At 37.3% G+C, this 62,648-nt stretch overlaps 7 protein-coding genes across 9 annotated transcripts; 2 read left to right on the top strand and 5 right to left on the bottom strand.

Moving 5' to 3' along the window:
• Positions 1-5,278: 5,278 nt before the first annotated feature.
• Positions 5,279-8,904, bottom strand: LOC6043804 (L-2-hydroxyglutarate dehydrogenase, mitochondrial). The gene is made up of 3 exons (XM_038264634.1): positions 8,434-8,904; positions 8,050-8,359; positions 5,279-6,238 (listed from the first exon to the last, which is right to left on the bottom strand). Exons 1-3 carry the CDS (start codon positions 8,532-8,534, stop codon positions 5,312-5,314), a joined length of 1,338 nt encoding a protein of 445 aa, XP_038120562.1. The 5' UTR covers positions 8,535-8,904; the 3' UTR covers positions 5,279-5,311.
• Positions 8,905-14,180: 5,276 nt separating this feature from the next.
• On the top strand, positions 14,181-28,941 carry LOC6043802. 3 transcript variants are annotated; one of them, XM_038263653.1, is made up of 7 exons: positions 14,181-14,628; positions 14,706-14,835; positions 26,268-26,647; positions 26,768-26,853; positions 26,932-27,241; positions 27,306-27,595; positions 27,666-28,941. In XM_038263653.1, the coding sequence occupies exons 3-7, from the start codon at positions 26,386-26,388 to the stop codon at positions 27,756-27,758; spliced, it is 1,041 nt and encodes a 346-aa protein (XP_038119581.1). In that variant the 5' UTR covers positions 14,181-14,628; positions 14,706-14,835; positions 26,268-26,385; the 3' UTR covers positions 27,759-28,941. The 3 variants fall into 3 exon arrangements, with proteins under 3 accessions (XP_038119581.1, XP_038119579.1, XP_038119582.1); XM_038263651.1 differs by having other exon boundaries at positions 14,181-14,835; XM_038263654.1 differs by lacking the exons at positions 14,181-14,628; positions 14,706-14,835 and adding an exon at positions 22,574-23,297.
• On the bottom strand, positions 28,923-30,403 carry LOC6043801. Its single transcript, XM_038261115.1, has 3 exons — positions 30,360-30,403; positions 29,855-30,260; positions 28,923-29,798 (listed from the first exon to the last, which is right to left on the bottom strand). The coding sequence occupies exons 1-3, from the start codon at positions 30,401-30,403 to the stop codon at positions 29,376-29,378; spliced, it is 873 nt and encodes a 290-aa protein (XP_038117043.1). The 3' UTR covers positions 28,923-29,375.
• Positions 30,404-33,664: 3,261 nt separating this feature from the next.
• LOC119770850 (glutamate receptor ionotropic, kainate 2-like) lies at positions 33,665-36,243 on the bottom strand. Its single transcript, XM_038266438.1, has 4 exons — positions 35,933-36,243; positions 35,497-35,871; positions 34,625-35,446; positions 33,665-34,558 (listed from the first exon to the last, which is right to left on the bottom strand). Exons 1-4 carry the CDS (start codon positions 36,236-36,238, stop codon positions 34,124-34,126), a joined length of 1,938 nt encoding a protein of 645 aa, XP_038122366.1. The 5' UTR covers positions 36,239-36,243; the 3' UTR covers positions 33,665-34,123.
• A 6,010-nt stretch (positions 36,244-42,253) lies between these two features.
• Positions 42,254-53,761, bottom strand: LOC6043800. The gene is made up of 5 exons (XM_038262743.1): positions 53,609-53,761; positions 44,040-45,762; positions 43,856-43,975; positions 43,695-43,797; positions 42,254-43,623 (listed from the first exon to the last, which is right to left on the bottom strand). The coding sequence occupies exons 2-5, from the start codon at positions 45,755-45,757 to the stop codon at positions 43,558-43,560; spliced, it is 2,007 nt and encodes a 668-aa protein (XP_038118671.1). The 5' UTR covers positions 45,758-45,762; positions 53,609-53,761; the 3' UTR covers positions 42,254-43,557.
• Positions 53,762-55,365: 1,604 nt separating this feature from the next.
• On the bottom strand, positions 55,366-56,141 carry LOC6043798 (DNA polymerase epsilon subunit 4). Its single transcript, XM_001861362.2, has 2 exons — positions 55,802-56,141; positions 55,366-55,738 (listed from the first exon to the last, which is right to left on the bottom strand). Exons 1-2 carry the CDS (start codon positions 56,103-56,105, stop codon positions 55,476-55,478), a joined length of 567 nt encoding a protein of 188 aa, XP_001861397.2. The 5' UTR covers positions 56,106-56,141; the 3' UTR covers positions 55,366-55,475.
• A 54-nt stretch (positions 56,142-56,195) lies between these two features.
• LOC6043797 lies at positions 56,196-56,928 on the top strand. Its single transcript, XM_001861361.2, has 2 exons — positions 56,196-56,357; positions 56,478-56,928. The coding sequence occupies exons 1-2, from the start codon at positions 56,311-56,313 to the stop codon at positions 56,878-56,880; spliced, it is 450 nt and encodes a 149-aa protein (XP_001861396.2). The 5' UTR covers positions 56,196-56,310; the 3' UTR covers positions 56,881-56,928.
• Positions 56,929-62,648: the final 5,720 nt, after the last annotated feature.

Here is a 62,648-nt window from a genome sequence, read left to right as displayed (position 1 = left end):
TGCTTGGATTGGCAAGTCTAACATGTTTCTAGTAGACAAAACAATACCAAGCATTTTCCTGAAAAGTAAGATTTTCCAAATGAACGAATGAATGAATAATTCTCATACCCGCCGACATTTTGGTACGAATTTTGTTATTACAAATACTAGTGATAATATCAGAAGAAAGTTACCATGCCCCCAAAGCAACGGAAATTTTTAACAGGTTTAGAGACACATCAACCGGCTCTTCTGAAGACACCAAGCGCCAAAACTTCGTCATTTTTTGGAAAATTAATTTTCCACTTAATTTTGCGATCTGGACCACTGTGCAATGCCAACACTTCAATGGCTATGTGCTCTCTTGTACTAAACTTGCTTACATTTCTAAGTTAACATACATAAGTGAGCAGGCATCGATTTAACATTTGCATATTCAAGTGTCACCTGTGTTGGACTCGCAATCCACAGGTCAACAGTTCGAATCCCTTGGGGAAAGTTCCTTGGAGAAAAAAAAGGTTTGGTTGCTCTCCCCATTCAAGCCTTTGGACTCCTAGATTCGAGCAAAAACATGCAGCTTAGACCACAAAAGACCTGTGCTGCCCATGATCGCATAAATGTCCCATATGCATTTTCATCGATTTCGAGTTATTGATGCAGTTTGGTTCAAAATTGTGTGTTCTTTCGAAAGAGCCTATAACATCCAGTCCTTTTTTCTAGAAATCAGGAGGAAATCCAGTTTTTTCGCGAAAACTTAACACATAGCCTTATGTATGGGACAAACTTCAATTGCGTTTTTCTCAGCTTGCTGTTTTTGCATATGGGACATTTATGCGAACATGGGCAGAGTGGGTCGTTAAGGGGTTTACATGTAAATCGTAATTAATGTCCGAGGTTGGTGTAAGCACACATTTAATTCTTATAACCTTTGGCAAGGTATTAAAATGTACATTTTCATCTATTAACAAAATAAATATGAAGACATTTGGATGTATTATTGCCGAGATATAGCTATTTTAAGTTAGCAATTTCAAATAACGGGTACCACGATATCTCAACACTGCTTTGACTAAATCAGCTCAAAATTTTGGTGAAGACTCGTTAAATCGGTCCTGTGTGCATGACGAAGGCTGATTTTCAAAAACTTAAGTTTAAAAATATAAAGCAAAACTTCGAAATCAAGCTTCGTCATTCACACGGGATATGTCTTGGGAGTCTTCAACCCAAATTTCAGCCAATTTGGTCCATCCCATCTCGAGATATCGTGGCACCCGTAAATCAACTCCTTGTTTAGGGAAAAACGTTCACAAAGTTCGCTGTGCGCATGGCAAAATTGTGAACTTAAATCGTCGCTTACTCAGTTCAGTCATGAAATATCTTCGTGAAACTTTCAGGAGTAATTGAAAATTATGTTTTTAGTAAATTTAGTGAAATTGCACACAACCAAAGAGTGTTGACACAACTATCCTAAAATAATGCTAGTATGAAACAAAAAAAGAAAATATATTACAATCAATCACTCCCCCTTAGATGAACTGCCACCCATTTTTCAGCAACCCGTCATTATTTCAATCAACCAACAACGGCGGGAGATAAACACAACCTTAACTTTCCTCGTAATCATTTGGTGGACCTTTTTGAGCTCGACGAGATCCGAACGTCAATTTATCGACTCATAAATATTCAACAGTCTACATCGCCACCACGGGTTCTGGTTGATGGGGTTTCGTTCTCCGAAAAAAATTTGCCAAAATTTGTTCACCAACAGCTGAATTGGATTTCGACTGTAAAAGCCTTTTACCGAAAGGGAAAGGGTTTCAAATGGTAGCCATTAAAACCCCACTGAATTTAAAAGGGAAATACACTCTGAACAATTTAATCACGAAAGGGTTTGGGACATTTTAGGATACAAATTTAATTGATGATTATTTTGTAAACCAATTTTGTTGATAAATTAAGTTTTACATACTTACAGAAATGTTAGTGATTCCATAAGTGTTTTCAGCGGGATCATAGAAAAAAAAATTATGTTTAGTTAGCACTCTTTTGTTGTTATTTATTTCGAAAAGGCGTACTTATAAACTAACATTTTTTAGAAATTGGTCGATCCGCACGTTGGACTGAAACTGGGTTTATATTTGCTACATGTCCCAGATATCACACATTCAAAACACGAAGCAATGGGTTTGAATAAAAGCTCTCATTCCATCAGTTTTCTGAATTATCAACACCGTCAACTTTGTAAACACGACCGCACAACTCTCACAACATCTCATTCACGTTCTAATGCCTCCGGAAAAAGGCATAACGAATCTCACCACCACCATCCATGCTTTCAACAGCACTCTAACCCCGTCCCCGTAATATAATGAGGCCTTCTCTACGTTCCTTCTGGGGAATTCACACTCAGTTGCAGTCACATACAACACAAATTATGATGTGCGCGTTCACGTGGAAATCAAACACTAATGCCTCTTCATGAAGAGCTTTGTGCGATACCATTAAAAAACAGGAAAAAGAGTACGGCTGCAGTTTGAATTTGAGGTAGGGTTTTGAAAAAGAACGTTCCAAAAACATTTACATTTATTATTGTAACTGATTGTATAAAGTATATAAATGTTTAAAAGATTTACTTAAACACAAAGCAGCATATGGGTCATTCCATCTGAAGCGGAACAGCATTTGAAAATTACCCTCTCCGATCCTGCTCAAATTTGGCAGGGCTGTTGATACTATCAAAACATGCAAGAATCCCGAATTTCATCCAAATCGGACCACCCCCTCCATTTTTGTACCTCCCCAAAAAATCGACTTTTTGACGATTTTTGACCAAACCTCCTAGTTTGAAACGACGATAACTCAGGAACCACAAATCTTAGAGGGTCGGTCTTAGCCTCAATTTTGATGGAAATTGGACGTAGAATCCATTTCCGTGATCAAATTTTAGATTAATTTATTTTTTCTACCTGTATTGCGCAATTGAAAACTTTAAACGGCCGTATCTCAAAACACCCCAACTTATTTTTTTTATTTGACCTCACCATCGTGTTCCCCGGCCAATTTTACATAAGAATCACTTATCGACAGAAATGAATATGTTTTGTTCCAGAGATATCGAATTTTAAAGTTTTGTGTTTTCGAGATTACCTACATTAGCTTCATTCGCCGCTTCTGCTAGAAGCACACAGGCGGGCTGATCAATAACTGCTACCTGGTCATTTATTGAAATAATATTTCATCATAAATAATCTTTATCAAATTGGGCAAAAATTAACTGTATAACACTGTAGGAAACTGGAGTTTAATCGCGAATGTTTATCTGTTAAAAACAATGAATGAAGTGAATTTCTGTGCTTACCCACAGGACAGAGCAATAACGACACACAGTAAAGGGCAGAATTGGATTCCGATGCAAAATGCAATTAATCTTGTTAGTAACACTGAACAATAAGTGCACGATACATTATTGAGTTAAAAATATGAATTAAAATGAATAAAATTTGTTGATTTGTTGTACTCTAGTGAAGGACGATCACAAGGAGTAGGAAAAGGATTTCTGTAAAGTATAAAACTGAAAAATGTAAGAAAATCACAAAGTTTGATCTGCTGCAAAGCGGCTAATTCCCCAAATTTTGTTGCGATGATTTCGACACCGTCCGAACAACAGTATTTTTTTCCTTACATCATTCTTGGATTCTTGGAACACAATACGGCTGCTGTCCTCACGTATAAAGGATTTTTTTTTAAATAATAAAGTTATAATTTTTTTTTTTAATAATAAATAAGCCCATGATAAAGGCCCTAGTCATGGCCTCGGTGGTTCTCTAAAACGGTTAGCAACACGTAAATAAACGGTGCATTCAAAATAACCCAATAAATATTTTTTTCACAAAAATAGATTGATCAAGGTAGGGGAACAGCATCTAATTCCAGCGTTCTTCTAATGTTGCCATATCAGCGCTTTGGCATTCAATTACAGCTGATTAAAAGCGTTTTCAACTGAAATCGAGTGATAAATAGCTCAATAAGAAAGAAGTGAACAAGCAAGTTTCTATCAAAAGTTTTGCAAAATTTGTTGTTTAAATAGTGAAAATCTCGGGTGAGTTTTCAAAAGCCGTAAGAGCCACCGTGACCTCCGACACTAATATTTGTTTTTCTCCCAATTGTAACAAGATTTAATTTTTTTCAGTTTGGGGCACTTGAGAGACGAGTTGATGAACAATCTTAAGCATTTTGAAATTTGTTTTTCGTAAGTAGGTCGGATACCGATGCAAAATAGGCTTTGTTTACCATTGGCAATTACGGCTTTTTGACTTAACCTGCCAAACATACGAGAATTTCCCCTATTAGCCATTTGAATAAATATTTGCGTAAAATTATAAAAAGATAAATTAAATTAACTATCTCCCAGAACACCAGGTAGCAGTTATTGATCAGGCCGCCTGTGTGCTTCTAGCAGATGCGGCGAATGAAGCAGATGTAGGTAATCTCGAAAACACAAAACTTTAAAATTCGATATCTCTGGAACAAAACATATTCATTTCTGTCGATAAGTGATTCTTATGTAAAATTGGCCGGGGAACATGATGGTGAGGTCAAATAAAAAAAATAAGTTGGGGTGTTTTGAGATACGGCCGTTTAAAGTTTTCAATTGCGCAATACAGGTAGAAAAAATAAATTAATCTAAAATTTGATCACGGAAATGGATTCTACGTCCAATTTCCATCAAAATTGAGGCTAAGACCGACCCTCTAAGATTTGTGGTTCCTGAGCTATCGCCGTTTGAAACTAAGAGGTTTGGTCAAAAATCGCCAAAAAGTCGATCTTTTGGGGAGGTACAAAAATGGAGGGGGTGGTCCGATTTGGATGAAATTCGGGATTCTTACATGTTTTGATAGTATCAACAGCTCTGCCAAATTTGAGCAGGATCGGAGAGGGAAATTTTCAAATTTGCACTTTTTCGTGCACAGTTGAGATGGAATGACCCATATAGTAATTCATTCCAAAATCGAGCAATTCCACGATTTTCAAATCAATTTTTGCATCAAAATATTTTGAAACTTAGACAAGTAATTTCAAGTTAGCATGTTTTTTTTTTAATTTTTTGATAGGCAAATTGACGACTTGTGCTGAAAAGAAAACGTGCTGAAAACATCTTTTTACAACAGGTTGCATTAACTTCTATTATTTTGTATGCTGGTGATAATTTTAAATCGTCAGAAAGCAAATTGATTTGTTAAAACTGTTTTATTTTTCCAAATAAGGCAATTTAAAAGTTTCCAAAAACATAACACTCAACAAAAAATAAATCAAATTAAAACAATACATTCGATTACTTGATATTAAATTGACTCTCAATTTTATCCGCAATCATCTTGGCGATCGCCAACGAGCTCGTTGCTCCCGGGGAAGGTGCATTTCGGCAGTGTAGAATATTCTTCGCCAGCGCATTGTCTCCTTTGCCCTGGTCAAACACAAAGTCGTCCACCAGGTTACCATCGTTGTCCAAGGCTTGGGCTCGTACACCAGCAGGTCCTCGCTTCACGTCATAATCCTGCACATCGGGAATGAACTTTTGCAGCTCCTTCACCTGCAGCGGAATCAGAGCCGATTTGGCCATTTCCTGCATGCCAGCTCCGACGTATTTAAGCGCCATCTTGATAAATCCCGGGAATCGGATAGCATCGAACAGCTCAAACAAATTAATGTCGCTCCACTTGTAACCCTCACGTTTGAAGGCCAGCACCGCGTTCGGACCCAACCACACGCTACCGTCCATTCGTGGCGTGAAATGCACTCCCAAGAACGGGAACCGGGGATCCGGAACGGGGTAGATGTTTCCCTTCACCAAGTGGCATTTGTCCGGATTCAGCAGCAAATACTCGCCCCGGAATGGGACAATCTTGGGCAGTGGTGAGCATCCGGTAAGTTCAGCGACCTTGTCCGACTGAAGTCCGCCACAGGTCAGGATGTACTTGGACTGCACGGTTTCGTTTTGTTTACTCTTCACCATGATCGGGTAGTCGGGATCTTTGCTTTCATCAAATTTGGACACCTCGAAATTGAGGTGCACATCGCCACCCGCTTGCTTGAAATCCTTTCCGTAGTATTGCGTCACCAGACCCCAGTCGACGATTCCGGTGTGCGGTGACCAGATGGCTTTCAATCCTTGGCAGTATGGTTCGATCTCTTTGATGCGCTTGGCGTCAACCAGCTGGACGTCGGGCACGTTGTTTGCCAGCGAACGTTTGTAGAGGTCCTGTAATGTAATGTTGAATCATAAGTTATCAACTCACGCATAGCTTAAATCAGATTGGTTTTATTTAAAATAATCGACAATTTTTAAAAATAAGCCCTGTAAATCGACAAAAGAACACTGATGAAGTCTGGAAGTAGTAGACGAAATACGTATCTGTCAAGATTTTGAAATATATTGCGGAATTAAAAGCAACAACTCATTTCTTTGTGCTCATAGTAATTCATTCTGCTAATACGCTCAACCAAACCACAAGCCCTATTACATGATATTCTAAACCCACTTTTCACTTGATTATTTTATCAATGATCTAGATGTCATATTTATCAACTTTGCTTTATAAAAACATAATTTACCACCACCAACCGCCACCAATCACTGAGGTGGTTTAAGTAACCTTTTTACAGTTGAGTGGCACAAAATAGCAAATAAGGGACCATCCACAAACCACATGGTCACTTTTTTAGGAATCTCAACTCCCTCCCCCTCGTGGACAATTGTCCATACAAAAAAACTTTTTTGTATGGAGCGTGGACAATCGGACACCATTAAAACTTGACTACAACAATTTCAAAATCCTATAATATTGAGTTAACGTTAAGTTATTTGACATATATCTCTGCTTATATTGAACCAAAGCTGATACTTTTCATGGAACTTGTTCTGAAGTCTGTTACCTACAATGTGATTGATTCGAAAGAATTCTAAAATGTATTGTTTCAATATGGCGAAGAATTGAAACAAAAATTGTAAATAGCTTTGTAATTAAATAGTCTAAGATAAGCATTGTATAATGTACAAAATTGTAGTTGTTGTTGTATCTTGGTAATAAATTGCATAAAGAAAAGATTTTCATTCGATCGTCTTGGTTCTTCCAGCTTTGATTTTGGGATAATGTCATGGGAAACTGATAAATTTGGGTTGGATTATTTTATTGGAGGTAAAATATTGGTCAAATATGCAGTTAAGAGTCCTTTAAGGCATTTTGATAAGAATTTTTATGGATAAGTACATGAATCCGACATTTCATCGATTTTCAGTGATTTTTCTGACGAAACATCCGATAAAATCGAAAGAAAAAATAAAAATAGAAAGTTGCTCGATTATTTCAACATTTAAATTTACCCCGTAAAATTACGAGAAATACGAGACACAACGATTTATTTTTTGCGTGAATTTCAAGGTTGTCTAGATGATCCTAGAGCTTTGCAGAACCCGATTTGATCAAATCTGTATTTTTGGCAATCAAAAACATCGATTCAACTTTATTTTTGCCCGTGTGAAAAAAAATTCGCTCAAAATTCCAGCGAGGCAAGCGCAACAAAAAGGTTGGAACGATTACAGATTTAATCAGATCGAGTTTTGCGTTGTTCTAGGATCACCTAAACATCCTAACAAATCACCGGAAAAGTGTATTGACTGAGAACCAGCGAGAGAAAGTTACCGTTCAAACTTTTTTGGGAGGCTTGGGCGTCATTTAGTCATGTTGAATTGATAAAAAATATACCTTTTTCAATCTTTTATCCTAATACGACTAATTTGTTTCGCCATGATAAAATCAGACACCAGATCTTAGATTAAGTTGAACTTCTTCCAAAATCGATTGATCTTTTAATAAAGTTCGTTAGCAACCGACACATACTAATCAACAAGTAAACAACCATAACCAAAATTTGCTGACGCATCCCAAAATTTCACCCCACTCAGGTTGGTTGGTCACATAAAAAAAAGGTCTGACCGTGATAAGCGTCGGGTTATCTCCCGAGGTGTCCGACCAACATAAATCAAGAGCTACTGCTACTACTACTACTTACGTTCAATCTTTCCACCTCGACGTCGTTCGTGGCAACAATCAACTTTCCCACCTTTTTGTATGGAATATTTTTCTCGTCCAAATATTTATAACTTAAATGCAGACCATCAACGCATAGTTTCGCCTTGAGCGAACCAGGTTTGTAGTAGATTCCAGCGTGGATCACACCGCTGTTGTGGCCACTCTGGTGAAAGGCCAGTTTGTTCTCCTTTTCGACGACGGCCACTTTCAGCGAAGGATGGCGCAGAAGAATTTCGCGGGCCGAGGCCATACCGACGATACCGCCCCCAACCACAACGATGTCATACTGCCTAAAAAGGTAAAAAGGGAATTAAATTTACGATCGATTTCACTTTGAATATTGTGCTGAATGAAAGTGACTTACTTTTTCGCTGCTTGAGAGTACGCCCTGAAGCCAGTGTTGAGACTGCCATTGGCCAGCGAGTACAGCCGAAGAACCGACCGGTCGATCGTTCGTGACAACATGCTTACCTCTACTTACTAATAGTCTAAATGCACTAGACTACAAACCGGCTGGTGTCCGAAACAAACAGCTGATTTTAAATGCAAACACCGCTACGACTAGCTGAGAAGACGAAGACGACGACGGTATCAGCTGTGACCGACGGCCAAGAGTACACTGACGTCTCACTAACCAAAAAATTGCTGAGTTCCGAAAAGTTTGACCTTCATCACTTGACGGTGTCAAACGAATCAGAGTTGTGTGTGAGAGTCACAACTTGAGTGAAGATGCGAAAATTGGTCAAAAGAATCAAAAACGCGACTCTTGTGAAATCAAGGGCCTCGCGATATCACACACTACAACATCAGCGAACGCGTGTGATGACAACAAGTGGGACTGCGCATGCGCCACAAACGTCAGCTCCTCGAAACGCGTGTGTTGTGTGTGATATCACAACCAGCATAAGTAGGGCACGTGGTTGGCGTGAGAGCATGAGTGCTGCCTAGAACACACGAATACTGCTGCGGATTATGTTGGTTCATATTATATGAAATAAATTTGAACAGAAAAGCTTTTGAAAAAGCTAAACAAAAAGTTGTTTTTGTCATATCGATTCAGAAGACGGCGATTAAAACACATATAGAATCAAAAACTTTCATGTTTTATCTTTAAATAAAAGATTTTAAACATGCTTATTTCACTAATTCAAGGGATTAAAACAAATATTTTGTATTGGTAATATTACATTCTCTAGGAGTTGTCTCTAAGATGTTATCCCAACTTCACCAAGATTTTCGTTTTTCTAAGCGTTAGTTTTGGTTCCTTATTACAATTCCCGAGTCTATTCTTAACAACAACTCAACGAATGCTAGTCATGTTCTGAAATCCGAACATATTATATTATTTTTGTTTCTGCTTACAAAAAATCTGTTAGAGGATTGAAAATGTATAACTGTCACTCAAACGTATTTAGGCACTCATTTCCAAGGAAAATCATACAATATTACACTTTTCGAACACATTTCAATTACATTTTTGCCTTCCTTACTGAGATGTAAGGCTATAATCCTGCTCTACAAATGAACTTTTCAAACAAAGCTCGTAGACCCACCTTCATGTGTAATTATCGACTCAGAATCGAAAACTGGACAAATCCAGGGGTTTTTAAAAGGTCCTATAAACGTATGTATCACATTTCAAAAAAAAACTCTAGAAAAATTTGTCTGTGTGTATGTGTGTAACGAAAATTGTCACTCAGTTTTCACTTGCTGGACCGATTTTAACCAAACCGATCGCATTCGACTCAGTTCAGGGTTCCATTCGCCATTGAATTGTTTGACGCTTTAATAAGTAGTTTAAATCTATCAAATATGATCATGTTATAAATCATTTGATAGGTAATAAAAAGTCCTTTTAAACAAGCAGTAAATTTTGAAGCTTTAGCAACCAGGCCCCAAGTTATACTCACTTTAGTGTTGTTTATGTACTTTTTTGAAGCCGGATCACACTTATCTGTATGAAAACTATGTCCGGATCAATCATACAACAAATCAATCGATAAATAATCAAAAGACCTTCCAAACGAGTCTAAAACAAATCAGATCTGCAACCCTGTCTTAAGTTATGACCATTATCATTAAATATTTATGTACCTTTTTTAACCGATTCTCACTTATATGTATGAAAAACCATGCCCAGATCAATAATTCGCCCTATCGTTGGACAGGTAATTGAAATACCCTTGCTTTGAAACCCAGACACTCGATAATGACAGATTGGAATTTCGAACACTTGTTTAAACGTGTGAATACTCAAATATGGACTTACATTTTAGTGTACGGCAGGCCTGTCCAACGGACGGCCCGCGACTGTATTTCAAAATATTTTTATCAATGGCCCTTAAAGCAGTTAATGAAATATTCGATAAGTAAATTTAGAGTCTAGATTTAAAAAGATAAGCTTAAAATCAAATTTTCACATATTTTCAAAAAAAATCAATTGAGAAAATTTGGCTGTTATTTTATGCTTTAGCAAGTCTTTATTTCAAATTCAAATATTCTTTATGTTTGAATTTAGTTTTTATCTCTTCTATATTGATGATTTCAAAATCAATAATTAAATTGAAAACTAGGAAAAGAAAGTATAATTATCAATTTCGTTAAATTGTTAAATGTAGGGGAGAGTGGGGAGTAGCGTGGCTCACGGATATATGAAAAAGACAAAAGTGTTCAATTTCGAACGCCTCGACCGGAATTTTGTAGCAATATGGCCCCAGAACATAACCTGAAATTTTGAGCGTATTTGGTTAAGGTTTAGTACTGCCACCATTGACCTGAAGTTAGTATGGAACTTCTAAAAATTTACTATGGGAAATTTTCACTTTTAACCTCTTCATAGAGAAAGTTTCCCAAAACCCAATCCAAATTTCCTATTCTCAGGTTTCTTATAGTTTTTGATCCGGGGAACAACTGTGTAGAACATCGCAAAGCGCTAGTAATTGATCCCGAAAAGATACAGGATATTTTTTGGAGTACGAAAACAAAATTCAACGTTCTCTAAAAATTTGTCTGTATCTTTCCGGGATTAATTCCTAGCGCTTTGCGATGTTCTACAAAGTTGTTCCCCGGATCAAAAACTATAAGAAACCTGAGAATAGGAAATTTTGATTGGGTTTTGGGAAACTTTCTCTATGAAGAGGTTAAAAGTGAAAATTTCCCATAGTAAATTTTTAGAAGTTCCATACTAACTTCAGGTCTCCCACTGGGGAGACTTGATCCCCTTTTTTTGTATCGCACATAACTCTGTCAATTTCTCACAAAACTATGATCTTTTTGCATGACTGTAAAAATGCAGGGATCAAGTCTCCCTTAACGCATTTTTTTAAACAATTGATTGTAAAAATAGTATGACAATAAATTTAACGTCAAATGGGTAAGGGTTTTGGAGTTGATATGTTTATCAAACAATTCATGTATAAAAAATATGTTTTTGAATAATTTTTGAGTGTTTTCTATACTTATCAAAACAAAGAAAAAAGATCTCTTGGAAGTTTTTTGCAGCACTTTGTAGAAAAATGTGTGTAACTCAACCCAAACATTTTTTAATTTTTTTCTTTGTTTTCTACAATGAGTTTTAGTCAATTTCGCACAAATTTCTAGAACAAAGCTAATTGTTTTACCCACATGCTGACGAGATACAGGCTTGGCATCAAGTCTCCCCGGGGATCAAGTCTCCCCACTCTCCCCTACGATAAAAAACTTGATTGTTGTACAGAATAATTCTAATATTGAATTTCTTACAATTTTGAATGTGTTTACTTAAAATTTTAGTTTTTCTGTCCTGAGCTATTTTGTTCAAATTGATTTTTATTTAAAATGAGTAAGAAAAAAATTATGTAGTTTTTATAAAACCTTTTAGTAATAGATTTTGTCAAGAATAAGCTTAAAAAGCAAATTATTTATACAGATAACGGAGTTCGCTGCAAATATTTTTGTATTATTGAAAAATGTCTCAAAACAGCAAAAAAAAAGATTTACTGAATTTCAATTGTTTGAAGAAATTTGAAGAAAAACTTTTTTAATTTTGTGTGTGTTTCAAATCATTTTATAATATTTTGTAAGATATTTGGAAAAAATTGCACAATAAAGCAAAAAGTGTTTGTTTGGTAAAGAAGATTTGGATCCAAATTTCGTTTAAATAAATTCTATTTATTATTTAATTTTAATTTTAAAAGGTATATTTGTCATTCTTTCTTAAAATCCAGATAAATGAATCTTATTTGCAATACTAGTTTTTTTATTTTATTATTTTTAAATGATCTGATGAATATAATGTTATGATTTTTTTTTTTGCTTTTTCAACTTTTATCAAATATTAGTTCCGGCCCGCCACTGTTTCAGAAAAATCAGATGTGGTCCACAGGGCCAAAAGGTTGGCCACCCCTGGTGTACGGCAATTTGTATGTCTCAAAATCAACTGTTTTTGTTATAGAATACAGTTCAGACTCGATTATCCGAAGTTTCGATTATCCGAAGGCAGACATGCATTGGCACTGCGCGCGGTTAGCACGCGTGCTATTTTAGCGAATAGCACTGCGCTTTTCATCATAGCACTCGCCCTTGCACTCTAACGAAACTGGTAACTAAGACGTTTTTTTCATTTGTTTATCTTGAATTGAGTGACGTTGACCAGTGGAACGTCATGCAAATAATATCTTCAATTTGTATCTGAAAGTTTAGTACAGTGCTTTCGTTCAAGACTTGGAAGTGAATGATCCACGGTTCTATTCTCGGCAAGGTAAACTTTTTTTTTCTTTTTGGTGTAATAAAAGCGCATTTTTTCTCTTTTAGATTAAAGCGAAAAGTCTTCCAAAATGGCAAGGGAACCTGAAAAATTGTTAGTTTTTGAGTACTTGGGCAAATGGATCAACGCTTGTGGCCATTGGGAACGCAAACCCAGTTTTAGTAACAAATTAACCACCAAAACTAGTGAAATTTCGTGGGCGTGCTACATGGGAGTGCTAAAAAATAGCACTAGCACTGTGCAATGCGCAGTGTGCGTAGAACTTGAGGTAAGTGCTAATCTGAAGTGCCAGTGCAGAGCGTGCCAATGCATGTCTGTCCGAAGGTTTGTATGGGACTTCGCATAATCGAATCACGAGCAAAAAAAATCGTATTTTTTCATTTTCTTGTTTTTAACATAAAATTTGAGTTCTACGACCCAATTTTATTCAAATTTGAGTTGTTGATTGCCTTTTCAAAAATAAAATGCATTTTTTTGAATATTGCATCACCGCTATTTTAGCCGCCATCTTGGATTTAAAAATTCTAAATAATTTTTGCGTAGTTTAGGGGTCATACCTATGCTCAACAATCAAAAATTAGACAACCAAAAATATTTTTTTTCGTGATTCGATTATCCGATGTTTCGATTATCCGAAGTGAAGTTTTTCCGAGGCCTTCGGATAATCGAGTCTGGACTGTATATAAAATTTACATAACTTATTGTGATTTGTGATACTTTTTTCTCAATTTTTATGAAATAAATAGAAAAGCATTTCAACTATGTCATAATAACTCATTGTTGTTATGAATCAAAACAAATTTCAAAGCCAAACTTCAACGACATTTTACAAAAGCTCTTCACTTTTTCAAAAAAAAACTCCTTTGAATTCCTCAATTAATTCATACCACACCATCTTCACACCTTACCAAAACTACCGTATATTTCGGCATTAGCATTTCAAGTTTTTTTAGCAAAACACATATTTTTGCTCAAAAATTAAAATAAAATGATAACAAAATATGAACTTGAGACATTTAATTGTACATTTGAAAGTAATTCACCGTCTGGAAATTAAAGCTGCGGGTTGAAAAACAATACAAAGTAGAATGGTCTACAATTTGTTAAGCCGTATGAGTTGTGTTGATTTATGATATCAAAAAAGAATTGTATAAACTCAAAACTAAAAATTAAAAATAGCATACACTTGACCATGCATCAAAATACCGCGCTAGTGCAAGTCCAAAGAAGGTTTTTGAAGCATTATGAGTCTCCATGGAACTACTGACTAAAAGCCGGCACGGTTATTTTGAAACATAAAGAGCTTTCGAATCGACCACCGAACTTTGGAAAGCTTCCCAAAAGCGTAACCGAGCATGCGCGAAAATTCTTCTATGTTCAGTGTCCATATCAGTGTCATTGGTTTGATAACTGGGATTGGCGTAATTCTGTGTTTTTGACTAAAAAATAGCGAACAAGTCGTGAAATGGATCATTTAAAAAGGTTGTTAAACATGCGTTGAGCTATAGTTTGGAAACATACCATTTTAAACAAAACATTAAACGCCGTCTACTCGCAAGAATTTTTGCGCGAGTTTGCCCAGCGTATCCTGTCAAGGATACCTCTCTCTTCCGTCATTCATGCGATATATACACTGACAGATATAGCCAGACATTGCAGAAGAAGAAAGTTTCCCCCAGGACGAGGACGAGCCAGCAAACATCATACTGCTGATATCATTGCACATCGGAGCGAATAAGGAATACCATCCATGTTTTTTCGTTGTCTCGTGAAATCGAAATAAATCAATGCGCACAGCAGCAGCAGCAGCAGCAGGTAGTGATTTTCATGGAATTTGCCCAACGTTTGTGAAGTGAATTGGTTCAAAAGTGAAAAATAGAATCAACTTCCAGAAAAGGAAACTATGGACCACCGTACATATCAAGGTGCTGGAAAAGCATTGGTTTCTCTTCGTTCACCCCAGTTTTGCAATCGCTCAGCTGCAAGCATCAACTTTCAACCAAACGAAACCAACTAAGCAAAGTAAGTAACCGACCTCTCTTTGCTGTAAATTCTGTGACCTTAATTTTAAGCCATTTATTCCGCTTGGCTGGCAGATGATAAACATATTAGGTGCTAGCAAAACTTGAGGCTTCTTGTAGCTAGTGCTTTCCATTTTTTTCGTAGGGTATTTAGCAAAAGGATTTACCACCTCCTTCTTCGTTCTTTGGCTCGTGCTTATCAAGTTATCGTTTTTTGCCTCGTTTTCAACTCGATTGTGTGTTGATTTGTGAAGTTTTCCTTTGTGTGTGTGAGCGTTGGTGTGCGTTTTTTGCTCTGGAGCCCTTAAACGTCTGGAGATGTCTGCTTTATGTCTTAATTAGGATATTAAATTTCCCTCTTTGGTGTGTATGTGTGTGGAAAATATGTCGAGCTTAATTAAGCCATCCCTTCGGCGTGTGCCCTTTCCGTGAAGCCGTGAAGATGAAACGCCTTTTCCTGCTGTTTTCCCCCACTAGTGCGTGTGAGTGTGTGTTTGTGATGCTTTTCCACCAGTTGAAGGACAGTGCCCGAGAAGTTGAGCTTGAAGAAGGAAAAAAAAGTTCAATTTTGCAGCTGCAGGTTCTGAAGCAAATGCATGGCGTGTCCTTTTTAATCTTTTCGTGAAATCCCATCTCATGCTTTGCTTGTTTTTTTTCTCTCTTTTTTGCGTTATGGTTATTACCTTTTATCCACCACCGCTGAACAATCTTGTTGAGATTCAGATAATGTTGATGTAGGGAATCAACACTTTTTCAAAGTTTTTTCGATAAACTCAATCTTTTCATTGAAAATTATTCAAATTTAATTTTTAGTTGATGACAAATTAAACTTACTTTGAAACTGCGAAATAAACATTTTTACCTGGGTGTTTTATATAAAATGTTTAGGTATCAAAAGATTTGACATTTTATGCGCCTTCACATAGGATGATTTGAGAAACATGGATGTTCGGATGCTGGCGGACTTTCCGACGAAGTAATTCCGGGTCGAAACGAAATTCCGACGATGAATCAAATCTATCGATACAAAGACCGCCAAAACGGTGTTATATTCACTCCGATACGTTTATTTAAAAATTCTATGGTAATATATTGACTTTTAGTTGAATCAATAGTTTACAAAACAAAGTTTAGATAAGTTTTATATACAATTTCCACAAAAAAAAAACATTTTTTTTTTTTCAATTCACCAGAAAAGCACAAATTTTGTAACGATTCATTCAAAAACTAACTTAATCTACCTACACCCAAAATTCAGAGTCGAGATAATCGTTCTCTCAAAATTTATTGAGGGCTCAGTGCCAAAATCGATAGAATAATGGTACCAACACCATCATAACAATTGAGTTCATTCGTTAGTTGAATCAATAAATCTCCAACAAGTGTCATACATCGACTTCTGACTTCTCCTTGGTCACCAAGCTGTGGTGGCCGAGGCAGCTAAGTCATTGGATTGGTTTGTCAAAGGTCTCTGGTTCGATTCCCGTTGTCGACAATTTTGGTTTTTTGTTTGACGGATGAACTTTTTTTGCAAATGAACCTCGAGAGAATAGTTCTATCGCCCATCTCGAGCTGTGTTCTCTGCGTCCGTGAATGGTACCACTATTCTCTCGACTCGAGACCATCATTCTCTCGGACTAGCGCTGCCAGTTTTGGGTGTATCTATTTGTTGCCTTCCTCACTTTTGACCAACAATTGGTGATTCAATGGGATTGGACACAAAATTCATCTGGTTTTTCGATCCACGATAAAAATACACAAATATCACTTGAGAGGTCAAAACTAGAGCCAGGGTTGGACTCGTTAGAAAGGTCTTTCGATTACGGTGGGTCGGATAATCCGGACATAGTTTAAATATATTGAAGTGAGATCCGGCTTCAAAATAGTTTAAACACATTTAATTGACATTCGAATTCAAAAAAAATCATAAATATCACGTTTTGGACTCATTTCTTGACTCATTTGAAAGATTTATTGATTATCTTACCAACGATGTATAACATGATTGTAGATATTTGAGTCAATTTCCGGTGAGAATCTATCATCCGGATAAATACAAAAACTCATTTTTATACATAACATTTGAACAACTTATCGAAACATTATACAAATCAATAGGTACGTTTGGGACCTCAAATCAAATCGAATGCAACTGGTTTGACCAAAATCGGTTCAGCCAGGCTGAGAAAATTCGGTGAGAATTTTGGTCAAATACACACACACACACATTCACACACGCAGGCATTTGTTCAGCATTGGGAATCTCCAAGGCAAGATTGTTCTTTTTAACCAAAAAGATCAAAATTTAGCATTAAATGCTTATAATCTTATAAACATTTTTATTAGGGTTATATTTTGAACAAACAATCAGATTTCTACGAATTCGGCCGATTTCGACTCAAATTTTGTGGGAGCCTTTATTATGACAAAAAAAAATGCCGAGCAATTCCAGCTCAAATCAGGAATTTTTCTGGTACTTTTGTACCCGACCCTCTCCGATTTCAATGAAACTTTATAGACATATTATCCTAGACCTATATAGGCCATTTTTGTGTATATGGAGACAATAGTTCTCGAAAACAACATTTGAGAAGGGTGTAAGGTATTTAAATATTTTTGTAAAAACCCCTTTTTTCAACATTTTTATTTCTAAAACCGCTTTATCTTCCCAAGAATTGGACGTAGGACAATGGTCAATATGGAGACTTTTATGTAAAATTGTCTGGGAAATCGATTCCCACTACCGGTTTTTGAAAATTTCGACGTTTAGACCACTTTTCAAAAAAACAGTTTTAGTAAATGATTTTTGTATTTTTTTAGGAGAGATATACCATCCTGGATTTTTCGTCAGTCTTTTTGTTTCAGTGTATTTTTTTCAGAAAGCTCGTCCAATTTCCTACAAGTTTGTCTTTGACCATTTTTTGATACGACGCAACGGCTTCGAGGTACAGTAATTTTTAAATTGCACAATACAAAAATATTTAAATACCTTACACCCTTCTCAAATGTTGTTTTCGAGTACTATTGGCTCCATAGACACAAATATGGCTTATATAGGTCTAGGATAACATTCCTGATTTGAGCTGGAATTGCTCTGCCTTTTTTGTCATTGGTTAATGCAAGTCTTCATACAATTTTGGCAGCTGTCCATACAAAAACAGTACCGTAAACTGGTTTCAATCGGGACACATGGGGCAAATTGGGACAGCCGTTATAGCCAAGTTCGAGCACAATATTTTGATTTTTCTGGTTGGTTTCGGTTAGAACAGACTCAGACCAACAAAATGTGTACATCCATTTCCAAATTTAAAAGCTTTAAGTGTTCTTAAAATTGCTGTCCCTATTTAGACTGTAGTCCCGATTCGCCCCAGATTACGGTACTGAAATATTTAAAAATCTGTAATTTTTGAAGAAATTTTCTGATCAATATTCGGCAAAGTTTTATGTATTTATTGAGTAGGTTAATTAACTGTTTTCCAAAATAAAAACTCAATTTTCCAAAACTGGTATTTTTTTGTCTTCGTGATTTTTTTCATATGTTTTGAGGAACCAAAACCCGCAACTTTTGAGCCATAGAGAAGTATGGTCAAAAAATTTGCCAACGAGTTCTAATAATCCCTTCAAATTTGTTCGAATAATCAGGGGGCAAAGCAAAATATTTTTTCATAAAACTGGAAAAATCAAATGCAAACAGAAGTCTAATCAACTCAAAACAATGTAAAATGCCTTTTTCTTCATTTATTTAAAATATTTTGAACATTTATGAAAAAAATAGCCACCGAAAGTTTGATTACAGTGAAATAACATTGACAATTAACAATTTTTCGATTTTAAAAAATGGTGACCATGAGTGACCATTTCTGATTTTTTTTTGTTAGTCAAAAAATTTGCTATAAAATTGTCTAAGAGGCATTGAAGATTTGGCCTCTGGTTGCTGAGAAACAGCGGCTGAATGAAAAAAAAAATATCAGAAAAAATAAAGTATTTTCAGTCTCACCCAAACAACCCTCAATTATCCAATGCCGATGCACAGCAACTAATGGTCCGATTTTCGATGTTAAAAAATGAAACTTCGAAAAAAAATTCGATCTTTTCGAACCCATTTCAAAAGGACGTAATATTGAATGTTTGGCCCTTTCGAAATTAAAATAGTTAAATAATTTATTTAACAGGAAAATGTTAACAGAGAATAAGTTTAAAAACAGACAAAGTAAACTCTTTTACCGATAATGATCAATGATATAAATATTTTTGATAAGTTTTAGGAAAGGGTTGATCCCTTTTTTATGATCTCCGATTTGCATGTGTTGAAAGTTTAAACATTTTAATATCATCATTGATAATCATTGATTGATAAAGATATTTGATCAAAAGAGTTCTTTGATCTATGCATTTGAAAAAATATGACAAGCAATAATTTTCAAAATATTACGGGTAAATTAAAAAAAACCTTTACGGTCATGTTCAAAATAAAAGTAATTCGTATCAAAATTGAGCATATTTTCAAAAGCTGATATTTTATTCAAGATTTTTTTTTTTGAAAAAAAAATTCTAACTACACTGCCCACCATTGAAAAAACGGCTAATATCCACTTTTGACAATAACGAGATATTAGCACCAGGTGGTAGAGGATGTTCAAACGCATCTCTGAAACTTGAATTTTACTAAAATAGTGTTTAGATTTGGCTGCCGATGCAAAAAAAAACAAACGGCTAATATGCCACTCTTATGGGAAATTGTCTTGACGGAGATTTGGTTACAAACACTAAAACGCGTTTTTCTCGGAATACTTGATTTGACATAATAGCCGAATTATGGGCAGTGCAGTAAGTCGTTTCAAATATTTTAATCGAATCCATTTATGAAAAACTAAATGAATCAATTAAACTTAAGGCTAGTTGCAGTGACTGTAAAAATGCAAGGATCAATACTCTTCAAAAACACTTTTTTAAAACAAATGATGAATAATTTAACATTGCTACGCATTGTTATGGATAAAGCAGGCTTCTTAAATTGCATTCTACAAAGCATTTTTCTCCCATCGTCGTCATAATTCTCTCAACCTAGACCAAGACCATTTTGCTCTGAGATTCGGTTGTTCAGTAAGCAGATTGTTTCATTATAAAACGTGTTTTTGCCTTGACGTTTTTTCCCCGTTTTCATTGAAAGGGGCATTCAATATGAAACGATTATCCCTGTTTCAGCATCATCCCTTTCTTCCCCCATAGAATACGACCTACAATGGGATGTCACTCCAGCCAAGTGGCACTTTTGGGTCTGCCAACTAAACGACTAATGAATTAATCGACCCTTCGACACTCGAGAGAAACAGCGCGGTGCAGCATCAGCATCAAGAAAAACTATTCAAAAACAACTTGACCTGTTTTTCGCATTTCCAAGTGGAACCATAATGCAGATATTTTCAAGGGGCCGGTGCAGTCGAGTGAGAGTTTGTTTGTGCATCCGGTTTTGGTGGAAATTATTTGAACGAACGGCTTCAAAATGGTGGAAAAATAAAGTTCTCAAAATATCAAATGATGTCATCATTTAGGCCAGCTAACCAGCAGACCAGAGGAGATTCTCCACGCTGTTTCCACCCATCCAATAGTTGCTGTAGCCGCTTTTCGTATAGCGCAGAGAACAAATAAAAAATTAATTCCCGTCCGTCTCGGGTCCACCACCCACTACTACCCACCCTATTGGCCACCACCACTACCTCCGCCACGCTGCTGGTGTATTTCACGCTGCCCTAGAGTATCGATTTCCTGCTGCTTGATGGGCAATAGTTGCTGTGAATTCAGAGCTTGGTTCAATTGGAATTTGATAAAAATTACATACAATTTCAAATAAGCTGAACATGAAGTCAATGCTTGGAAAAAAACTCTCCTGAGTTGGGACTGAGGAAAACACCCTCGAGGAGTATCGGTACCGCATTTACAAAGTTGTTTTAGCTAAATGCCATTTTATGAATTTCCCGGTGAATATCTCGTTAAATTCTGTAAGAAGCCAAGAACCTCCATACAGTATGTAAAAAAAGTATTTACACCCCTTGGGCACTATGCACATTTTGTGATGAAACATGTAAAAAATTTAAAGTTTGACAGGAACCTAGTACTACGTTTTGTTCAGAAACTCATGCCAAACATTTTGCTACAAAAAACTCATGAAAAGATGATTTCTATAAAAAGTTATATAACAAATACTATTACGAAAATAAAGGTGCAAAAAAGTTTGTACACCTTTCGAAAAATTAACATAAATAATGTTATTTGTTGACAAATCACCATAAATCCAGTCTCCCAACTCCAAATAGGCATCCTTGACTGATTAAAAATAATTTGGATTGAATATAAAGTTTACTAACTACTTAGTATAAAAGTTTATATAACTCTGGAAATTCTATATAAAACTTATCTAAACTTAATTTTGCAAACTTTTAATTCAACTCAATGTCAATATATTACCATATAATTGCTAAATAAACATTTTGGAGTGGGTATAACACCGTTTTGGGGTATTTGTATCGATAGAATAGATTTTTCGTTGGAATTTCGTACCAACCCGGAATTACGTCGTAGGAAAATCCGCCGGCATCCGAACCGGTCCACGATTCACAAGTTAACCTATGTGGAATCGGAAAGGGCATAAAATTTCCGATCTTTTGATACCCAAACATCTACGTTTTCTTTAAAACCTACGTTTTTAAATACCTAAGAAAAAACGTTGTTATGGTTTCGTTTGAGCAACCTGCCAAAAATGTATGGAATTTCGTAATTTTTGTTCTCGTGGATCAAACTTACTTTTTGCCCAGGTATTTAAAAACGTAGGTTTTAAAGAAAACGTAGATGTTTGGGTATCAAAAGATCGGAAATTTTATGCCCTTTCCGATTCCACATAGGTTGACTTGTGAATCGTGGACCAGTTCGGATGCCGGCGGATTTTCCTACGACGTAATTCCGGGTTGGTACGAAATTCCAACGAAAAATCTATTCTATCGATACAAATACCCCCAAAACGGTGTTATACCCACTCCAAAATGTTTATTTAGCAATTATATGGTAATATATTGACATTGAGTTGAATTAAAAGTTTGCAAAATTAAGTTTAGATAAGTTTTATATAGAATTTCCAGAGTTATATAAACTTTTATACTAAGTAGTTAGTAAACTTTATATTCAATCCAAATTATTTTTTTAATCAGTCAAGGATGCCTATTTGGAGTTGGGAGACTGGATTTATGGTGATTTGTCAACAAATAACATTATTTATGTTAATTTTCGAAAGGTGTACATACTTTTTTTGCGCATTTTTTCATTTTCGTAATAGTATTTGTTATATAACTTTTTATAGAAATCATCTTTTCATGAGATTTTTGTAGCAAAATGTTTGGCAGGAGTTTTTGAACAAAATGTAGTACTAGGTTCCTGTCAAACTTTAAATTTTTTACATGTTTCATCACAAAATGTGCATAGTGCCCAAGGGGTGTAAATACTTTTTTTACATACTGTAGATTCATTCTAAGAGAAAAGATTCAATGGAGGCGATTGGTGTCTTTGAATGGTTCCATTGCATTTTCATTCAATTTTGTTGACGTTGATATAAAATTAAACAAATATACATTCAAGAAGTGGGATTTGAATTGTTTCAATTTTGTAGAAATTCGAGAAGCCAAATTCAAATTTGATTCGAACCTGACAGTTTTATTTAAAACATTCAAAGTGTTTCAAAGATAAATATATTGAAGGCTTTAAAATGACCGTTCCTACTTTTAATCGAATCAAGCGCTAAAAGTCGTCCTTCAAACTCGGTTAGCAGGCTAGATTCCAAGCTAGCGGTACACCACACTGACATCGCAGCAGCTGTTCAGACACACGCCGGACCAAAGTGAGAGAGGAGGGAGATTTACAAACCACCCATAAACAGACTGGCTATGACTTGGGTGACTCCCATTTTGAGCTTCCCAACACTGCCAAGTTTAGCTGTACAACCAGCCAGGTATACCAGTTTGGCCGATCTGTTTCTAAACTTCAGCGGCAAAAACCCAAAGTGCGCCACTAGGAACGACCAGGGCACGTGGCAAACGCGGCCAGGGGTCAGAACGGGAAATTGGATCATATCACACGGCAATAACACAAAAGCCACGTAAAAATTGAGGTAGCCTCCCTCATCCGGGGGGACAGGCAGACGACGAACCTAAAAGGGAGGATGGACACTGAGGGCCTGTCCGACAAAACGTCCAGAGACAGTTGTTATCAGTGTCTTTTCGGTAAACTATCCATCACTCGGTGTGGCACTCGCTTTTATGCCCTCGTTTGGCCAGTGTCAGGGCTCGGATTTCATGTAATGGTTATTCTAGGATTAGTGACACGCTGTACGTGACTTGGTTGTGCTACAAAGTTTGAAAAAAAGAAAATGCTGCTTGTAGAAAAAAAACTGATATTCAATCGTATTCAACTGCAGTTGTAAGTATCTTCAACAGGATTGGTTCCGTACCGTATTTGGAATAAGAAGACAACAACTTCTTTGATTGCTGTTCAGTTCACCCTTAATTCCATGATTACTTTTTTTGAACTAATATTTATTCACTGCAGCAAAATGTCAATATCATTAGCATTAACGACTTCTCGTATCTCCCATGTCTATCATATCAAGAAATTTACCCAAAATTCGTGATATGGACAGTTGGATGATACACAGAAAAAAAAAGTTGAATTTTGGAATGTTGAAAATTTTGTAGGTTGAATAAAAAATGAGTAAAAATGTGAACCTGATGAATATTCATCAAAAACTGATGAAAATTCATCATTTTCTGGGGTAAAATTCATCATTTTTTAAGCCACAAAATCTGTCACCATTTCCTGATGAATATTACCATCATTTTTTTTCTGTGTATTTTGCCTTCCTCACTGAGGTAAGGCTATAATCCTGCTCTAAAAATGAACTTTCTATTAAAAGCTCCTAGACCCACCTTCATGTATACATATCTACTCAGAATCGAAAACTGAACAAATGTCTGTGTGTGTGTATGTGTGTATGTGTGTGTGTGTGTGTGTATGTGTGTGTGTATGTGTGTGTATATGTGTGTGTGTATGTATGTATGTGACCAAAATTCTCACTGAGTTTTCTCAGGACTGGCTGAACCGATTTTGATCGAACCAGTTGCATTCGACTTGGTTTAGGGTCCCATACATCGCTATTGAATTGTTTGAAGTTTCGATAAGTAGTTCAAAAGTTATGCATAAAAATGTGTTTTCACAAATACCCGGATCTCAATTATATGCATGTAAACGATGTCCGGATCCATCATCCGACCCATCGTTGATTAGGTAATTGAAAGGCCTTTCCAATGAGTCCAAGACATTGAAGATCTGGCAACCCTGTCTCGAGTTATGACCTCTTAAGTGATATTTATGTACTTTTTAAAGCCGGATCTCACTTAAATGTATGTAAACTATGTCCGGATCCATCATCCGACCCATCGTTGGTTAGGCAATTGAAAGGCCTTTCCAATGAGTCCAAAACATTTAAGATCTGGCAACCCTGTCTCGAGTTATGACCACTTAAGTGGTATTCATGTACATTTTTGAAGCCGAATCTAACTTAAATGTATGTAAACTATGACCGGATCCATCATCCGACCCATCGTTGGTTTGGCAATTGAAAGGCCTTTGCAATGAGTCAAAATTATTGAAGATCTGGCAACCCTGCCTCGAGTTATGACCACATAAGTTATACATTGTGTTCTTTTATTCTGGATCTTAAAAAATTATGAAATAACTCATATACCGTAAAACGGGGTGACTTTGATAGGTTTGCGATTTTTTCACATAATGAAGAGTACAATTAAAATACGTAAGGAATGGTTTAGAAACATACTGACCGTGGTAGAGAAGTGTTCAAACTACCTTAAGCAGAACTTTTCATAAAATTTTGACAAGTTTAAAAAGTTAGTTAACTATAGTTAAGAAAATGTTGATGAAAGTCATTATTTTAAACTTCTCAAAGTGTCATGATTTTCTCAATGAACATGATTTTTAATCGGAAAACGGAATGCATTTTTGGATTCTTTGGACAATTTTCCACTAGGAGAAGGTTAACAAAGTTTGTAAATAATAAATAATATGTGTTTTTAAAACACAATATAAAAAAATCTCCAAATTTATAGGCAATTTCAGTTGAACAAATTTCATGTAAATGTGAAAACTTGTGATTCATGCTTTGAATTCAGTATAGAATGCAATATAAATCGATAATTTTATAAACAAAACTGGTTTTAACAAATTTTAGGCAAAATTCCGACTTTTTAGCAATTTTACCTTAAATTTATATGTATTTTGCTAAAAAGATTAAACACTTCGTTAACTAAATATAAACATTGATTTTTTCTTAAAAACTATATCAGCTACTTTAGTGATGGTACATTTAGCGTACAAATAGAGTTTGAACATCTTAAATATGATTTTATCAAGAAAAAACTATGACTATCAAAGTCACCCCGGAATTAAAACTAAGAATTTTTAACGTAACTATTTTTCTAAACATTATTGAAAAAACTATTTTCCGAAATAGTGCATGGACTTTGTGTAGTCTACCCCAGTACATGTTTTAAAAATAATAATCTTGTGAAAAACCGTACCTGTTGGAAAATATTCTAAAAACAAATTGAAATCCTATCAAAGTCACCCCGGTTTACGGTACCCATTTTTGGTAAAAAGTTAGGAAGGCATCAACCACATAGGTGGATTAAGTTAGTTTTTTTTTAATTCAAATCAAACCATCCACTTTAACGACTCCCAGGTCTTTTGTGGTCTCTATTGCAAGTGCACTGCTCGAACCTAGGAGTCCAAATGCTTTAATGGGGAGAGCACCCAAACCTATTTTTACCTTCCACTCCAAGGTTCGAACTGACGACTCCCACACTTGGAATGGACTTAACGGCCTAACAACAACCAAGGCCGGGACCGACGTTTTACTTCCTCATCCGATGGAAGGTTGGAGCAGATGGGAATCGAACCCATGATCTTCACATAATTTGTAAACTTGAATTCAGTGTTCAGTGATTTGCAGTAGGCTTCCATATATTTTCAGCAGGTCTCAATACATCAATGCCTCTGTGTTCTCTTATGCTAACTAGACAGGAAAATTATCAAACTTAGTACAAGAGAGCACAGAGGCATCGACATGTCGATTTCGTTGAATACCACATTTGCTTTTGCATGTTGTTTCATTTCCTATCGTATTCCTGCACGAATATATTTTTCTTTTTATTAAGTGATGCTTTCTACCTTACATTGAAGGATTTCTTTTGCGTTTTTTATTCTTCTCTAATCGGCTAAATTTCGTTTTATGACAAAATTGCTCTAAGAATTCATTTCAGTTTCTGTAACTGTTTCTTTCACTGGTTTCTTTCTCTTGCCTCTCTCTAATTGCAGTCCCTAAGAACTGTTCCAAAAAAAACCATACCAAAAAGTAGTAAACATTACACTAAAACCAAAACTCGTTCAGCCCGCCAGTTGGCTCCGCGCCAAGTTCGTTTCCGTTCGCGGGACCATGGCCCCCTTCAAGCTCAGGTTCCGCATGGGTAGTGGTTCGTCCCGTAGCGCCTCGCAGGAGCAGGATGTCGTAGTCGACAGCCAGGCTAATCAGATGATCGTACAGACGAACAGCTATCTGTCGAGCAGCGGCAACAATACCGCTGCCTACGGTAGCAGCACTACCCTTGACTCTGAGCAGAATAACGATAGCTTAGTTTCTATGAGCAACGACCAGCGGGCCCTAATCCGGGACAGGGACTCACCCGACGAGCGAATAGGTAACCGGGGTCCTTCTCTACTCTGGAAGTACTACACACAGAACCGTGTGGCATTCTGGCGTTGACGGAAGTTCGAGCAGGTTGCTTAATTTTGAGTTGTAATCTTTTCCTCTTCTACAGGATACGTGAATCCCACGTTGACACACACCGAAGGTACCACAATACCGTTGAGCCCACCGCCATCGTACGAACATGTACTAGAGGAGGTTGGTTACCCCGTACTATGTTTGACCTCAAGTGTGTGTTCAGAACACAGAACACGATCTTCCCTTTCATATTTACAGAATCGCCTTGCAGCTTTAGATAAGGAAAACAACAAGACATCGACACTGAGTCTGTCGCCGTCTAGCTACGACATGTTTGGAAGTAATCAGCAGCTGACGGCTTGTACACCGCAGGACCAACAGCAGAGTTACGATCAGCAATCGCAACAACAGGCAACGCCCAACACAACGAGGAAGCAGGAATCGATCGATTCCTCGCTGTATTCCTGCAGTTCTGGCACATCACCGTCACAGGAGAACCTGCTCGGTTGTACTGGGTCTTGTGATCCGCTGTACAATATGGCTGCCCAGGAACACATGGAAGATTTGGGTGAGTTAGTTTTGGTAATTGTGAAGATTGATCATGCAGTAGTAACATTTTTTCGTACATCCAGCTGAAGAAATGGAGGACATGCACATCGAGGAGACCTGCCTGTCCAACGACAACCTGGACGACGGCTCCTACACCGATGAGTGCCAGTCGTCGTACGACCCCCATGCCTACGAAGGAACGTCCTCGGGGTCTGTGGTGCGACCCGAGATCAAAGGGCCAGAAATTTTATACAAATCCAGCAAACAGCTGTACAAAGCCGTCGCCAAGGAGTGCGGTATCACGTGCAAAATGTCGGACCAGTGCCGATGCCTGGACTGCCAGAGTCGTTACTTTGACTGCGAGTATGACCAGGTGAGTAATACAAATAGCCTTGTAGTACGGCGGGTCTTGAAACCAGCCATTTTTTTTAATTTCCCACCAGAACGAAAACGAGAAAACTGACGGAGGATTGGGCGCTGGAACGCCCATGTTCATCAGCGAAGTCATGCACGGTTCAGCTTGCACCATCCTTTAAACTAACAGAAACGGCCGGAGATCATCGTAATCTCATCCAAACGAAGCCTAAAGTCCTACTGAAGCAGAGATATAGTCAACAATCACTAGATCACACCTAAGCAAAGGCAAAACAGTTGCACAAATCTTACAGTATATAAAACTATTACCACATACATACGTTAGGTATTGACAAGAACAAGCCTTTTGAAACATTTTATCTTGAACAAGAAAATAACACACATTTGAAAGAAAATTCAAACTTGAAGATTTCAGCGACGACTAGCTATATGGTAGGAATCACGTTATGAGAAACTACTGGTTAACAAACTGTTGAATTGCAATTAGCTATCCGTACACGAACACACTCACAAACACACAAACATACACATAAGAACTCAATGTACTATGATACAACTAAGTTAGTGTTGCTGCAAATTGATGGAACTACTCACTTTTCGAAACGCTGTAGAGATTTGGATGATTTGAACTGTGCTAAAGTTCGTAGAGTATAGAAGGCCTTCACAAAATATGTGGTTAATTGTAAAAGAAACAAAACGTTACCATCGCCATATGACATCCGTTAAACTATTCGTTTACAACTTCACTTTGTAAGTATTAAGAAATTTTACGATCTGCATTTTCAACGGATGGCATTCGATAGTGAAACCAAAAAATCTCGTAAGTTATTTTATAATCTGTTGCAAAAAGTTAATTGTCTTTTGATATAAGTTTTTAATGCCATTTAACGATTACTTTTGTTCAAAAATGACTACTTGTTAAGTGTAATGGTTAGCAGTTTTACTGAATACAAAATGATACCTATATATTTGTAAGCAAAGAACAAAAAACTCATCTGCGAATATTTACATCAACGTGATTGTACTTCATAACGCTAGATCAGAAATAATTAAATAAAAAAAAGATTATAAAAAGTTCCACACTCCAAATTGAATGCAGCTCTAAAAACGGGTCTTGAAAAAAAAACATTGGCAGTATGCTGAACCTTAACTTAATGTGTAATTAAAATACTCAAAATAAAGAAACTAAAAATTGTAACAAAAAAAACATTATGTTGGACTGTTTCTCGAGAGAATAAAAAAAAAGCTTTACGAATTGTTGGTCGCTACCAGTCTTATTCGAACAATGGAAAAGAAAAAATGTAAACGGTTCAGAGAAACATTTGTTGAATAGACATACGCACTGAAAATCATGATGTTTTATTTTTAATTAAATCTGAACAGCATAATACTCTTTATCTATGATGCAAATTACAGTACGCCGTTCTATTTGGATAACAAATTGAAATCATCGAGCCCCGAGATTTTCATTCAATTTCAACGCTTTCCTGCGTTGTGGAAAGCTTTTGTAGATATTTATATTTAACGAGTAATTGAAAAAATAATCAAATTTCTTTAACCAAGGCTGTTATTTAATCACTAAAATTCTACATTTCGATTAAATACAGACAAAAATATCTCACATAGAAGAGAGTTTTTGGTAGTTGAATTTTGTTCTATAAAATTGCATGATCCTCAATATATGATTAAGTTGTAAAATCCCAAATTCGTAAAACATTTTGTACCACACGTGCTCTTAAATCACGTTTGTTGATCCAATCATAATATCTCTTAATTTGTTAGTTCAGAAACGAAATCAAAGTGCTTCGACTTTGCTGTTGTTTGAGCTTAGCTTTCGCGATTCGCTTATTTTGCTGCTTCTTCCAAGCAATCTCGCAAGCCAACAGCAAAAATGCCACTCCAAAACCAATGATCATGAAGATGCACACGTATCGCAGTTCATTAAGGCCAACCGAATTGAAAGCAGCCGCTCCTGACTCGCACGTGGGTTTCTGGGCGATCCAAATCAAGTTGTATCGGCGAATGATGCCAACCTCCCGTTGCCAAATGAGTCGCTGTCGGAGCAGTTCACGATATTTGCTTCCCTTTAGCACCGGAATCGAAAACGGTGGCAACTTGATGGCCTCCAGCTCGTACACCTTGCACACGTCCTGAGGGGTGAAGGTCTCCTTAATCAGCAGATATGCTGCGTTGACTTCGACCTGTTTCGGAGAAATTCAAATAATACAATTTTCATCCAGCTCTAGAAGAATCTCACCGAAAAAGCATAAAACTCATCTCGAACCCTCCGCATACCGACGTCAGCCTCGGTGAAGGCCTTCTTGCCCAAAGGTTTCATCTTCTTCTGGAACAGCTCCTTGACTGCAGGATCCTTGCTTTCGTTAAAGTATACAAACGCGTAAATCGCATCCATCGAACCGGCCTTGAACGGAGAAGCTGCAAGATCAGCCACCGTGGTTATAGCCCGACTTGGACTCTGCAGCAGGGCAACGATACTTGCTGAGTAGGAGGTGAAAATGAAAAAGCTCGTCAAATGTGCGAAAAAGAACATCAACTTTGCAGAGTTAAAATGGGGCATCAATTCAACGTTTTGCTGACAGATTGTCCCAATCATGTAGTACAACGACTCCTGAACGGTGAACGGTTCCGTTTTGGTGATCAACCTGAACAACACCAACGTGATCCAGTAAAAGACCACAAATCCCCCACAACTGAACCAAACTCCAGTGCTAAACGGTAACTCATAAATGTTTGATACCAACGAAAGTGGAGGTTGCTTGAAAATAATGCTCGATTTGACGATCATCGTAACGATTGTATAGTCTACTACCTCCATCCGATCGGATCTCATCAGCGCTCCCAAAATTCCCAGTTCGATTGATCGTTTCTGAAACTTTCCCATGATTCCAGTGAATGTTCCATTAATTTTCCAACCTCCACTGTCCACTTGAAGCATGTTTAGGGTAAAGTTAAGATCGTACATCAATGCTTTGATAAAGGGATAGTTTGCCTTTGCAAACAGATCATGGATCGGATCCGATCGGTCCTCAATACCGAGGTAATATTCTGGTGATGTAACCTGTAAAGATGTTAAAACAGTCAAGTTGCATTTTACATTTCCAGAAACGAAATTCATACCACGGTTGCTGCCGGCATTGCGAATCCTTGCAAGTCGCGTTTCATTTTTTGATTCTTATCAACATTCCACAAAGCGCATTTCATTACTTTCGGATCAACCAGATCTTCGTCACAACACGCAATCTCTTGCCACATTACCGATGCCTCCCTGTAGGGTTTGTGAACGTCATATAGACGCCAACGTTCATCGAGATATCCAATCGCCACGTGAGTCATTGGCAGTACGTCTACCTTTCGAAATCGGTTGTTGTACAAAACATTTAAATTTTGTAAAACTGAAGAGTTTGTGAATGATTCGATTGACTCTGAGTTATCATCCAAAAACAACCAGTAAATATTTGTCAACAGATAGGCGTTGATATCTTTCTGAAAATGAAAAAAGAAATCACAAAACAATCAATCAACCATTTACTACTTACGTGTTCAATTAGAGCTGTGACCATTTCCTCACACCTGGCGTCCACAATTACGCCACAATTACCCAGCCCAGAAACATTAAATTCCCCGAATGAAGTCACAATCCGCACATAAAATCCACTGTCCAAGTAACTCTTCATCAGCCAAAAATCAGCTCCAAAGCAGCTAATTGCGGTAACCGACTTAACTTGCCGTGCCTTGAAATAGACGGTCGATATCTCCAGAAAATCCTGTTTGTCCCAGGGTTGCATCACCACTGCACAGATTAATGTTAAGCACAGCACAAACGGTGCAAGCTTCATGATTGTTGCTTTGAGATGGTTCTGCAGCCGGAAAACTCTTAGCTGGATGAATTTTCTCGACGATCTTTTATAGTGGAACATTTTACAGACATTCGTGACGTCATTATAGATTCAAATCGCCCGTGCTTAACGTAATTGAGATGTTTTTCAGTTTCTTAATTGAGACCTTGTTTTGCGATTAGCATTAGGCCGTTTCTCAATAGTATCAAATTGAAATGATTATTCGAGCATTTACAGTCCAACCAGTTCATGTTCGTTTAAAAACATAGAAGTCCAGTTGAGGAAACGACGATGAAAAGAATCAGAATTGAACTCCAGAATTGTGGGCAAACATGTGCACTAATAAAAAAAATTGGAAAACTACGACTATTTTCAATAAAGTTACCTAAAAATGGCTATAACTTTAGTGAAAATTTCCCTAAAGTACTTTTTGACTGAAAATTTGATTTAACATCGAAAAATGAAGTTGAAAATTTTTTGCGACCAATATTTCGATTTTTTGCAGAGATCACCACTATTGATACAAAAATTCACCCTAAAACAAATCGAAAAATAAAAAAAAAGTGTTTTTTGCAATTCAAGTTTTAATGGCAAAAAGTTAAATAAAAAATCACCATTTCTTTACCGTGTATGATTTTTTTCAGTGTTGTCCTTTTTCATACCTATAACTTTGCCGAAGACACCAAATCGATCAAAAATTCCTTCAAAAGATACAGATTTTTGAATTTTCATGTATAATTTTTGTATGGACAACTGCCAAATTTTTGTGGAAATTTATATGAACAAACTAATGATGCAAAATGACTTCTTTGGGCATACTGAAGGCAACAAAAAAGTTTTCACCAAAAAAATCCTAAAAATAAGGTGTCTTCGGGAAAGTTGTTCAAAATTTAATGAAGGTCCAACATATTAGAATTGATAAAGATTGGAGGACTATTGCGCCCTCCTCAGGTTAAAATCTGAAAGCGATTAGAGGGAGGGGTTCCGTGGTCAGAATGAGCTCAAATTTGGAATTTAACCTAGTAATGGCTCAATCTTTGATTTCAGGAGGTAGCCCCGAGAAAGCCCGGATTTGGACCACCCTAGTAGTCATGCCCTGATTAGGCACCACCACAGTTACATACACAGAAATAAATAATGTAAATTTGGAAGCTGTAATTTTGGAAGGTTGAATATTACCTCTTTTATGATGTAATTTTACCTCAATTTAGACTGAAAAAGTGACATTACACCAGAAAAGTAGTAAAATTACACATTTCCAGAGGTAAAATTACAACTTTTTTCTGGCATAAAAGATGTACCCCTTCCCAGATGTAATATTACCATGATTTTTTTTCTGTGTACGTTTTAGGTATTTCAACCAAGGTTTCGTTGTTTAATAATGATATCACCTCGATACAAAAACCGGGGCTAATTAGGACCAATTTTGATAGTCTGTGTATTTCAAATCAAAACCAATCAAAAATATTTATCAATATATCAAGCAATGGCATAGCTATACCATCAATTTTAGGTCCTATAAACATATGAAAGACAACAGCTTAAAGGACCTTGTTGCGAACGGCGAAAGGCAGGAGAACCGGGCACCGGGTTCTCGAACGGCCAAAAAAAAGTCCTTCATTTAGGCACGTTGAAACTATAATTTTATTATAATTAATTATACATATAAGTTCACAAAATCACAATTACTTACAACTTCGGTGTTTTACGCAGCTGAGGTCAGGATGATTAATCCAACTATTGTTTTTATTTGATTCTACTTTGAGCAGTAGCACGGGCACCGAGAGTTGCAAGTACACACAATAGAACAAAACACAAAGATCTTCAGCAGCAGTGTCCGAGGGGCGCGTCACTCTGCGTTTATTCGCAACAGACCTTTAAAAAAAAACTATGGATTTGTACCATATGTCAGGCTTCGCACCAGTTGACGGTACCTTCGACTGATGTTTTGGGTACGATCTGATAGCTTAAACGATTTTGAGCGTTTTGATGAATAGTTTGGTAAGGATTTCAATCAAGTTGTTATATAGTTATGCTAACAAACTTTAACCTCAATTGCTTCTGGACTAATGGCGCAAATCATCGCCGTGACTTTCAGTAACACGTAACTCAGTTACGATCGATACTAAAATTTCTAATATTACTTCAAATTAGTTAAAATATTTTTTTAACATTTTCTTTCATGTTTTAAGAAACAAAATCTTTTTAAATGTATTTTTTGCAATTCCGTTGAAAAACTCTTTATTTTTCCTGTCATTCTCAAATAACAAAACGACCTAAAAATAACATTGCCAAAAATAACAGTACTGAAAAGTACACTGCATCTTTTCGATATTGTTTTGGAGTTATACACTTATTATGACGGCGAATGACATTTGAACGGGGAAACAAACCTTTCACTGAGAACATCTTATTCAAATGGTGTTTTCCGGAGTCGACAATAGTGTTGAATTCAACTAATTGCAAAACTAGTTTTTAGCACTTGTCCTATCTATCTTACTCCGTAAACCTCGGCAATACCATGGGTAAGTTATAAATTTGTGCTTCAAATATTAAAAATTCGTCACCTCTACTCGGGTGCAAAGTAACGTTAATCAAAAGTTCCATCTGTAAAGCTTTCCATCTGAAAAAATAGAATCAAACATTTCCAAAAATCGAGTTTTTTTTTATCATTGTAGGAAAGTAAAATTAGTTTTATCAATTTTAGGTTTCTGCTTCAGTTGCTTAATCTTCGCTTTAGCGAGCCACTTACTTCTCTGCTTGTTCCAAGTAATTTCCCATGCCAACAACGTGAAAGCCACCCCAAATCCCACAACCATGAAAATGTAAGCGTATCGCAACTCATTCAGGCCAACCGAAGTAAAGGTCGCCGTACCGGATTCACACGTGGGCTTCTGGGAGATCCACATCAAATTATAACGACGATTGATTCCAACTTCCTGCTGCCAGATGAGTCGCTGTCGGAACAGCTCGCGGTATTTGCTGCCCTTAAGCATGGGAATCGAAAATGGTGGCAGCTTGATGGCCTCCAGCTCGTGGACCTTGCACACATCTTGCGGGGTGAATGTTTCCTTGATCAGCAGATAGGCAGCGTTGACTTCGGCCTGCGGTGACAAACATGTTACTTTATAAAAGGTACTTTATAGAAATTGTTCATGTCATGCACTCACCGAAAAAGCATAAAACTCATCCCGAACACGTTTCATACCAACGTCAGGCTCGGTAAAGGCCTTCTCTCCAAAAGGCTTCATTTTCTTCAGGAATAGCTTCTTGACTTCAGGATCTTTGCTTTCATTGAAATATACATAAGCGTAGGTAGTGTCCATTGCACCAACCTTGATAGGTGAATCTGTAAGGTCAGCTACCGAATTTATGGCCCGACTTGGACTCTGCAGCAGGGCAACGATACTCGCCGAGTATGAAGTAAAAATAAAAAAGCTCGTCAAATGTGCGAAAAAGAATACCAGCTTGGCTGAGTTAAAACGTGGCATCAATTCCACATTTTGCTGACATAACGTCCCGATCATATAGTACAACGACTCCTGAACAGTGAACGGTTCCGTTTTGGTGATTGATCGGAACAGAACCAACGAAATCCAATAAATTATCACAAACGCACCACAACTGAGCCAAACTCCACTACTAAAGGGCAACTCAAAGATATTTGAAACCAACGAAAGTGGAGGCTGCTTAAAAATGATACATGTTTTGATTAACATCGTAACAATTGTATAGTCTGCCACCTCCATTCGATCGGACCTCATCAGTGCTCCCATAATACCAAGTTCTACCGAGCGTTGCTGAAACAGTTTCATGAGCCCAGTAAACGTTCCGTTGACTTTCCACCCCCCACTGTTCACCTGAAGCATGTTGAGGGTAAAATTAAGATCATACATCAACGTTTTGATCAACGGGTAGTTGGCTTTTGTGAAAAGATCATGGATTGAATCCGATCGATTTTCTAGCCCAGCATAATATTCTGGAAAGGTAATCTGAAAATTTAATGTTATTAGCTTCTAAGAAAACACTTTAATCAACGTACCACAGTGGCTGCTGGCATTGCGAACCCTTGCAAGTTGCGTTTCTCTTTTTGATTTTTATCTGCATTCCACAGAGCGCATTTCATTACTTTAGGATCAACCAGATCGTTGTCACAACACGCTATTTCTTGCCACATTACCGAAGCCTCTCTGTAGGGTTTGTGAACATCAAACAGTCGCCAACGTTCTTCGAGAAAACCAATCGCCACGTGAGTCATTGGCAGTACGTCTACGTTTCGGAAACGTTTGTCGTATAGAACTCTTAAACTTGAAGGCACTGTTGAGTTTTTATCATTGTTTGAAAATTCACTTGTTTTTGGTTTAACTTCCAAAAATAACCAATAGATGTTGGTCAACATGTAGGCGTTGATGTTTTCCTGTTTAAAAAATGTCAGATTTCATTCGAATGTGAAATAACTAGCAGTGTTTCAAACTAACCTTTTCAACCAGCTTTGCCACCATTTCATCACACCTAGCATCCACCAAGACACCAGAATTACTAGAACCAGAAGCGTTGAATTCTGTATAAGATGACAAGATCCTTACGGAAAAACCACGCTCCAAGTAACTCTTCATCAGCCAATAATCATCCAAATCTCCAAAGCAGCTAAAAACAGTCACCGACTTAACATGTCGTGCTTTGAAATATGTTGATGAAATCTCGAAAAAATCTTTCCTGTCCCATGGTTTAGCCAACGCAAAGTAGTGATAGGCAAGCAGAAACCAAAGCTTAACCACTTCCATTTCACTTTCACCATTAAACTTATGTCTGGTACAGCCCACATGGAATGCTTTTATAGCAAAATATACTCCTGGTTTAACATCCGTGAGAATTTAATATTCTATTCCTGCCAGGATTAACTTAATGGAGTTGTTGATCATTTTTCCATTCCTATCGGATGAAGATATCAAAAATAGAAATAGAAGGACTATTGAATCGTCCAGTACCACTTAACAGTACTTGTATGCCACGTGCAACATGAGTTTGAATTGATGATGAAGCTTTTACACTGCCCATGTAAATGTCCCATATTCAAAAAGCACTAGCTGAGAAAAACGAAACTCAAGTTTATCCCGCACGTGATTTAGATCCACTAGCGTGCCCGGATCATCAAGGAAGGTGGGGCAACAATTTGAGCGAATTTGAAAATGTCGTCGTTTATGGACACCCCCTGACCAATTTTAAAACAATTTTCTGAGGATGGTGGGGCCACTGCCCCATGTTGCCCCACCCTGTGCACGCTAGTGTTTAGATCCAAACTGCATCATTAAATAAAAAGTGATGAAAATGCACATGAGACGTTTATGCAAATAAGGTCAGTACAGCCGTTTAAAAATACCAAGAGAAATTTATTTCTGATTACATGGTTTTCAAGTTGATAGTCAGTCAATGGAAAATTACTGGCACACGTTCAAAATTGGAAATGGATATATGTCAAATTTAATGAATCATATATTCACTAGAATGTAACAAAATTGACTTTTTGGCGGGCATTCAGGGGTTTGTTCCAGTGAGCATTCTGAGCCCTTTAATGGCACGAATGCCACATTATGGTAAAGTGTCAATAATAAACTATATATAATAATAATAATAATAATAATTCTGAGCCCAAATCCCAAATATGAGCTTGATTGGACGTAACATGAGCTGGCGCTCCGCCCTTCAATATTAAATAGAATTTATCCCGCACAAATACTTTTTTTTCAAAAATGTCTATTTTTGAGGCACTTTGACCACCAATGCGTTTACCAAAACATCACTAGGGTTAGGGCGTCCAATTTTCCCGGGTTTTGAATTTCCCGGGAAACGGGAAAAAATATTTTTGGAATCCCGGGAATTCCCGGGATCCCGGGAAATTTTTGAATCAGTAATAAAATCTATGTTTCATTATATTTGTTATGTTTTCAAGCTTAAAATCATTGAATTAGCTTAATGGTTATAATCCTCACTTCAATCTAAACAAAGACGACAGTTTTAAAATAGCCTAAAAGATTTTTTTTGTCTTTGTGGTGGATTTTATATCAACTACTATTTTTAATTCCATTATGATTAATCATTTTTTTATTTGCGAATCAAATTACATAATTCTTTTTTTTTTAAAGGTCCAATAAGCTTTTGTTTTCCATATGTTTATAGGACCTATTCAAAAAAACTTTGGAATTCTTTCATATTTTTTTTTCATTTATATATATTTTATATGACATGACTAAAACAGCTAGAAAACAAACAACGACAATAAATAAAATGATACCAGTCAATGTAAAATTTTAGATAAGTTTTGAATTCATTGTTTTATATAAAACATATTTTACAAATTATCTTCAAGTTACTACCGCCAACCGAGGGAAAATCAGAACTACAGTCTAAATAGGTACAGGAGATTTTAGAGCAATACATTTGGAAGTACAAATTGTTTAGTTCTGTTACTGTTTCAACCGAAGTAATCCAAAACGTCATGCAAATATTTTTTGCTTTAATAGCTGTATTTATTCGTTACATTTGTACGTATTTGCCCTGGATGCCGGTGTTTGATTATAAATAATTTGATATGAGATTGTTTTTTTTTTAATTTAAAATCGAAAATATACGTAAATATATCCAGTTTTTCAAAAAAATAAAATAATAGAGAAAAAAATGTAAAGCACTAGGCATTTTGCGGACCTGGTTATTCAAATTATAATATTTTTTCCTTAAATGCCAATTTAATGCTGAGATTTGCTGAATACAAATTTTAATTCATTTTATTGTTCTACTATTTCCACAACCAAATCTGAATTTCCAGACCAAAATATGATTTTTTTTTTTTCAATTTCGGGAATTCCCGGGACAAATTATAGAAAATCCCGGGATTCGGGAATTCCCGGTTTAGGAAAAATCCCGGGATTTTTGTCCCGGGAATTCCCGGGATGGACGCACTAACTAGGGTGTAGGTCAGATCCTTGCGCATGGAAATAGAGCTTTATGACGTTTCGCGTACGCACACTAGCGCAGCATTTGATTTTGCTGGCAGACAAAATTTAACCTCACTTTATTTTTGTGTACGTACACACAATACATACGTACGTAGATTACTCTATTGTCCACGATAGTCGATGGTTTGAGATTTAAAAAAAAGTGTCCATGTGGTTTATGGATGGTCCCCTTACAAATTTGTCAAATCGGACTCCGGTACAAGTTACAAGCTGGGTGCAGAATAGTTGTCCGCAAAGCGGCCTCAATTTAGAACTGTCAAAGCGGAACCAATTTACTGTTCGCAAAATAATACCAAGAAGAGGCAAGTATTGTGATCGATCTATAATTTATTTTGTCAGGAATAAAAAAAGTCGATAGCGTCGAGCTATTAAGGTATTCGCAGTCAAAACATCTTAAGAAGAAGGTTGAAATCGAGATTGGCATGATTCGTTGCTAACATTTCAAAATCGCTATGTCTCACGCAAAACCTATGTTTATGACGCTTTTTGAAATGTTAGCGACGAATTATCAATAACTATGAATGGCACCTGCCAAATAATATTGGATAATCTTACTCCGGTATTATCACTGCACATCAAAGATACATAATCTCGGAACTTCCATTCGGTTGCTCTTCTGGTTCACGAAATTCCACCCACTTTTGACACAATTTTTCATCACGTGGAAAACAAAAAAGGCCTCTTTTGGCCGCCCATCGTTTAGTATACGAAGAAAAAAGTGGGATGCACTTAATTTTTCATCGAAAACATCAACATCAACAGATCCAAAATGTTTGAAATCAATTCACTTCAGCAGCAAAAAATATGTCACGCTTAAGCTTGAACATAGCCTTCTACTTTGTTCATGTTTACAGCTGTAGTGCTGTTGTATTAGTGAGGAGCAGTGGGGAGCTTTCGAAAATCACGTTACGCATTCTGTCTTTTCAGCACCCAGGTTACAAGCTAACCAAATTGAGGTAGGCTTAAAAAGTCTTGAAAAGGTTGAAAAACACTACTTTTTACTACTTTGTAGCAGCCTTATTAAAAAGTAAATATCGATTTGTGGACAATACTTTCAAAATAAATTTGAAAAAAATATCAATTTAATGAATAATCATAACTCAACGCCATATCAACCTAATTTAGATTTCTAGACGCAAATTATAGAGCTTTCAAGTAGTTTGGAGCTTTAAAATGTCTTTTTGAGGATGTTTGGACCAATGGCCAATGTCTGAACATATTTTTATCATAAACCTTGGAAAATTTTACGTAACGTACTCGAAAATGAGAGGAGTTCATAAACAGGAAAATAAAAGAGCAGTTCTCTCACATTTTGGTCATTCGATTTTTTTGAATTTTTTAATCCGACTGAAACTTTTTTGGTGCCTTCGGTATGCCTAAAGAAGCCATCTTGCATCATAAGTTTGTCCATATAATTTTCCATACAAATTTGGTAGCTGTCCATACAAAAATGTTGCATGAAAATTAAAAAATCTGTATCTTTTGAAGGAATTTTTTGGCTTCGGCAAAGTTGTAGGTATGGATATGGACTACACTGGAAAAAATGATAGAAGGTAAAACAAATTTGGTGATTTTTTATTTAACTTTTTGTCACTAAAACTTGATTTGCATAAAAACACATTTTTTTTCATTTTCTGATATGTTTTAGATGACATCATAACAAAAAATCTTTGACCGAGTTATGATTTTTTAAATCAATACTGTTTATTTCCGCAAAAAAAATTCAACTTCATTTTTCGATGTAAAATCAAATTAGCGATCAAAAAGTATTTTAGTGAAATTTTGATAGTGCATCATTTTGAAGTTAAATCCATTTTTAGGATACTTTTTTGAAAATAGTCGCGGTTTTTCATTTTTTTAATAAGTGCACATGTTTGCCCACTTTTGAAAAAAATATTTTTGATAAGCTGAGAAAATTCTCTCTATTTTGCTTTTTCGATCTATGTTAATACGACCCTTAGTTGCTGAGATATTTCCATGCAAAGGTTTAAAAAAAATTAATGCAACTTATGGTTCGATTTACAATGTTAAAATATGAAAAATTCGTAAAATTTTCCAATCTTTTCGAAAACAATATTTTCAGTTTATTTAAATCAAGACTAACATTTCAAAAGGGCCAAACATTTCATATTAGGCCCCTTTAAAATGTTAGTCTTGGTTTACAAAATTTTGAAAATATTTTTTTTCGAATAGATTGGAAAATTCACGAATGTTTCATATTCTAACATTGAAAATAGGACCATTAGTTGCTGAGATATCGACATTAGAAAATGGTGGGTTGTTTGGGTGAAACTTAAAAAACATCAAATTTCCTGTTTTTAAAACCTTTGCATGGCAATATCTCAGCAACTAAGGGTCGTATCAACAAAGTTCAAAAAAGCAAAATATAGAGAATTTTCTCAGCTTTGCAATAATATTTTTTTCAAAAGTGGGCAAACATGTGCACTAATTTAAACAAATGAAAAACTGCAACTTTTTTCAAAAAAGTTGCCTATAAATGGATTTAAGGGGCTACATACATGTAGAAAATCACAAAAGTTTATTTTACAGGATATTTGTTAAATCCACTCAAAAGATGATTTCAATCACTCTTAAAAGTTTCATGAAGATATTTCATGATTAAACTGAGGTCAACGAGTCATCACCAAAATTTTGAGCCGATTTGGTCAAGACAGTGTTGAGATATCGTTGCATCCGCTGCTAAATAAAAATTGCTATATCTCGGCAATGAGTCAACCAAATATCTTCAAATTTGCTTTGTTAGTAGATGAAAATGTATTTTTTAATGCCCTGAAAACAGAATTAAAAAAAAAAGTTGAAGTGCATGCTCATACTAACCTCTGACTTTTTTGATTTTACATCGAAAAATGAAGTTGAAAATTTTTTGCGACCAATATTTTGATTTTTTTCAAAAAATCAGTATTGATTCAAAAATTTATAACTCGGTCAAAGATTTTTTGCACAACCTGGAAATTTCTAAAAAGTTGGCATTTGATGTCCTCTAAAAATAAAAAAAAAGTATTTTTCCAAATCAAGTTTTAGTGACAAAAAGTTAAATAAAAAATCACCAATTTTGTTTACCCTGTACCATTTTTTTAAATGTAGTCCTTTTCCATACCTACAACTTTGCTGAAGACACCAAATCGATCAAAAAATTCCTTCAAAAGATACAGATTTTTTAATTTTCATGCATCATTTTTGTATGGACAGCTGCCATATTTGTATGAAAAATTATATGGACAAACTTATGATGCAAAATGCTTTCATTGAGTCAGCCGGATTAAAAAATACAAAAATTAAAATTGAAGAAAAAGGACCGATTTCGTAGAGAATTGCTCAAAAACAGGGATATTGCGAAGCCCGCGCAAATTCAGCAAATAGCCAAAATAAAAAAAAAAAACATCTTTTTTCACTAAAATTGCGATATTTTCGAAATATACGCGATGACTCATTTTTTGTAATTAAAAAACGCACTATTTCTGGAGCAACACGAGAAAAGGACGGATAAGCATTTTGACAGCATGAACAATTTTGCTAATTCCGAGCCAACATGTAACTTTTTCACAAAAATCGAAATGTAAATCAATAGCTGGCCTTCCCAGCTACCATTTAACACGACGAGTTTTGTTAAATAGTTTACTTTTGGCTCAGAATTAGCAAAATAGTGCTGGCTGTCAAATTGCTTATGCGCCCTTTTCAAATGTTGCTCCAGAATTTATTATTTTTCACAAATCCCACCTTACGTTACGAACTGTGATATTGTAATCAAACAATGAAAAACAACAATTTGAACTAACCAATTGAATTTATTTCCGAGTGGGCTTTCCTGTTTTCCGTTGCTTCTAGCAGCTGTTGAAACAAAGCCGGACTGTTTTTGTTTTCCTGTTCCAAGTTTGTTTCAAAAAACCTGTTTGCGCCACTCTTTAGAAAATGCTTTTCAAGCATAAAGTGTGGACAATTCATAGCTGTGAAAAAGTAGCTGGTCCGTCGTCGATGGCGCTCACAAAATCTGCATCACAGCTCTCCCGTTCGGACACGGTCCAACCTGTGGAACGCAACATCCGGAAGATTCTTTTTTTTCTTTCTTGTCGACAATGAGTTTTGGTATTCAACACGCTTTTTTTTTGCTCTTTTGTTAAACCGTTGTTTTGATCAATGTTTCAATGCTTTTTTTCTCTGTACATAATCGAACAATGCTTGTGTGTGTATAAATGTATAATTTTAATTGCTTTTAAAATAATCATATCATACAGCAAATGATACAAGCAAGCTCCTCAATAAATAGAAATAATATCAAATTATTTATAACAATAATGATCGATAGGACAATATAAACAATGGTATATGTTTACAACTTAATCGTTTAAAAATTCTCTGCAATAATAAGTTGCTTTCATCATTTAGTATTCTGATTATGCCTTTCCTGCAAATCTAACTCTACAGTTCTAATTAAATATTTTTCGTTTTTTTTTACGTTGATTAGTATTGTTATCATTATATTGCATGCTACTCTAATTTTGTTGTTGCTTGTTTGTTCTTTACGTTATTATTCAACTTACTTTTGTTAATGCTGCAAAGGATTCAAAACCCACAGTAACAAAGTGAAAAGTAACAGTAACGCTTACAAATGGGTCAAGGGAAAAATTCTAGTTTCGCTTGGTTAAGTTTACGCTTATCGATTATTCTGTGTACTGCACGGTTATGTTTCTGGTTTCTTAATTGTTTTTTTTTTGTGTTTGTTTGTTTTTTAGTGTTTAACATCTAGTGTTGCTTACCCTTCTAGAGTTTGTAAACTTTTAATTCTTAATTGTTTTGTATGCTTTTGTTACACAATCATGTTTGTTTTGGTGTGCCCTTGTCTAAATGTGTATGTTTATGCAATTTCTCTTTATCTATAGATCAATGTTCTTCTTCTTTCTGGCTTAGAGTAAGGTATTAAATTATGAAGCCCGCGCTTCAAACAGAGCGCGCGCGCACCGGAAAGACGTGGAGCGCGCGCGCGCAGGAGATGCAAATTCACTTTAGCTATGAGATATTGATACTGATTGTTTGCTGTCGTCGTCATCGCCGGCTGCGCGACGGTGCGCGCCTTAATCCGGCGGAAGGTACGAAAACAGCCTAAACTTTTCGCGAATGTGCGGCCGCACGTCCTCTCTCTATGAAAAGAAGAATTGAAATTGATTTAGTTTTACGTCCAAATGTGATGCAGCGTCGGGGACATTCTTACCATTTCCGCTAATCGCTCCAAGAATGGCAATATCTTCATCAGCTCGGAATCGTTCTGATCCATGAACCAGCTCTCGATGGGAATTCCATTTTCCAGCTGATATCTGTTGAGCAAAGCGATTGTTACAAATAGTTTCTTGCTTATACCTAGTTCAAACTTACCCAAATGCTTGCGGCGAGTTGTCAATAATGATGGTTTTGGACAAATCTCGCCCCAGAATGGTCAAATCTTTGATATAATTGCCATTGACTAGCACACAATGCTCGCGAAAGAGACGATACCTGCAAAGGTTACATTTACGGTTAGCGTTTGAACTCCAATCAGCGTCCCAACTCAACAACTTACTTTATTAGCCGCCGCTCGGGATCGAGCAGGTTGAGCAGCTTGTCCGCGTACACCCGCTTGGAGGCGGTAAACAGAATCACCTCGAAGATTTGCGAAACCTTTTCGAGAAACTCGCGGAAGAAGGGCCGCGTGCGCACAAACACCGTATACTGACACTCCTGGAATAGCACCGGAAACTTGAAGCTCGCATCGGACAGCTCCTGCAGGCTGCAGTGCACGAGCGTTTCGTCCAGGTCGAGCACGAGGCTAAACTCCGGACTGGAGCGCGTCTTGAGCGGCAGCGCCGGACACTTGGACCGCATCTCGCACGTCAGCGGCGGCAGGTGCTTGATGAACACGTACGGATCGAACGTTTCCCACGCGACGTGCTCGTGCTGGGCGTCGTTCGATTCCTCAATCTCCATGCACTCGTCCGACTCCAAATGCATCGCACCGCCGGCGTCCCCCTCGTCAGCCCTGCCGCACAGCGCAATCGTTTCGGTGCACTCAATGTTGTGGATCAACGATTCCGACTCCGTCCCGACCAGCTCCTGGCCCAAATACGCCCCGCTCGAGCTTGGCCCGGCCATCGTTTCTTCCAGAGTGGCGGCGGCCGCAGCAGCTGCCACCGTTTGAAAATTCGTCAACGCCTTCAAGTTCTCAATGGCCGTCGGGTTGATCGAAGAAAGAAAGCCACCCGAATCATTCCCGGTCCCCGTCGCCATGTTGTCGCAGTTGAGATTGAGGCTAGAGACGTCGCCACAGCTGAGCAGCGCTTGCGTGAGTAGCGTATTGTACGGCAGAAAGTCCGTGTACTGAAAATCCCCCGCGTTCTTGTAGTGCTCATCGTCGAACATCGAAATCAGATCCGCCGTCGCCGAAGTCGCATTTGGGGAGTAGCTGCTCGAGGCGGGTTGTTCTTCCGGACCGGTCACCGACGAGCAGCTGCTGTAGCTGGCCGGTTGAAAAGTGGAGGACAACGATGACGACGAAGAAGACGTTGACGATGACGACGAGGACGAGGCCGAAGCCGGATGAAACGAGGGAACTATGCTGGTGACTGGTTCCAGCTCGTTCGTCGTGTCCGGAATCGTATCGGTAGTGGAATCAACCTCCGGAACCACCACATCCAACGGCGGTGGCGACGGTAACAAAGGACGTCGATTGCAGAACCCGGACGTCGAGGGATAGCTAACGTCGCAGTCAATCTCCGTCGTGCTGTCACACTCGGTGACACATTTCGATTTAAGTGGTTCAACCGGCTGCTGAGAGATCGAAGTTTTACTCCCCCCATCGAACGAGATCACCCCAAACTGGTTCAGACAATCGTCCGGCGAACCAATCTCATCCGTCGCCTTCCTCGCATACAAACTGGTCGCACCCTCGTACGAGCTCTTCACCCCTACGCCCGAGTCAAACAGCGTGAGATCGTTGCTGTCCTGCCAGCAGTTTTCCTTGCATTCCTCCGGAATCTCGTTCTCTCCTCCCCCACCACCACCACCACCAACTCCGTCGTCCGACGGCGGCTTATCGCTCCTTCGGCCACCGCCTCCCGACCGTCGCGGACTGGTTCGGACCACCGGACGACTGCGGCCACCGGGCGTCGTCACCGTTGGAAGTGGGCCCCGTTTGGTCGCGGGTTTTGAGGGGTGAAATTTTGCGTGCTTTTTATTCTTGACCGTGACGCGGGAACTGCTCGAGCGCAGCCGCCGGTCGCGCGTTTCGCTCCGTAACCACATGGTTGCTGGAATGAGAGGAAAGAAATTTGTCAGATGGGCTTTGAAAAGGCGTGCGCAATGTTCGCACCTTCTTCCTATTTCTACACCGGAGGTGGGAATCGCCGGGCAAATTAACCATAAGTACTGATTTCCATTCATACGTGTCAAGTCAGTTGGACTTGGAGATAACCCCGGCTCGATTCAAAAATAAGTGGGGCAAGAGGAAAATGGCACGGGCAATTCTAGCACCAGGGGCAAGGAAAGGGATTCGGAAGACGGGAAGTGTTGATGCTCCACTTTTTTTATGGAGACAAGGGAAAATCTCCACGGTGTCTCCACCTCCAGGTTCATTTCGCTTGGGGTTGGAGGGTTTTTGGAAGGTGAAAAGACAATAGTTTATAGGACCTTTTAAGAAACTCAAGAATTGTTCCTCTTGTCCCTTATGGTAGTCTTGTCCCACTTTACCTTAACTGTGTCAATTTTGAGTAAAATCAGTTAACCTTTTGGAAGTCGCGTATTTCGGCGATTCTTACAAGTATCCTTACCCCCGAACCAAAATTCTGGCTACACTCCTGGTGGTCGTTATTGATCGTAGAAGCACAGACAAACAGACGTAAATCTCTATTTTAAATCCATCAATCAGAAATATAACGACTGGTTTGAATTAAAATTAAGTTCTCGGATCTTCCACCAGAAATGATGGCGCCACAGTCAAGGCCCATTTCACATCACATCACATTTTTTTTTATTCATAGCTTATTTTGATTAGGTCCTTTTAGGTGCTACGACCAGGTTGGGACCGAGGATCGGTTTAAAATCTAATATATGTAATCAGGGGCGCCGACTCTGGGGGGGCACGGTACTTTTTGCCCCCCTTAAAATTAGGCAGGGGGGGCAGCCCATACATTGTGCCCCCCCAGAAATTTTGGAAGAAAAATATTTTTATTTTAAATATTACAAAAAAATCAAAGGAATAATTGAAAATAATATTTAAAACTGAATTGGAATTGGATAGAATTCTTGTAAGCAATCTGTAAAATAGTTCAAAAACATTTGTTGTTTTCTAAATCGACAACGTTTCATCTATACTACTGCGCTCTCTTATGCTAACTAGGAAGGAAAACCAGCAAGCTTAGTATACAAGAGCAAACTTACGCAAACTCTTGCCAAAACAATCATCAAGTTTTCAGACGCAACATTCTGCGATTTGCCATTGTAGATCAGGATTTAGCGAAAATGAACTGAAACACTTTTCAAAATGGTCATTTGATGACAGCTTTATATTAAAAAAAATGCTGATAAATTCGATATTTCTTTGAGTAATTTTAGGTAATTTTTTTTCTTGATTTCATTTTTAAAAAATGCAAATTTTTGGTAGTATCAAATTGTCATAATGCTTTTTTTGATTTTATTAAAAACCGTATGTGTATCTTTTTGGTTATTCGTAAATTCTAAAATTCTAAAATTCTTAAATTCTTAAATTCTTAAATTCTTAAATTCTTAAATTCTTAAATTCTTAAATTCTTAAATTCTTAAATTCTTAAATTCTTAAATTCTTAAATTCTTAAATTCTTAAATTCTTAAATTCTTAAATTCTTAAATTCTTAAATTCTTAAATTCTTAAATTCTTAAATTCTAAAATTCTAAAATTCTTAAATTCTTAAATTCTTAAATTCTTAAATTCTTAAATTCTTAAATTCTTAAATTCTTAAATTCTTAAATTCTTAAATTCTTAAATTCTTAAATTCTTAAATTCTTAACAAATAAATTGATGTTAAATTTTCGATTTTTTTGAACATTGATTGTAATTTCCAAATTTCTGATTTTTTAAATTTCTGAATTTCAACTTTTGATTTCTTAACATTTTTAAGCCATGAGTTTTTTTCAACCCTAGGGTTTTTTAAAAAAATTAAAATTATGGAATATTTTTTTTTCTGTTATTTTTTTCTAAATTGCAGATTTCAAAAAAATGTTGTTTTATTAATGTGTATTTTCCAATTTCTAAAGTTCAAATTTTTTGCTTTTTACTTTTGTTTTCATCTTTAGAATATTTGTTGTTATTATTGACTGTTACTTCTGAAAAATAAGTGAGAATATGCCAATTAGAAGAAATTCGCCTTCCAAACATATAAAAAATTACCCCAATAAACATTCTCAATCACGTTTTAATAAATTATCTTTTTCAAGAAAAAAAATGGATTCTGGATGAAAAAACTCTTATCACATCGTAATATTCAAATTGGTAAAATTCGTGATATACAATAAACTTAAACATCAAATCATCACTCTCACCTAACGATTTCGGAAAAAACCGAGCCCCCCCCCCAACATTATGGACTAGTCGGCGCCTCTGTATGTAATATTCGCAATTCGCAACTTTCAGTGTAAGAACGGGCCTTGACCGATCTTATGCGCTAGGTTCCCGATGAACACGCACTACCCTTACACCTACATCTCACCCTTGCTATGAGTCAGTACGAGCAACACACTAGAACACGCTTTGAGTTTTCGTGCCAGGCATGCACACTAGAGATCCTAAATAGGGAGACTGGACGAAGTGAATTTGACGTACCCAAACAGACGCGAGTTTGACGTATCCAAACGAGCATTTGCCTTTACGCCCAGCAAAACTTATCAGTGTTGCCAAGCTCAAAACATAGGAAGCTTAAACTAGTCTCCCTATTTAGGGTCTCTAATGCACACCTTCTTTTCCGGTTACGCATTTTAACCCCGTCGGGGGTGGTACATTACGTAGGGTTTGATGCAAGTATAAGCGCCTAACCATTTATAGAGTGCCCATCAACTTTCATTAAAGCAAAAACTGTTATATGTTTAGTTTGAGTTCACAAACTAATTGTTATTTACTGTGTATTATTTTCTCCTGAAATCTTGCCTAATGTTGAGTCGTGTTAATCTGTTGCTATTTCTTCTGTCGCGGTGTTTTGTTACAATTTTTCATCCTAAGCATGTTATAAAGCTTACCCAAAGTACAATAGTAATATTTGTGTTAATCCTCCTCCCTTGTTTGAAAAAAAGGGTGAAGATTGAAAACAAAAGACAGTAAAAGAGAATATATTTCATAAAAATCAAGAATCTATAGTAAGAGAATGATGAGCGTATTTTAAAGAATAAAAATGAGAAGCTGGATGTATTAGATGTAAAATTAGACAATAGTTAATAAACAGAGATACAAAACAAGCTTAGATTATAGTAATGATAATTTATAGGACAGATAAAGAATTATTCAAATAAATAAATTCGCAATAAATCAAAAAAGATTAGACAAATGATAAATAGACTTGATATTACTAGTACATTAAGGAAAAAACAAAGTTTGTTACAGCAGTATCAGTTGGTAAAAAAAGAGTGGAAAAGCTTTGAGTGATAAGAGAATCAAAGTTAGTAAAATCAAAATCAAATGATGGATATTAAATAGAAGAATCAGTGAAGAAGTGAGAATCAGTATAGCAAAATAAAAATAGGAGATAGGTGGTAGCTGAGAATGAAGAGAAGAGAAAACCCCGTTGTGCGATGTTTCAGGTACATCCACAGTAGTTGACTCAACATACTGCGAATCAAAACAATACCGTCTACAATCATACATTACTTCCCTTTCCCACATTGTCGCGCCCCTTTCATTCAGCCGTCTCGACTCTGACCCGCGGTTGTCAAAGGTTTACGATCCGTTTCCACAGGCCACCAGCTAGGTCATCATGAAAACCAAGCCAACGTGGAGGTAAGAAAATAAGACATTTGCAAGGAACCAGAGCTATACTGTTATGATCAAGATAATTCAGATGATCTAACAGAACTACGGATGTAGTTAGTTGTGCTCCTTCCAGGATGTTCCTTACCTGGACGTCAACCGAAGAGCAAGCAACAAGATCAGTACCATTGCATGCTCTTAGGTATCAATCCTTGGCCTGCCAAAACATGTCTGTAAAGGCGTCCCACATATTCGAAACACCCACAAATTCAGAACACTTTTGTGATAATTTGTAAATAGCACGCCAAATGCATCTTTTCTGTCGACCCTACTATTTTTAGAATCTTTATTTGGGCACTCTCTTGCTATGGGGCGTGGGTTCGATTCCCGCCTTATCCTCCTGGCCTTCTATCGGATGGGGAAGTAAAATGGTCGGTCCATTTGCGTAAAGAGGTTTTGGGTGACTCACACCCAAGGGGTTGGAAACTCTTAGAGCTTTAATTATTATTTTAACCACTATATCAAAATATATGTTAGTATACTTATTATTTCCTTTACATATCGCCAGTATACTTACCAATATACTGAGAATATCTTAATATACTAACAGTTTATTGCTTGGGTCTGCCTGTGTGGATCAATCGGACCGCGCACTGGACTCACAATCCAGAGGTCGCCGGTTCGAATCCCGGGGCGGACGCAAAAAATTCTAAGTGTAAAATATAGGTATTCGGTGCCCTCTCCCCGTGCCCATACCTTCACACTTAGGAGACCCGGGAGGCGGAGTCTTGTCGCAAAAAGAACGATACACGCCTGTGGATCCGTTGACGAAACCGCAAGGTTTAAGAGGGCCACATTATAAGGTGTTACGTCGATTCCGTTTTTTTTATTGCTTTTCGGTTAGTATACTAACAAGTATACTCGCATACTAACGATACTCAGTATTACTAAGTAATATTAGAGTTTCCATTTCGTAATTGAAAGACGCAACTTTTGGTACCCAGACATGTATACCAAAGACTGTCTGTGTGTATACTGTCGTTCAACGCATAATTGTCCCATGTTCAAAAAAGTGCAACTGAGCAAAAAGCCCTTGAAATTTTTCGACCGTTTTTTGTGTTTCTACGCATAATTCGTGCTTGCCATTTCATTAGGGCATATAACTTTTTAAAACCAGAGTGTGTCCCTTTCACACCTAATGTAAACTGTCATTTGAGTGAAAGGGATACACTATTGTTTACAAAAGTTATGTGCCCTTTTGAAATGTTAGGCTTCAATTGCCCCGTGGGTCCCTATTCATGTCCAATGTCCAATTATAAGTCCCTGATAGCCCCAGTTAGCAGTTTATTACTCTTATTTGTTATTCTCTTGCTTTACAAAAGGTAAACAAGACACAATGCTTTGTAAAACTAATGATTCAGCGAAGGAAAATACTTCGTGGGACAATTATGCGTAGAAGTACAACGATGGGACAAACAGACTTGGTGTTGTTTCTGATGAGTTTTCTAACAAAGTACAAGATTTTATTGCTTATTGCGAGATAAAATCACGTTTCTCCATTGCTGTGAATGACAGGAGATTATTGCCGCCTAACTACCGCAGTGTAAAAATCCGCAAGTTGAACTGAAATTCTGCGTTGATTTGGCTGTCAACTTGATTTGTTTTGAATATTTTCCAAAAAGTCAGCTGAAAACTCAAGGCAACCTTTGACAACAGCAAAAAATTTGTTCTGCGGTTGTCATGCGGCTGTCATGCGACCATTATCTTGCGGTGGTATCACCGCGCGTGAACTCTACACTCATAAAACCTTTCACCACAGAGTTGCATGAAAATTCCGGTGGCAGCCGATTTCTGGTCCCAAACACCGTTTCACATGAGCCATGCAATTTTCACAATAAATTCACGTCAACCGTACTTGATTCTCACGCTGCCCGCGCAACCCATACTAACACAACTAAATGTCACGTGAAATTCATGCCTGAAAAATTAGAGGCGTGGCTTGCAGTCAGCTGATTTTGGTTTGCATTAAGTTCATGTCACATTCGCATGGAAAGTGGTATGGAAAATATCCACTAACCAATTCATGCAATATTGTGGTGAAAAGTGACGACGATGAACTAAGATTGAACGTTGCGTGATTTTCCTGTCTGAAAATTTTGAGCCGGTCGCGGAAGTCTGATGGGGACAATCAGTTTGCTGCTGGTGCTCAACAACTGAGCATGGCTTCAGTTATTTTGTCTGTTATAGTGGATTTGGTTAGAAAATTAGAAGTTAGATTTATATTTGCGAATGTAAGTATTTCAGTGAAGATTTTCGTCATCATTTTAGCTAAGTTTCGAATCATTTTTTTATGTATTTATTTTGTAGCCCACGGAACCAGAAATTCTGCGCGATCGGTGCCTCCATCATTACCAACAGTAGCATAAGGCTAGAGATGCGCATGGTTCAGCGGGACTGGCCAGCAAAGTCATCAAAGGAGCGAAGCGGGCTGAAAAGAAGGAGAAAAGGCACTGGCCGCCGACCGAAGTTGTCAAAACAGCCATACTGATTTCCCTAAACTCCCCGCAAGCGATAAGCCGGAAACATGGACCATTCGTGTGTGTGTGCGTGTGAGATTACTGATGTCGGAGATTTCAATACAGAGGAAAATATTGTGAATTGTGATTGGCAGAGTTTTGTGTGTTGTGTTGTAATTTTAAAGTGTGTTAGTATTAATGAAAATCGGGAAATTTCGAAAATAAAACTTAAAATAACAATCCCATTTTTTATTTTTTGAAATCGTTAATAATACAACAAAAGCGAAATAACCCCCCTCCCCCAACGCCCCGTACTTTCAATTTCACTAGATAATCATGTGATGATTTCATTCCGGGAAGGTAGAGGTTGCATGAATACACTGCAAGATTGACGTGAAATTCTTGTGATGTGGAATATGGTTGTATTGGTTTATTCGAAAATGGATGAAGCCTAGCCTCCTGAGCTTCACGTAGATTTGGCATGAACATCCATATGGAAAAAAATCACCTATATTTTCATGCAACATTGTGGTGAACAATATTTTGAGTGTAATTATTAACGCCCGCAGTAATATGTGATTTTCGAGAAGAAAACGTCAAACTAAACCTAAAAATTACAAAAGTCAGAATCGACCAAAAATTACATGGGACAATTATGCGTAGTACGGGCAGTATAGGTCATCGGCCAAATTTTAAAGTTATCGCAGTTTTAGTGGAAACAGTTGTTTTTTTTTTGCCGACTTTGCCGAATATGTGGGATGACTGTACTGTTCTATCCGGGAATACACGCAGGGCGATATTATTTGCGGAAGACAACTTGAAATCTCGTAAACAGAGTTCAACCAAATTTTGAAGGAACACAAAGTTTTGATTCATGCCATAATTTGAGATCATGTCGGTATTTAACATTAAGAGTTGGTAGCCCTAATCTATGTCAAACATTGACCAGTTAAAACGTTAAAACAAATTAGACAAACTAAACGGGATGACATCACTACTTGATAAGAGCTATTGAAAATGTAAATAGGTTTTCATTACTCAACTAAACAGCATAGCTCAAACAAACTATTTTGTCAAGTATTTTATTTTGAAAATAAAAAGGGTGTGTCTGCAATCTTTAGTTCAAAATACTTTTTATTCAATGTATTTCATATTATCATTTCTTTGGCGAGAAACGCAAACAAAATCACGTAGGCGAAAGTAAGAAGAGAAAATGGTGCAAAAGAGAGATACACAACACTGTTTTTATCACAAAATGCTTTTGCGGCGGCATCACGCCAGAAGAAAAGTATGTAGACGACAAACAACAAACAAAATGTGTTTAATTATAAACCAAGCCATCCCCAAAAAGAAACAAAAAATAAACATTCAAAATCAGCACTGGCCCAAGCCATCTTTTTTCCCGAAGAAAAAAGAATTTCACGAACAACCCTGAATCTGTGCGGTGCAGGATGATGACTCAATCCGACCGGAGGATCCTCGCTCACCTGTGACGGAGGTGCTTTTCGTCGTTCGGACGGCCTGCTGAAGCATATCGCAAGGTAGCAAAAGGAGAGAGAAAAAAATCTCACGCCAGACGCCTCCGACCGAAACTGTTCCGTCCGAAAACGGCCCCAAATCGAACCCCACCGCGGTCCATTCCGTACTCACCTGCACAAGCGGTCGAATCCCATCCGATTAGAACATTTTCCAGCTACTTTCACGCTTGATTCACGCACGAAAAAGTCACTTTCCGCACTCGCGCTCTTATGCACCGAAATTTTCAATCTGTTTTGATTTTCTAAAATGGCTACGCTTTTTGACATCAACACAAACACCAGCACGCAGCGCATTTTTTTGCATCTTGCCCACGCGCGCCCCACCATGCGGTCGAACCGAGAACCAAAATGGTTGGTGTGACGGTTGTGACGTTGGCCTTTGCAGAGGGGTTTATTTGGAAGGTGTGGTTGAAAGTTTAAGGCCAGTACCGAGTACCGGCCAGTACGCAATTTAATTAGAAATTCGCAATTTAAAAAAATCTTGAATTGTCACTTTTTACACGGCGCTCACGCTCACTATCAAAACAAACGTTTGGTAGTGTGTGTGAACTCCGTGTAAAAGAAGTGTTGGTTGGTCAAAGTCAAACCACCGACACCGACGTAACACTCAAGTAAAAAAGATGACCTTTCTTTGCATCACCCCTCCGGTAAGTCCGGTGAGCTGTCAAACGGTTTTTCGAAAAATCTAGCAAAACACTGTAAAAGGGCCGAAGCCGAAGTGTAAACAAAGAGTCTATCCTGCTCGTTCCTTATGTAAACATCAACTGACGTGAGCAGGATAGACTCTTTGTTTACACTTCGGCTTCGGCCCTTTTACATTGTTTTGCTTGAAATGTATTAGCAAGGCAACACTGATTCTATTTTGTTTGTAAACACAAATCAGCTGATTCATTCATAAACTACGTTTTGTTTGCAAACAATGGGTCGAGCAGTGTTGCGAAATATATTTTTATCGGCAAGGGGTGATTCCAAGGAAGTAATTGGGGTGAGTCGTGCTGGGACACATTTCAGCAGATTTTTTACATGGAGTGTTACGTCGGTGTCGGTGGTCAAACTAAAAAAGTGACGAACTGTCACTTTTTACACGGCGCTCACGCACACTATCAAAACAAACGTTTGGCAGTGTGTGTGAACTCCGTGTAAAAAAATTTACCCCGTTCGTTTGACAACAGTTGGTGTCAAACCATCGGGGTTTGAGTGTATTCCGGTACCGCAGAATTCTATAATCCTGCACAAAATCAATGGAATTTTGTTCCAACTGTTCTAGTCGGTTATAGTTGACTCGGGTAGTTAATTTTTGAAGTTTGGTCCTTTTTAAACCTTTTGTGTTCGTACAAAGAGTCATTTTGTTGATGAAAATTAGCTTTATAGTTGTAAACAATAACATTGATTGATTGATAGATTTTTTATTCGGTAGGATTGTCAGCAATTTAGGCCGAATTGCCGTGACCGTGAGGTTACATGTTTCGCCTTATAAACGGAACTTGATGGCCATCGGTTCGATTCCTGTCTGGTTCGGCAAAGTCAGAATCCCTTCAATGAGTCGACATTCTCACTGGGAATCCTGAACCGTAGGGGATGGGTATCGACTTGCGGCGTACTGGGTTTTCAAATCCAGAAGTCGTGGGGTCAATTCTCGTCCAGGGGCGCAAAAAAATCCCATGGTAATTTACATGTAAACTTTGAACCGCTGGGGACAGGCCAATTCTTAACCAAATGGGCTGATATTTGGCATGAGAGTCCCTATGGGTATCCTCTACTAGGGCAACCTCGGTTTGCCTGATTCTGAGAACTTTTTTATTTGGATGAAACACCCTATTGTATATCCCAATTACACATTTTCACGGAATTTTCTCACAACACTTTAAAACCCATTGGTGAAACTAAATATTTTAATAACTAGCGTCTTACAAGATTTAAAATTAAATTTAGGTCTTTGATAACGTTACTACAACGACAATCTTCGGCATCCGTGACAATCACACGTTCATCATTCCCTCGAGAAACATGAGCGTATCGACGGATTCGATCGTCATGTCGACGTCCCGCTTTGCGATCGTTTTCTTCTTGCCGGCCGCCGTATGTGTGTACGCTTCCTTGGCCAAATTCTGCACAAAAAGTTCGGCGGCCCGGGTCACCAGGAAGATGGCTTCCGCCGACACGATGTTCACGTCCGGGTCGAGCTTCATGATCTGCTTGATTTTGCTGAGCGGCAACTGGACTAGACGCGGCTCGGCAGGTTCTACAAATTTAATCGTCAGCAAATGTGGAATTATTAGTTTAAATTTATTAGGTTTGAAGTTACCTTTCCTAGCGGATGTTGCCTCTTTTGTAGGCTGGTCATCTGGTTGCTCGGCTGAGTCCGCTTCTAGTTCCGTATCTTCGATTAACTCTTCTTCGGGTGCTTCTTCCGTTTCAACGTCGTTCTCTCCTTCAGCTTCCGTTTCCCCTTGATCGGGTTGGATTTCATCGCTCTCTTTCTCCTGTTCCGTTACCGTCTGAACTGGGAATGTGTCATCGCCGAAATCGATCTCCTCGGACTCGGGTATAACAGGATTTTCAACGATTGTTTCCGGCTGATTTCCTGAAGTGGTGCCTTCCGATTCCATGATTAGTTTGTTTTTAGGAGAATTTGGCGCAAATTTTCATAAACATCACACGCGTTACGCGTTACGTTTTTGTTGTGTTATTGCTGTCAAACGTCAAAATACCGGAAAGTTAAACAGCAAAGTTCCAAAATAAAAACAAACATTGTGCAAGATTAAAATTTAAATCTGGAAAAAGATCACTAATTTAAAGAGTTAAGCAGTTGATATGTCTCAAATTATTTTTGTACAAGCATTGTCTAAACTGCGCCACACGTAAGTACCAATCTAGTTCAAGAAAAAAGTTTTTCTTTCTCAAGATTGTGCAATGCTCATAGAATTTAACCCTCGCAGTACCAGATACTGAAATATTTTTTTATGGTATTCTTTGCACAGAACCCGGCTTTTGTCACGACAAACGATTTCACGATGCTTGGCCACACAAACCCCAAAAGTCAACCCAAATGAACCAAAACCCGTAAACGACAAACCGTTGCAGTACTTCAACAGCCCGGCCTCTCGGTGGAGGGCCGAGCACACCCGAAGTGGCCAGGATAACGAGGACATGCCTTGGTACCAGCCGTACGTGGTGATCGCCAGCATGGCCGTGTTTATGCTTTACTTTTGCGTGCTGCGTGAGGAGAACGATATCGACCGGAGCCTGGAAAAGTCCCTGTACGAGCACATACCCGGTCTGGAGGAGAAACAGCTGGTGGTGAGTTACCACTACAACAAGGAGCACGGTCTGCCGACGATCGAAATCGAGCAGCGAATGAAGGCACTTGGGCTGGAGTACTAGGCGCAAGCTGTGATGTAAGCAAATAAAGTTAGAACAAATGCAGCGACAGTTGGCGTTTAACATTTTGTTGATGACTGCTCGGGAATAACATGTAAGAAACCAAAAGGCTTATAACCTCGTTTGATAAATCCAAAATGATACCATATTCCGCCATTCTTGTCGATGCTTTTAAAACACTTTGAACTTGCAAGCAAAATGTGCACTTCCCTAGCGCCGACGTGAACTTCAAGGGCTTAAAATGCATTATTTTCTTCACTTAAAAAACACTTCCCAAACCCAACATGACCCAAAGAAATCCTCCTTTTTTTAAATTAAATATACTATATTGAATCTTTGTTATAATAATTACATTTGATTTACATAATAAGTGGTCAGCTGTTACTCTTCAGCTTTAGTTTGCTATTCGTGATTTAAACACTGTTCATTCTTATAATTTTAAAAGTATATGATATATCATTTTTGTAACACTAAGTACAATGAGATTTTTTTTTTAAGGAGACATAACCTAACCTAAAACTAACATAAACTTACCATAAACTAAACCAATCCTTGAATCAAGGGGTATTCAGAAATAGCACATTTTTCCCTGAATTTCAAACATTTTTCTTGAATCTTCTGATCCAACATATCGACGTCGTCGTGCTATCTTGTCGCACCCGCCATTTTGACGTTCCGAGAAAAACGCGTTTTAATGTTTGACCTTGAATATTCAAAAACGAGAGCACGCAATGTAAACAATAACAAACACGTTTTGTTTGGCTCACCATTCTGTGCATTGTCCCAAAGTTTGGTTGAAGTTGGTTGCTGGAGTCCCGAGTTATAATTACAAATGTTTACGGTAGTCTAGCTTGTACGTGCGACAAACGCATCCTGACTTTCCTGGCCTGAAATCCCTTTGGCCTTTTGTCGCACTTACATCAATTTTCATGGAGTGACAAGATAGCACGACAAGATTGAAACTACTTTCATATGTAAAGTGACAAAAATGCACGAAGTTTTTTCGGTTTTTGTTGAATATCTCAGGATTGAAATCGAATTTTGGGGATCTGTGAAGTTCAAAAGTTGAGGCATTGTGAGCTGCACAAAATGGCGTTCTTAACTCAATTTGGCCCAAAATGATGCACGTACGACAAGTTAGCACGATGGCGACGATATCTCGCGTGAGTTTTCAAAAAGCTGTAAGAACCACCGTGACCTCTGACACTAATTTTCGTTTTTTCTCGAAAATGAAACAAAATTTCATTTATTTTAAGTTTGGGGCACTTCAAGGACGGTAGATGAACAATCTCGAACATTTTTGATATTGGTTTTTCGTAAGTAGGTCGAATACCGATGCAAAAAGGACTTTGTTTACCAATGGCTCTTACGGTTTTTTGAAAACTAATCCGAGATATGAGTCATGGGTTTCCTATGCAGATAAGACCTTTTGAAAATTTAATCTAGAATCAAGTATTCAGAGAAAAACACTTTTTTTGTGTTCATCACCAATTCTTCTCCACGGCAGTTTCAAATGGGAATGGGACATTAGGCGTTTGGTTACTCACGATGTCCGATTCATTTATTTATTTCATAGGTGAAAATAGCGTTTTTGAGAAAAAAAAAAAAGATTTTTCCCATATAAAGCATGGGAGGAGGCGCATGGTGACTCAGGCTCAAAAGGTATCAATAAACATTGTTCTGGTTTGACCTGATGACGGTATACAAAGGTTTCAAAAGATTCAGTATTTGTGCAATTCGAGTGCAGGGACCCCATATTAGTCAAATATGAGTGATTGATTGCATGTTACATTACCAAATGCATTTCCTAAATTTTTCATCATGTTCGCCTTTTTTATTACGAATTCCCAGATCAATTTGGAACATTTGAGCTGATCGACATAGAAAATGTGAATGGATGGTGATATCTTTTGTGAATTGAGGAACCCTCCAGTATGCTCGCATACAAAAATAATCTTTTATTTTCATTCATCAGTTTCAGAACTCTTACCATCTATGCGGGGTTCAAGTTCATAATTCAACCCTATGAACGTGTGAATGATTTTGTTCGGTTCTGCTTTCCTCTCAAATAACATCTACTAATTACAGGAGCTATCTTCTTCATTATCAGCATCATTTCTTCCTTTCAGTTCAGTTTTCAGCTGTGCTGTTTATTTGACCTTTTGTGTGTTGTTTTTTTATTTATTCATGAATATCCTCGCATCAAATGTAACATGTATTCACGGGTTTTGTGAAAGTTCCTCGCGCCACCAGGTCAACTTTATGCAACGAAAGCAATCAACTTCTAAACATCGTTAACGCAACCCCGTTGGTCTCCAGCAGTTTGAACAAAACGGTGTTCGTCTCTTTTGCTATGCTCTGCTCGTGGTTAAACAATGTAATAATGCTGCTACCATTATCTGATTTCACGGTTAAAGGAAAACGTCATTACTCTATAAATTATTGTTAATAAGAATTGATTTAGGAAAAAGAAAAGCAACTGCCGTTTTTGCTGTTTGCTTTCTTCTAGACTTTCAAAGGTGCTTCTTATTATAATAAATAAAATGTTTTGAAAAGTGATTTTAAATCTGCCCTTTTCTTTGTTTGTGATTTGTGAAACATAAAGAAAGCGGTTGCAAATTCTCAAATTCACGCTTTCTGTCTTCCATCAGATGGTGTCGATGAGTTTGCAATGGATAGTTTTTTGAAGACAAAAAATCTAAACTCGATCCTTTAAACAACCGTTCCCTGACTCAAATGTAATAGAATATATCTCCCTTTTTCTTTTTGATAGACTGTCCTTACCCTACAGAATTTGTTTGTTTTTCATAAAAATAGCAAAATATAACAGCTTGATTTTTTTCTTCTTATAGAAATCGAATGAAACAAAACAAGTTTTTATCACGAGGTTTCAAAGTGTGATGATTTCGTGACACGTCCCTCAGATCAACCGAATGACCCTCGGGCAGTGGCCTGGCCAGAAGTTTCCGTCCATCCATCCAATGAGGCCCGATGTCTCCACCAAACACGTGGCACGCGCCGTGGAATACGCGCAGTGCGAATCCGCCGAAAACGAAAAGAAAGGGTGTGGGCCAAGAATACATTCCCATTTTTGCTGCTGGCGGGCTCTTGACCCATTCGTTTTCGATTGCTCCTCACCGCGCGCGCGGGCTTCCCTCCGCGAAGGTGGTTGTGATGGTGGGCGAAGATAATCGATTAAAATTACTTCAGCTTCATTGTCTGGAATGAGAGAGAAAGGGAGAGGAAAACGGAGAAATTAGTTAAAATTCTTTAGCATTTAATTGAGGTTGTTTTTATAGCTCGCAATGAATTTTATTAAAAGCCAAAACAGCAATGCTCTACGAAATCGGCCGATTTCGTTCATTTTTTTTTGTATTTTCTATTTAGCTGATAACTTTGAGCAAACCAACTTCGAAAATTCTTTTGAAACATGAAGTCTATTTGAATGACACAGAGAATAACCAAGTTTTATCAATTTCATTCTCTGTAATGCTGTATCTCAGTAATTTTCCGCAAGTGCAATTGTTCGACTTTGAAGTTCGTTAGCGAATTTTCTCAGCTAAAAATATCGAATTATTTTAAGGAATACATACAGATGCAGATGGATACATTTTTAAAGAATCATGAATATTCCTATAACATGAAAATGATGCATTTAAAAAAATCGGGAGTTCTTTTTAATTACAAATTCCATTTTTCAGCTATACTCGCAAGCAATGCTTGAAAAGGGATCTGTCACTGAATGGGGCTGTTCGATATTTGAAAGAATTTTCTGCCAGCGATCATTTCCGAAAACAAAATTTGATCACTGCCATACAGCGCCTATCATCATTGTCATTGCTTGACGTCGGTCGCTCAAGCAGCAGTGCTCTCTCTTTTTCTCTCGTTTCTTTCTCTCTCTTCCTTGTGTTTGCTGCGTGGTGACAGGAGTCATTTGAATGCGATCATGAGAGAGATGATCGGAATCTCGGTAGAATGTCAAACGACTGTTCTCTGAGGAGCAATTCCCTACGAAATCGGTCTTTTTTTATTTTAATTTTTGTATTTTTTAATCCGGCTGAAACTGTTGTGGTGCTTTCGATATGCCCAAAGAAGCCATTTTGCATTAGTTTGTCCATATAATTTTCCTTACAAATTTGGCAGCTGTCCATACAAAAATGATGTATGAAAGTTCAATAATCTGAATCTTTTGAAGGAATTTTTTCATCGATTTGGTGTCTTCAGCAGAGTTGTAGGTATGGATAAGGACTACACTGAAAAAAATGACACACGGTAAAAAATTGGTGATTTTTTATTTGAGTTTTTGTCACTTAAATTTGATTTGCAAAAAAAACACCATTTTAATTTTTTTTTAAATTTTTTGATATGTTTTAGGAGACATCAAATGCTAACTTTTCAGAAATTTCCATCCAAAATTGCAATCAAAAAGTACGCAAGTGAATTTTGATAAAGGGCACCGTTTTCAAGTTATAGCCATTTTAGGTAACTTTTTGGAAAATAGTCGCAGTTTTTAATTTTTTTAAGTACTGCACATGTTTGGCCACTTTTGAAAAAAAAATTTTTTTTGAAGGCTGGGAAAATTCTCTATATTTTGCTTTTTCCAACTTTGTAGATACGACCCCTAGTTGCTGAGATATTGCCATGCAAGTGATTAAAAACAGGAAAATTGATGTTTTCTAAGTCTCACCCAAACAAACCGCAGTTTTCTAATGTCGATATCTCGGCATCTAATGGTTCGATTTTCAATTTTAAAATGTGAATCATTTGTGAAATTGTCCAATCTTTTTGAATACAAAATTTAAAAAACAAATAAATCAAGACTAACATTTCAAAAGTGCCAAAAATTCAATAATACGCCCTTTTAAAATGTTAGTCTTGGTTTAAATTTCTTTTTAAATATTTTTTCGAATAGATCGGAAAATTTCACGAATGTTTCATATTTTAACATTGTAAATCAGACCATTAGTTGCTGAGATACCGACATTTGAAAATGGTGGTTTGTTTGGGTGAGACTTAAAAAACATCAATTTTCCTGTTTTTAAACACTTGCATGGAAATAGCTCAGCAATTAAGGGTTGTTTCATCAAAGTTCAAAAAAGCAAAATAAAGAGAATTTTCTCAGCTTTTCAATTTTCTTTTTCAAAAGTGGGCAAACATATGCACTAATTTAAAAAAAAAATATAAAAAACTTCGACTATTTTTCAAAAAGTGGCTATAACTTGAAAACAGTGCCCTTTATCAAAATTTCACTACAGTACTTTTAATTGCAAATTTGATTTTACATCAAAAAAAGAAGTTGAAAATTTTTTGCGACCGATATTTCGATTTTTTGAAAAAAAATAGTATTGATTAAAAAATTCATAATTTGGTCAAAGATTTTTTGCACAACCTGGAAATTTCTGAAAAGTTGGCATTTGATGTCCCCTAAAACCAGACGTGCATCGGCACTCAATAGCACTTGACCGTTTTTTTAAGGCCATGGCTTGAAAAAGGCACCATATCAATTTGTTTTGTGCCTAAAGTATGTTTTTTTCATTGCACTATGAGGTTCTGAACGACCGAAACCATTATCTTCACTTATTCGCTAGTTTTTGTGATGAAGTGCTATTTGAGTGCTAAATAGCACATTTAGCACTTGAAATTTTTGTGATATTCAAATCACTTTTAATTTTTTGCTAATCCTAATTACATAGTGAACAACAATTATTAAAAGCATCGAACTAAAGCTTGTTTTGATGCACAGTGAGCACAGATTCACTTTGCCGGTTTAC

Source organism: Culex quinquefasciatus, chromosome 3 (assembly GCF_015732765.1).
Source record: "Culex quinquefasciatus strain JHB chromosome 3, VPISU_Cqui_1.0_pri_paternal, whole genome shotgun sequence".
Lineage (NCBI taxonomy): Eukaryota > Metazoa > Arthropoda > Insecta > Diptera > Culicidae > Culex > Culex quinquefasciatus.
The sequence above is the reverse complement of the archived record's forward strand: the minus strand, read 5'-3'. Positions and strand labels throughout refer to the sequence as shown.

Excerpts from the sequence above, each read along its gene's own strand:
- LOC6043800 (XM_038262743.1), bottom strand. The coding sequence starts at position 45,757 with ATGTGGTTACGGAGCGAAACGCGCGACCGGCGGCTGCGCTCGAGCAGT. Across the intron at positions 43,798-43,855 it reads AACTCGCCGCAAGCATTTGG|ATATCAGCTGGAAAATGGAA; the intron begins GTAAGTTTGAAC and ends TTTGCTCAACAG. Across the intron at positions 43,624-43,694 it reads TGGAGCGATTAGCGGAAATG|AGAGAGGACGTGCGGCCGCA; the intron begins GTAAGAATGTCC and ends TTCTTTTCATAG.
- LOC6043798 (XM_001861362.2), bottom strand. The coding sequence starts at position 56,105 with ATGGAATCGGAAGGCACCACTTCAGGAAATCAGCCGGAAACAATCGTT. Across the intron at positions 55,739-55,801 it reads GGCAACATCCGCTAGGAAAG|AACCTGCCGAGCCGCGTCTA; the intron begins GTAACTTCAAAC and ends TTAAATTTGTAG.
- LOC6043797 (XM_001861361.2), top strand. The coding sequence starts at position 56,311 with ATGTCTCAAATTATTTTTGTACAAGCATTGTCTAAACTGCGCCACAC. Across the intron at positions 56,358-56,477 it reads TTGTCTAAACTGCGCCACAC|AACCCGGCTTTTGTCACGAC; the intron begins GTAAGTACCAAT and ends TTCTTTGCACAG.
- LOC119770850 (XM_038266438.1), bottom strand. The coding sequence starts at position 36,238 with ATGGAAGTGGTTAAGCTTTGGTTTCTGCTTGCCTATCACTACTTTGCG. Across the intron at positions 35,872-35,932 it reads TGGCAAAGCTGGTTGAAAAG|GAAAACATCAACGCCTACAT; the intron begins GTTAGTTTGAAA and ends TTTTTTAAACAG. Across the intron at positions 34,559-34,624 it reads ATGAGTTTTATGCTTTTTCG|GCCGAAGTCAACGCTGCCTA; the intron begins GTGAGTGCATGA and ends TTGTCACCGCAG.
- LOC6043801 (XM_038261115.1), bottom strand. The coding sequence starts at position 30,403 with ATGATCGTCAAATCGAGCATTATTTTCAAGCAACCTCCACTTTC. Across the intron at positions 30,261-30,359 it reads TTCAAGCAACCTCCACTTTC|GTTGATCACCAAAACGGAAC; the intron begins GTTGGTATCAAA and ends GGTGTTGTTCAG. Across the intron at positions 29,799-29,854 it reads ATGAGTTTTATGCTTTTTCG|GTCGAAGTCAACGCAGCATA; the intron begins GTGAGATTCTTC and ends TCTCCGAAACAG.
- LOC6043802 (XM_038263653.1), top strand. The coding sequence starts at position 26,386 with ATGGCCCCCTTCAAGCTCAGGTTCCGCATGGGTAGTGGTTCGTCCCGT. Across the intron at positions 26,648-26,767 it reads CTCACCCGACGAGCGAATAG|GATACGTGAATCCCACGTTG; the intron begins GTAACCGGGGTC and ends CCTCTTCTACAG. Across the intron at positions 27,242-27,305 it reads GGAACACATGGAAGATTTGG|CTGAAGAAATGGAGGACATG; the intron begins GTGAGTTAGTTT and ends TCGTACATCCAG.
- LOC6043804 (XM_038264634.1), bottom strand. The coding sequence starts at position 8,534 with ATGTTGTCACGAACGATCGACCGGTCGGTTCTTCGGCTGTACTCGCTG. Across the intron at positions 8,360-8,433 it reads TACTCTCAAGCAGCGAAAAA|GCAGTATGACATCGTTGTGG; the intron begins GTAAGTCACTTT and ends TTACCTTTTTAG. Across the intron at positions 6,239-8,049 it reads TCGAGGTGGAAAGATTGAAC|GACCTCTACAAACGTTCGCT; the intron begins GTAAGTAGTAGT and ends ATTACATTACAG.